Below are 71,114 nucleotides of genomic sequence, written 5' to 3' on the forward strand. Positions count from 1 at the left end.
GGGATGACCCAGGAGAAGCAGAAGAAGAGTGGGTCGACGAGATGGAGTGAGTATCTCATCAAAATTAGGTAAACCAAATTTACCTAATTTTCTGTTTTTGGGGAAAAAGGGTTGTGAACCCTAAACTGACAATTTGGGGGGTATAAATTTGTATTATGTGGTGTGTGTGAAACTCTCTGGTATCTCTGGACTAGCCAGTAGAGAATTAAAACAATTTTAATTTTGCAATTCCAATTTCTGATTTTTGCATCACTGTTGACAGTTAATTTTGCATGTTGTTTTTAGAATTTTATCTTGAATGTTTGTGATTATCTCGTGAGCACTGGGGATGATCTCTGGACTAGCCAGTAGAGAATTAAAACCAAATTGTTATGCAATTCCAATTTCAGTCTTCTTATGCAGTTACAGTTGATTGTTGTGTGTATGTTATGTTTGAATTATTTTGCATGATGAATGCTTGTGTTTGTAACATGTTGAGCATGAGCTAATTAGCAACAATCTAAGGCTGTGATGAAGCCTTGGTGCACTGTCAAGTGGTAAATTGCTAGGATAGGATGCCATATGCTTGTTTATCTTGTGCATTGGGAAGAAAGCAGTGCTATGATTGCTTGTGATTGATTGTGCTGTCAAAAGACAGTCAATACTAGGACTATTTCTGTTAGCAAGCTGTTTTTTTTCTTTCCTTTCTATTGTATGCATTGGACTCAACTCAACCTAGGAATATGCTATCTGATTAGGACACCAGGTGGAATCTAAGCCTTAGCTTAGCCACAATTCCTTTTTTTTTTCTCAGTCACTCAAGTTCAGTTCTGTGTGCTTTCAAATTCAGTTTATTTTCTTGCCTTTGTTTCTTGCATTTTGAAGCCTTTTGTGCACTGAAGTCAGTGCACAAACTCACCTCTGCCCTTGGCTTCCAAGCCTTGGTTCTTAGCTGCTTTACCTTGCTGTTTTCTTAGCTGTTTTCTTTGCTTTACCTTGCAGCCTTGGTTCATGCCATCTGCCTTCTTTGTTTCACTGCCACTATAACATTGTGAAATTGTATCTTGTTTTACATCATTTGCTAGCTTAGGAAAACTTCTTGTATGCTCCCACTCCCTGTGGACTTTCCCCTGCTTTCCTTCCATTCTATAAACTTGACCTTGTATACTTGCAAGTTCTGTGTGTCTTTGCCTGTCACACCAAGTTTTTGTGCACAGCAGCAGGGGAAAGAAAGCAACAGCAGCAGAACAAGGCAAGGTTTGAACCAAAAGTTGAAGCCCATTTCATCATTGGGTGAAGTTAAGCCCAGTCTACTGTGTACATAACTGAGGCCTAGCTCCCAAAAGCCTCTGAGGCCCAGTTCAGCCCAAGCCTAAGTTTAAGGCCAAAGCCTAGTTCACAGTTCATTCCCAAAGAACTCAAAGGCCCAAATTCAAAACCAAAGCCATTTTATTGTTAAAAACAAACCCATTAAGCCCAATTTACTCAAAGGGTATTCAAAGCCCAATAGCAACTAGAACCCAAAATAGCTAGAACACTACAAAACACACCCAGTCTCTGTGGATCGACCCGTACTTGCACGAGCTATAACTGACGACCGTGCACTTGCGGTATTACTGTAGGCCCGCGTTTCATTTCGCTTAATTTTTATACGCTTCCCCGGGTCCACCAGTCCCAAACCCTAGTTTTGGCCACGCCAAACCGCGCCAAGGCATGCCATGCCATATGTGCTAATAGTATGCCAACCACCTTGCTGCACCATACCATGCCGACCTTCCCTATGCGGCTACAAAAACGAAGGCATGCGATGATCAACGGCCACCCTTCCATCTTACATGCAAATCTTAGCCATCCAAGGTCGCCAAACAACGCATGGTAACCTTTTTCCCAAACTCTAGTTTTGGACACGCCAAACCGCGCCAAGGCATGCCAACCACCTTACTGCGCCATACCATGCCGGCCTTCCCTATGCGGCTACCAAAACGAAGGCGTGTGATGATCAACGGCCACACTCCCATCTTAGATGCAAATCTTAGCCGTCCAAGGTCGCCAAACAACGCATGGTAACCTTTGTCCCAACGCCAAAACCCTAGTTTGGCCGCGCCTAAACCACGCTAAGGAATGCCGACCATGCCACATGTGCCAATGGCATGCCACGCCATCCACCTTGCCGCGCCTAAGCCATGCCATGCCGTCCTTCCCTACACGGCTGCCAAAACGAAGGCGTGCGATAATCAACGACCACTCTTCCATCTTAGATGCAAATATCAGTCGTCCAAGGTCACCAACCAACGCATGGTAACCTTTGGCACAATGCCAAAACCCTAGTTTGACTGCGCCTAAACCACGCCAAGGCATGCTGACCATGCCACATGTGCCTATGGCATGCCGCGCCATCCACCTTGCCGCGCCTAAGCCATGCCATGCATGCCTTCCCTTCACGGTTGCCAAAACGAAGGCGTGCGATAATCAACGACTACCCTTCCGTCTTAGATGCAAATCTCAGCCGTCCAAGGTCACCAACCAACACATGGTAACCTTTGGCCGAACGCCAAAACCGCGCCAAGGTATGCCGGCCATGCCACATGTGCCAATGGCATGCCAGCCACCTTGCCGCGACATACCATGCCGGCCTTCCCTATGCGGTTACCAAAACAAAGGCTTGTGACGATCAATGACCATCCTTCCATCTAAGATGCAAACCTTAGCCGTCCAAGGTCGCCAACCAACGCATGGTAACCTTTGGCCAAAAATCCTAGTTTTGGTCACGCTCAAACCGCGCCAAGGCATGCCGGCCATGCCACATGTGCCAATGGCATGTCAGCCACCTTGCCGCGGCATACCATGTCGGCCTTCCCTATGCGGTTACCAAAACAAAGGCTGGCGACGATCAACGACCATCCTTCCATTTAAGATGCAAATCTTAGCCGTCCAAGGTCGCCAACCATCGCATGGTAACCTTTGGCCCAACGCCAAAACCTTTGTTTTGTACACACCCAAACCGCGCCAAGGCATGCCAGCCATGCCACATGTGCCAATGGTATGCCAACCACCTTGCCGCGCCATACCATGCCAGCCTTCCCTATGCGACTACCAAAACAAAGGCTTGCGAAGATCGACGACCACTTTTCCATCTAAGATGCAGATCTTAGTCGTCCAAGGTTACCAGCTAACGCATGGCAACCTTTGGCTCGATGCCAAGCCCAAGTTTGGTCGCGCCCAAACAAAGCCAAAACCCTAACTTTTGGCCGCGCCTAAACTAGGCCATATTAAAGCCGTACGACCATGCTTTCATGCCACTGGCTACCAAACGAAGGGTTGCAATAATCAAGGGCTACCCTTCATCTCAAGACGCAAAATCTCGACCGTCGAAGGTTACCACCGAGCCGGCAAGTATCCCAAGCTCAACTTGCCGAACAACAACATGCTACATGTTTTCCACGAAAACACTCGAGACATAACACATGTCACAAACTGGGGGATGCTCATTGGGTATTGGTTTGGTGGTTTACAACGTGCGGCGTACACTACACCCGTTATAAGACAGTGTCATAATGATGAGGTGGTTAGTAAATACAAGGAGTACTGGTGAAACGCTTTATTTTATGGAACATCAATTCCAGGCGTTACCGGTTACCACCTCCTCCCATTTACTCATCCGTTTTCCATTTCTTACGAGACCAGAGTACGTTTCACTTCGACTTGTATAAATAGGTCTTACCTATTTCCACCGAACAACAAGTTCAAGTCAGGAGGATACAACACTCAGAAAATATTTGCTAGCTTTCCATCTGTTAGCTTCCCACTTTCTGATACAAGTCGTGAAACAACTACTCTTCTAGAATCAACTATTCTGGTCTAAACACTCTCTTCGCTTCCCTCCCCAAAACCAACCCTTCTCCTTCACTTTGTGACCGAAGCAAGTCCCGAACGACCGTTTCTTGGTTTAGGCCGGATTTGTACAGATTGATCTCTCGAATCTAAAGTACTCCCTTGCAGTACATTGTTTAGGGTTTAAACTCGTTTCTCACCCACACACCCGAAATTACCAAATCAGCAGAAATCGTTTTCACCCTCAAACAGGTTCGTAATTGAGTTAAAATCAACTGTAACTCACATAAACCCAGAAATTTCAATTTCAATTTTCATCTAAAACCCTAATTTTCGATAGAAATTAAACTTAAATCGAACAAAATAAATCAAATCGTAAATGGATTTTCAAAACATACCTCATATAAGTCATTACACTACACTTGATTAATTTTCGAATCGTCGATTAGTCGAAGACGACGAAATTTTGAGTTTTAATGGAGATTACTGTTGATGGGAGGAGGAGAAGAGAAGAAGAAAGAAAACAAATTTTCAATTTAGTTTTGATTTAGGTTAAAAAATGGGGGGTAATCTAGTTAATTTACACCCCTTAAAAGGACATCTCCTAACCAAATAAAGAGACATTACTATCACACTGACGCCCTCTAATAAGCCATGCCGCCCCTATAACAGGACTTGTTATTACTAACTTAGCTTGGATAGGGGGGGCGGGGGGAAAGTCATCGTTATATTCGCATAAATGTAGAAGTCCCTCTCCCATGGATAGGACTGGCAAGGAGGACCCCTTGAGGTTGGAGGGCACTTTGGTCTATGAAAACAGGTACAATGAGGTAGGTCGCCTCAAGGGACAAGGCAAATCATAGTACATACCTATCCAATTTCAAGAAGATATTAATAAAATTATGACATCACATCAATATCTAATCCAATATACTAATCCCACCAAGTTTATCTCTGCGTACAATTAAACAAACACACATTAATCTCCAAAGTAATCCTCAAAGTAAACTCCATATGAACCAATTAATTTTGCTTCCAAAATACAATTCCCAATTCCAGTAGTATCTTCTATGTTATCTCCGTCATTGTCCTTACAACTTCCCAAGTGTCCCTCTATCCTACGTGGCTCCGCTTCAGCTACTCTCGCCTCATTATCCAAAAATAAATATAACTAAATAAAAAGATAAAAACATTTTTATTTTTTTTTACAAGATTTCATTTTGAGAAAATCCTCTTTTGGTCCTTCATCTCCTTCTTCTTCTTCTTCTGCTTCTCAACCCCCATTTTATCCAAACTCACTTCCTCACACAATCCCTAACAATTTTATCATATCATAACCTTACCTGATTGATTGAGAAATGGAGGAGTGGATGAAGAGGAAATCCAATTCATTTTGAGGTTAGTTCTGTCACTTACCACTCTCCAAGTACTAACTCAATTTGTTTATTTTTTTAATCAAAATGATTGATTAGGGTTCATGAATGGATACATTGGAGATCAGTTGTCGATGTTGATTACAGATTTTATTTATTTGTTTTGTTAATCTGGTTGATTGTGTTATAGTAATGGTGTCTAGGAATGAACAAGTTGAATCCTTCTTTAATTCGCTTAACGCGGTTAAAGATGTATTCTCACCAGTTGAATCTGGTTTCAAGAAGGTTGCTAAAGATCTTGAATTATGCTGGTTAAGTCAGAAGAATGGAGTTAAGTATTTAGAAAACTTTCCACAATTTAATTTTGTTGTTGTTGAGACTAATGGAAAGGTTGTTGAGAGTAGTGAGAAGAAGAAGAAGAAACAGTTTGGAGATGTGGTTATGGTAGATGGGAGAAAGAAAGGATCATCAACTAGGGTTACGAATAAAACATTTTTAGCGAATTTATTTCAGAATAATGGGAGTAGTAAGAGTAAGACAACAAGTGAGTTATTGAACAAAGGGTCGTCCAAAGAAAAGGAAAAGGAGGATGGATCTTGTGTGAATTGTTTGCAGTTTGCAATGACATGGTCTGTGTTGGTTAACTGTTTTGTTCAAGCGATTCCGACTCCTTTTAAACCTGGGAAAAAGCGGTTTCAGAAACAATCTGGTAAAGAAAATGCTTCTCAAGATTCATGCAAACAACCATCTTTGGTCTTCCCTTTTAAAAGGAAGCTAAAGAAATCTGATGCTCAATTTGATTCTGTGTTCCAAGAGGAGGAGGGTGATAATACTAGAATGTACAAGGGAGGACAAATTTTGTCATTAGAGCTACTTGTAGGTTTCTTATGTGATCAAATTATTCAAAATATTTCGAAGTTTGATGAGGGAATTCAGAAAAGCTGTAATAAGAGTAATGATAAGAGTAATATGATAGATGATTCTTCAAATTCCACGGAAATTGATCATCTCGGGCTACTCAAGAGTATGTTCAAAGGAAGAAAAGCAGATGTTAATAGCTTTCTAGGGAATTTGAGTTTTGCAAGAGTAGGAGGAGTACCATCCAGTATGGTGGGAGTACCTTCTGTTAAGGAGGAGGATGAGGACATTGAATCCAATGCAAACAAGGAAGAACCCGAGAGTAATACACCTCAAAAGATTGCAACTGGATTGCTGAATATCCCGTTGTCCAATGTTGAGCGCTTAAGGTCCACATTATCCACTGTTTCATTGTCAGAGTTGATTGAGCTCGTACCTCAAATAGGACGTCCCTCTAAAGACGAACATCCTGACAAGAAAAAGTTATTCTCGGTGCAAGATTTCTTCAGGTACACAGAGTCCGAAGGTATGTTACTGTCTTCTTCTCAAGTTCTCTCAAACATCACTTCAATTAAATCTTTTCTGTGGTTGGGCGTAGATTTGTGACTTATAAGGGGGGCTATTGGTTAAACATCAGTTTCAAAAAATTTGATTGTTTGAGTCTCATGTGTTGCATTTCTTTATACCAACTAGGTGCTATATTTGTAATTTATAGTTTAAAGATTAAAAGTGTTCCAATAAATCTTCTTGCATTACTAAAGAAGGATTAAAGTGTTTTCCCGTCTAAGTACAATTTTGTAAAGCAAAATTGATTCCAGTAGTGAAGATGCAAGGGGTGATCTTTAAATCCTGGCGCATATTCTTTCTTGCATGAATTCTCAGGGGGGGGGGCACTACTTATATTAAACCAATTGCATCTGCTTGCAGGAAAGCGTTTTTTTGAGGAACTGGATAGAGATGGTGATGGGCAGGTCACTCTAGAAGATCTTGAAATAGAAATGAAAAAGAGAAGGTTACCTAGGAAATATGCTCGAGACTTCATGAGACGGACCCGAAATCATATTTTTTCAAAATCAGTTGGGTGGAAACAATTCTTGTCATTCATGGAGCAAAAGGAACCGACCATTCTTAGAGCCTATACCACTCTCTGTTTGAGCAAGTCTGGTACGCTGCAGAAAGGGCAAATCTTAACATCCCTTAAAAATGCTGGGCTTCCGGCCAATGAAGATAACGCTGTTGCCATGATGCGCTTTCTGAATGCGGATACTGGAGGATCTATATCCTATGGCCATTTCCGGAACTTTATGCTTCTTCTTCCTTCTGATCGACTCACAGATGATCCACGGTAAGTGTTTTCAGGGTTCGGTTTTCACTATAAATATGTTGGACTCTACTTGGATGTTGATGACAACTTCTCAGCGACCACTATGTTAGTGATTAGTTCTTTCGAATAAATATTTACCATCTGTGGCGTATACTTTTTTTTTTCTTTATGTCTTGGTATTTGGTCGGTTCACTTTTGAGGTTTCGGGTAAAACATTGAATATATTCCCTTTGTGTTAATGTTAAATCTTGTAGGTATGTGCTACTTAGGGAACTGAGTGGTATCGTTGCAAAAATATAATTAGTTTAAGAGCACAGTCAGTAATATAGTAGGAGGAGCATAGACATTCAGGGTCAAACTGTCAGATGCACAGGTACATGGTGTTTTAGTCTATCTTTGTTGCTGATAACTTGAATTTGTAAAGTTAGCATCGAGTAATTGGTCATATTATACTTAATAGTTGAACTTGAGCACTAATGATTTGAAAAAAAGATGTGTTACTGGCCTGCATACTTTGTGCTTCTGCCATCACTTTTCTGGTGTCATATCTCCCTCCAGTTTCATTTTAACTTCTGATTACTGCTTTGGGTGCATTGAGTACCTCTTTTCTTCAAATCTAAGATTGAGTCTATATTTACCTTGTATTTCTTTCACATCTATCTGACAACTGTATCTTCTTATTCTGCAAATGGCAGATGGACATACTTTATGCATATGGCCATGTACCAGCTATGCAATCTGTTATACGGCCCTACTAAATCAGATTAACATCCTAGAATGTTGTGTGCAGGAGTATTTGGTTTGAAGCTGCCACCGTTGTTGCTGTCCCACCTCCCGTAGAAATCCCTGCTGGAAGTGTTCTGAAAGCAGCTTTGGCTGGGGGCCTTGCTTGTGCACTTTCTACTTCTCTCCTTCATCCTGTTGATACCATAAAAGTTAGTTCCCTTGCTATTACTCTATATGCAGTTGCATTATTACAGCAATTGATGTCAACTTTAATGGTAAAGCGGATGTAAAAAGTTCGAAAATTGAAAATTATCGTGCCACAGGATGTCATTCTAGGATCTAGGTTACTGTTAGAAATGTCGATGAGATCATTTAGAAATGCCTGAGAGGATAGAGGACGAACGTATGAGCTGAAAAGTCAATAAATATCTTGTTGACGATATATGATCTGAAAGCTAATGGCATGCTCTAGGAACATACAATGCAAATTTAAAGTCAGGACACGCTAGTTATGACAAACTTGCTCCTAGTAAAAATAAGTTAAGTACCATTTTAACTAGGTCGAGACTAAGATTAAAGCTAGGGAGCCATTAGTTTGTTGCAACTCCTACAGAGCTTTCTAATTTGGATAATGCCTCTGATAAAGCTTCCGTCGTAGAGAGTCAAAATTCACTCTTTATTATGCTGAACCATAACTCAATTATTATTTCTATGTTGTGTTTGTACAATAACTCAATTATTCAGTTCATTGGGAATGTGCTAAATAATTAATGTTGTCACAGACTCGAGTGCAAGCGTCAACATTATCCTTCCCCCAAATTATTGCAAAGCTTCCACAAATTGGAGTTCAGGGATTATACAGGGGTTCTATACCAGCTATACTCGGTCAATTTTCAAGGTTGGATCCTCATCTTTGTGTTACTTCTCATGGGACAGCTTAAGTTTTTTGCTCAGTCTTTTTTTTTTCCCTTCAACAGCCATGGACTAAGGACAGGAATCTTTGAGGCAAGCAAGCTTGTATTGATAAATTTTGCCCCCACACTTGCAGAGCTTCAGGTAATAAGCGCAATTGTAATGCTACATCCAGTTAAATAGAAGCATTACTCTTTTCTTCTGTTTCCATGCCTATCATGCTATTGGTACTTACGTAGAAGCGTCTTTCTTATTCTTGATTTCATGAATATTTTTAGCAAGACTCATGAAGAAATGTTATAGGTTTCACAATGATGTACTGAAACTTGTCAGGTTCCACTCTTCTACTTGTATAAATTTTTATTGAACTATAAAACTTAAAACACACTTGGCAATATAGGTGCAATCTATAGCATCATTCTGCAGTACAATCCTGGGTACAGCAGTGCGGATACCATGTGAGGTGTTGAAGCAGAGGTGTCAGGCTGGTATCTTTGACAATGTGGGAGAAGCACTTGTGGGTACTCTGCGACAAGATGGTATCAAGGGTTTCTTTCGTGGGACTGGTGCCACACTGTGCAGGGAGGTTCCTTTCTATGTTGCTGGCATGGGACTCTATGCCGAGTCCAAAAAGGTTTGTGCCCAACTCTGTGCTTAATTCTCGCATTTAAATGGCATGTCATATGACTTTTTTCCCCCTGTAATTGTTATTGAAGGGTGTTCAGCAGTTCCTGAGACGAGAACTGGAGCCATGGGAAACAATACTTGTAGGCGCATTGTCAGGTGGACTTGCTGCCGTCGTCACAACTCCTTTTGATGTGTTGAAGACAAGAACGATGACTGCCCCTCAGGGTCTTCCCGTTTCAATGTCAATGATAGCCTTCTCCATCCTCCGCCAGGAAGGACCCCTCGGTCTATTTAAGGGAGCACTTCCAAGGTTCTTCTGGATCGCGCCATTGGGTGCCATGAACTTTGCAGGCTACGAGCTCGCACGGAAGGCAATGGACAAAAAGAATGAAGAGCAAATAGCAAATGATCAGCTACCCGAAAAGAAGCTCGCAAATGCTGGGTAATGCTCCTCGAGAACACCCTGCATCTTTATCTGTCGACCAAACAAAACAACTGTAACATTTCTTGGAACTTTATTTTGTTTTGTTCTTTTTGCATATATATTCCAGGAGATTTTGTTTTTTACATTTGAGGTGGGCCGAAGTTTTGATAAGTTTGGTACATAAACAGATTAGCAAGAGAATTTGTTAGTTAACGAGCCGCCCTTACTTTTCTATCCTCTAATGTACATTTGATTCTGTTTACACGCTTCTCCATTTTTTGTGGCCATGAAACCAGGATTGAACTTCAACATCACATATTTTGTTAATCATATAAATATTGAATTTTACCATTCGAAGAAAGCCTTTAAAAAATATGGAGATAATACTATATTGAAAGTCAAATATAATTACTGACAGTTAAAATAATTTTATATTGAAATTCAAATATAATTACTGACAGTCAAAATAATCACCGAGTACTATACTGAGTTTGCTAACTCAAAAAAAAAAAAAAAAATGTCTATGAAATAAAACTAAAAAAGAAAAAAACTACTCTTCACTGCATCCCGTGTCTTTGTTTTTGATCAAGTATTCAAAGTTTTGCGCTTGTTCTCCAACTCGATATCTTGAGTGATAAATCTTCCCCAATACCAGTGATTTTTCAATACTTGGGACACCTCTTCGATTGGGATTCCTTTGGTCTCAGGTACAAAGAAGTAGATGAAAACAGTCATGATGGCCACCATACCACCAAAAAAGAAGAATAATCCGAACTTCATATGGCATAACATGATCAAAAAGATCTGAGCAATTAAGAACGTGCAGAACATGTTCACCATGACGACAACACTTTGAGCTGCTGATCTGATCTCAAGTGGGAATATCTCACTAGGTACTAACCATGCTAGAGGAGCCCAGGACCATGCGAATCCTGCCACAAATGCACAAATGCAGAGAACAACGAGAATTCCATACCCGGAAGATATAGTTGCAATACCCGTAGTTCCGAATTTAATCCATATCAAAACACCTATAAGAACCTGAAAGAATAACGTCAGTTAATACATAAAAAATAGTAAAAAACTAGGCATGTTCATAAAAATAACGGAGCAGATAGAGTTATACCTGAAAGATGAACATTTGGCAACCACCCTCAAGAAACAAAACCCTTCTTCCCCATTTGTCCACAAAATAGATTGCAAAAAATGTAGCAAATAGATTAACCCCACCGGTAATCATAGCAGACAAGAGCGAGGCACTGCTACCAAAACCCAGAGTTGTAAAGAGAACTGGTGCGTAAAACATAACCACATTGATACCAGTAAATTGTTGGAAGAATGGGATAAGTATGGCCAAACATAGATGAGGTCTGTATCTTCTCTGTATCAGATTGTTCCACTGGCCTTCATACTTCTGAGATTCGTGACCCGCAAACTAAATCGTTGAATTCTTCATCAATATTAACGGAACCACGAATGCGCTGAAGCTGTTTCTTTGCTTCCTCTGGTTGGTTTCGACTGATGAAGGAATTAGGTGTATCGGGTAAGAAAAATCCACCAACTGTCATTATAAGTGCAGGCACAACTGCTAATCCCAAACTAACTCTCCACCCCTGGACCGGACCATCTGTCATCTTGTTTGTAAAGAAATTTACTAAATTGGCCAGGAAAATTCCAACCGTAATCATCAGTTGAAAGCAACTGTTAAGTGCTCCTCTGTACTTATATGGCGCCATCTCCGAAAGGTATAGCGGTACAGACTGTAAACAAAAAATATGAAAAAACTCATGTTAAGACTATGTGATGCTGCAAATACCTCAGTTACGTGTATAACTTCAAAGCGACGGAGGGAAAAAATATTACCTGAGCACAACCAACACCGATACCGAGCAAAATACGTCCGATAATAAGCATTGCAAGATCCTGGGCAAAACCATTGAGGACAGCACCAAGAAGAAAAACTGAACCTCCAGTAAACATAACTATTTTGCGTCCAAACTTCTTTGTTGCCCACGAGGCACCAAGTGATGCTAGCAAAGCTGCTAAATATAAAGACGATGTAAAGAAAGTTAACGGTATGCTGTTAAATTTGCAGTATTGATTAGCTGAATCAACACCAATTTCCTGTCGATAAACTTTTGGGAAGAACTTCTGCAGGAACGGTGTCATAGCAGTAACTCCACCTACATATACACGTAAAAACAAAGTTAAATAAAAATAAATAAATAATCAAAACCAAAAAACCAAAAAAAATAAAAATCAAAGATAAAAACGGCCATATCATGATAGATCATTCAGTGCATGCAGTCGTAAAACACATACTAAAAAGAAAATAAAATCAAAACCAACAAAAAAAAAAAAGAAAAAAAAGAAGAGAGAAAAACGGCCATATCATAGATCATTCAGTGCATGCAGACATGCAGTTATGAAACGTATATAAAAAAAAAAAATCAAAATCAAAAGCAGGAAAAAAAAAGAAAAAAAAAAAAAGAGAATCAAAGAACAGACAGATGGAAAAACTTACCAGAGATACCGATATCGTATCCGAATATGAGTCCACCACAAGCAGCAATAAGACAAGTAAAAAGAAGAAAACCCGTAAGCTCTCCAGGGTATTCCTTCTTCCCTTTTGCTCCTCCTACAGATGAGTCAAAAGCTCCACCCGCCATTGTTGATAATGAAGAAAGAAAGTTACTCTAGTTAACAACTTTGTGGTTTATCCTTAGCTAGAAGTATTTTTGTAGGTTGAGAAGGTGAATATGAGTAGGTATTTATACATAATTGATTTTCCAAGAGCAGTCTTCTAACAGTTTCAGGATTTCTTTGACACTAGTCCTAGTATTACACAACTTCTATCAGTTTGGTGGAATATAAGCTCGTTATTATGTCTCTGGATATACATCACTATGGTTGCTCAAAGAATTTGGTCTTAATCTAAACTGGATAATATAAAACGGATAATATAAACTCATTGGGTCGACAATCCTACTAGTATTAGTACAAAACTTGTAAGAGTTTTACGTTAGTGGGATTTCCTTACAGTCCTAGTATTAAACAACTTGTAAGAGTTTTACGTCGGTGGGATATAAGCAGTAAACTCGTGAAATCCTGACAGTTTTAGGATTGCTTATCAGAACATATCATTATCCCTTTTTTGCAGGATGATATTTCTTACTAGGAAGATTCTGGAAGAATGTAGGATAATGCGAAGCTAAAGATAAACACACGTAAACTCTCGAAACCCTAAAGATTAGGGATTACTCATCGCACTAAACCCGACTGTAAAAAAAAAGATAAACACTAACTCCTGATATTTCTAAGATCATGTTCTTTTAAAGCATGTTATGAACCCTGAATTACACGAACAAGCTTCTCCAGAGTCAAACTGTGCAATCCACCAATCTTAGAAAATGGGCCTGAAGGTGGGCAGTGAAGATGATATTCTCTTGATTAGTATTCTTGCTCATAGGATACTGAGAAGGTTACATGATGGTAAGTTTAGCGAACAACAACTTGGGAAGAAATTGGAGCGGATGCTCTATGTTTTCCTGGATGTTGTGGATAATGAGACATCATTGGAGAAGATGCCGATTCACTACCTGAATTTTGAGTGGGATGCTTATCATCACCTCAAAGTGCCTTACGACATGTTGGGAAGTGTAGATGAAACTATGGCAATTAGGATGTGGTTTACAACCTTAAGGGTCACATTAGACGATATGAATGATGCTGTTGCAGGTTATGATCATTCAACACCATCCATGGAAGACAAAGAAGAAGGTATATCAGATTTTTTTTAAGAACAAAATTCGTTAGTAGGCAAATTGGATGATATTATTGTTCATAGGCCTGTACATCCTGACACCAAAACAATGAAAATATTTGAGGATCTTAAAGAAAATGATAGCTTTATTTTTCGGAGGTTTAACGATGAGAAATGTCTTGTAAAGTTATTGCTAACAGAAGAAGAATCGAAATCATGTTCGGGAACACTTTGTGTTATTCCAGTTTTGGGTGATGCTGGTCTTGGTAAGACCACACTGCTCAAACATGTCTACAGAAATGACAGGGTGCAAGACCATTTTGACATCAAAACTTGGGTTTCATTCTCTGATTGCTACCCTGACGGATTGAAGTTTACGCAAAAGTTGATCGAATGTGCAATTCAAAATTCGAACGAGAATGAGCAAAGGAAGTGGAAACAGAAACTAAGGTCAATGGAAAAAGATAATCTGGATTATCTCCAGTTGAAGCTTAGTTAATCGCTTCTGATGAAGAAATATTTGCTCATTCTAGATGGTGTGTCTAATGAGATTTGCTGCGACTGGAGTTTATTAAAAAACCCTCTAACTGTGGGTGCATATGGTAGTAAGGTTTTTCTTTAGAACCTTTAAATTACAAAAATAGTTTGTCTTTCTTTGTTTATGCATATCGCATTTGGAAACAACCAAAGTGGTACTGTTACTGTTAACACTTCTTCAACAGCAACAATGTCTGATTGTTGTTTGGAAATGGTGAAGAAGTTATTTCAATGGCTTTCCAGTGTTACAAGGACAATTGCGTTTCACTTCTGTTATAGTGGCATGCGGGGTTTTAAGACGCTCTTCTTCGATGTATAAAATGAAGTCAAAGTTCTTGAAACTATTTGTGTCTTATGATCAAAAGTTTCCAATTTCGTCATCTCTGTTGTGGACGTATCATGGTTTTTCATCCACACAATTGAAGCAATGCTTTGTTTATTGTGCATTATTCCCCAAAGGCTTCAGGTTTGAGAAACACAAGCTAGTGTTACTGTGGATGGCTGAAGATTTCCTTCAACCTGAACGTGGGATGGGTATGGAAGACTTGGGTTTTGCTTACTTCGACGAGCTTTAAGAGAGATCCTTCTTGGATGTCGCGTATGGGAGCTTTTACGATCATGTTCTTTTAGGCTAATTTTCTTTTGCTTTGAAAAGCATGTTATGAACCCTGAATTACACGAACAAGCTTCTCCAGAGTCAAACTGTGCAATCCACCTATCTTAGACAATGGGCCTGAAGGTGGGCAGTGAAGATGATATTCTCTTGATTAGTATTCTTGCTCATAGGATACTGAGAAGGTTACATGATGGTAAGTTTAGCGAACAACAACTTGGGAAGAAATTGGAGCGGATGCTCTATGTTGTCCTGGATGTTGTGGATAATGAGACATCACTGGGGAAGAGGCCGATTCACTACCTGAATTTTGAGTGGGATGCTTATCATCACCTCAAAGTGCCTTACGACATGTTGGGAAGTGTAGATGAAACTATGGCAATTAGGATGTGGATTACAACCCTAAGGGCCACATTAGACGATATGAATGATGCTGTTGCAGGTTATGATCATTCAACACCATCCATGGAAGACAAAGAAGAAGATATAAACAGTCATTTGTCAGATCCCCCTCTCTATTGGTGGAGAGGGGGTATTTATAGGGTTAGAGTGTGGGATCCGTTTCTGAGAGCCGTTGGAACCTTATCTTCTTGTGCTTTGTGTCCATCACGCAGGGGTCTTCGTTCATTGCTTGAACACGCAGAGTCATCCTCGTTCGTTCCACGGGTTGATCGACACGTACACTGCTCAAAGTGTTTAATGCGGGTAGTTGAGACGCATGCTCGTGTCAGAAAAGTGTCTTCTGCCCCTGTCACGTCCATGTCAGTCAACCTTCTCTTCACCGTTGATCTTGGCTTCTTTTGGGGATGAGATAAAGTAACTCTTCGGGAGTTATTTGGTGCCCCGCAGTACACCGTGCTTTTGGTACATCTTTTAACTTCTTCCCTTGGATTTGTTCGGGAAAAGATCCGACGTCGACGGGATGGGCTTTTTGGCTGTGGGCGTGTGTCATCATGTTTTGATGACTTGGTCCGCATGCTCTCCACGTGTCTTCTCACATACACGTGTTTCATGATGAAATATGTACACACAATTTGCCCATTTTCTTCGGGCTTGAGTGTTTAGTGGGAGCATTGAAGAAAACAGGCGTTACATATTCCTCCTCTCTCCTAATAACTTCTCCTAGATACTTGGGTACGTTTTTTACTCGTGCATTAACTGCTCATTTAATGGGCACGTTTCCCATTCCTCCATTAACTTCCTTCTCTTTCTTTCGAGTATATAAAGGAGAGGAGAAAAAATTAATTTCATTCTCCTTGAAAATTAATTTCATTCTCCCTGTCAGACTTCATCCTTTGTTCTTCAACCATTAAATTCTCTCTGCCCTAGCATTAATCACGCTCGTTTCTTCTTTGTTTCTGGTTTGTTCTCCATTTGTCTTCTTTTGGGATGTTGTTTGTGGTGGTAAGGTTTCTTTTCTTCGTTTCTGTTGTTTTAAATTTTGTGCTGATTGTGTTGATTGTAAATTTCCTGCTGCTGTTGTACCTTGTTTGTGATGAAGAACATCTTTCGATGCATGTATGCTAGTTTTCCCCTGTTCTTCTTCTCAAGTCGAGGAGGCCAGTGTTTCAATTGTATTGATTGAACTGTTAATTTTAGGGTTTTAGGGTATACATGCATGTATGCTAGTTTTAGGGTTTCTGGGCTATGTTGAGATGAACTGTTAATTTTGTGTTTTTTTGATCTTTGGTAATGCCCTCGTGTTTGCTTCTAACTTGTTTTTTGTACCTCCTCGCAGCCATGTATGACCGTCCGCGGCTTCCTTATCAAACTCCGCCTTCCAGTCTGCCGAGATCCCCTCCGCGTAGAGAGTCTGATACATCTCCACATGGGGGAGATCTCTCTAAATTGTCGCAGATGGATCCCCGCGGTAATAGAGTTTCGTCTTCTTCTGGGACGAAGGCTTCACCTCCTAGGAAAGGGGATCCATCGAGGGCTCTTCCGGGTCTCGATACGCTGCCAGCCGTGCTCTTTCTCGTCCTCGTGATGACTCCAGGTGTACGCAGCCACCTCCTCGCGGTGACACCTTCGATATTCCCCATCTTCGTTCTATAGTGCCCGTGCAGAACCCTCTGCCGCCGCCTCCAGTACTTTCTTTCAAACGGAAGAACTCCAAAGGTGCTGTGCCGAGAGCTGAATCATCTAAAAATCCTCCTTTCAAAAGAAAAGCTTCCGAAGCTTTTGTTGGTTCGTCCGATCCTGCGGAAGAAGAGGAGGCTGTCCCGGTGATACGCATCGTTTCGGTTAGCAAGAAGAAAGTCACGTTTAAGCACATTGACATTGAAGTTTTCAAGGAAAAGCATGAGATCCAAGCCTTCGAGGTTCGTTTCTATTCCCCTGAGGATGATATTACTTACGAGCTCATCTCGAAGTATCAGTTTGATGAGTTTCATCTGTTGACTACGGTTGGAGCCTTCGAGGCAAGTCTTATGCCGCGGTTGTATAAGTCTGGTGATTCCTTTTATTATGACGTGCTGGATGGTCGCGAGGGCTCTTCCACCAATACTCATAGTCGTTCCGAGTCGCAATTATCGGGGAACTATCTCCGTGTACTGAGGGAATGTTATCTGCGGAGTAAGGGGGAGACGACGATGACATGTTACGTTCCAAATCCCGCTGAGAGGGAGTGGTATACTCCTGAAAACTTCAACAGCTCCTTTGGGGATTATATAAATAGTAGGAACCGTAAACAGTGGAGTGTTAGTCTCCGTAACCTCGCTGCTCCTCGGGGCGAAATTCGTCTCTTAAGTGAGGTGAGCGATGCCAAACTGAAATACGTTCCAGGCACCGAGGGGTCGGCTTAGCGGAAACTTTTTCCTGCTCGTGAAAGGATCAAGCGTGACCATGATTATGAGTGGCATGCCACTGTCATTGAAATTGTTGGTCATTGGGCGTATGGTTGGATTCCCGGTCCGCGCGGTTGGCGTCCTTCTGAGAGTAGCAGGCCTCGTGAATCTCCTCCTGCTCGTTATGGAGATTTCTGTCCCTGGCGTTTAAATTTCGAGGGCATGAACTTTCCTTATGCTCTCGACGTTGTTGATGGAGACGAGAAAGAGGGTTCTGGTGCTATACTTCCACCGAAGAGTGCCGCTACTACCAAGGTATGGTTATTGCAGGTTCTGGCCGGGCCCCTCCTTTTTTGAAAATCAAACTTTGTGTATGAGGAAATAACTCTTTTTGTGGAACGTGTATTGGTTTGCAGTTGTCGAAAAAGAAAAAGATTGTGCCCAAGCAGTCTTCTACCATTGTGACGGGTGAGGCTGAGGTTCATGAAGAAGTTACCAGTCCAGTGAACGAAGAGTTTGCCGAGGATGAGGAAATGTATGATGGGGAAGAACGCACTGATACTTCCCCTCCTGATGTCGAGGAAGAGGTTGGTGCGGGTTGTGATGGTGTTGATGGGGGAAATAATGTCGCGGTGGCCGAGGGAAGTGTTATCGCGGAAATGTCTGCTCCTGCTGGTGATAACCCTGGTGGTCCGGAATTTATCGGAGGCGGTGAGGCTGCGGAAACTCTCCCCACCATTTCTCAAGAGTTCTCCTTTGACAGGATATATTCCGCAAGAGAAATCTTTGATGATGCCCTCGGTTTTCCCGAAGATTTTTCTTTGCTTTCCTCCACTGATAATTGGGATGTGCTCTGGGATTTTGGTAAGGAAAATGCTGCTGTTCAGAATGAGGGCGCGGATGATCACATTGCGCGTGGTGATGTCGAGACTTGTGCTGATGGGGAAATGACAGAAAAGGGGAAGTCTGTGGTTGACTCACCTTCCGAGGATTTCCCTCACTCGCTGATGTTTGAGGGTGAGGATGCCATAATGGATTGGCTCAAGAAAAAGAGTCCGTTGTTTGTTCCCCATCCTGTCCCGGTGGTTGCTGGAGAGAAAGATTCTGATGCTTATACTCGTCGGATGATGGAACTATCTTCCGAGGCGCGTGTTGCCGAGATGTGGGGGAAAAGCTTGAGTGTTCTAGAGGCTACCCTCGTAGCGGACCCTCCATCTTCTGTTGCTGAAATGATGGCCATAGTCGATGGGTACCAATATGGTTTTCCCCAGCAGCGTGTCTTGGAGGTAAGTCCTTGTACATATCTCTTCGTGACACTCGAATCCTTCGGTGTAATAATGTTTGCCGTTTGATGTGTAGATGATGAGGAATGAGCATTGTAACCATGTGATGTATCAATTCTTTAAAGCGAAATCTTTGAAGTTGGAGGCTAATCTTCGTCATAGGGAAAAGGCATTATCTGCGGATGAGGTGGAGATAGAAGAACTGAAGAATAGCCTTAAAGAGAAAGAAAGGCTGGGTGAAGCGGAAGCTGGTCTTTGTTCAGAGCTTGTCACTGTTCGCGCTGAGTTAGAGCAAACTCGCGGCAAAGTTTCAGCTTTCACAGGTTTAGTTCTTCTCCATCTTTTATCCCTCGTAATTCCTTTCTACTATTCTGTTGTTCTGTCTGAGTCTCCCCACCCTATCTTCAGTGGGTGGAGTCCCCGAGCTGATATGGCTTCGGAATGAAAGGGCACGACAAAAATCTCGTATCAAAGAGTTGGTCGAAAAAATTAAGAGCGAAGCCAAAAAGTGGGACGCTCGGGCTGAGGGATGGCGTGCAAGGCATGTTCAGATGGTTGATATGCAGAATCTGTACAACCATGACCGTATTTTGTTCAATGGTACGCTGCTGTGGACACGTGAGAATCTGCGGGAATCCCGTGAGCGTACTTCGTTGTTAGAGGCTAGAATACATCTTCTGGAAGAGGAATTACGAAAGGCTCGCTCCCTTCCGTTTCCGGGAATTAGGGAGAGTATGTTGTGTCTTACCAGAGAAAGGGACGATGCCAGAGCCGAGGTTGGGGCTCTCATCAAAGCCCTTGCTGCGTCTCGCGCTGAAATAGGCCGCCAGGCTGAGTCTGAGAGAAATCTCGAAGTATGCATGTACAGACTTAACAAAGGGGTAACAGAGATAAACAACGAAGTCAACCATCTTCGTCACATGGATTCGATGAAGCAGGTAGAATTAGATGCAAGTCAATTTACTCTCACCAACCTTCAACTAGATTATAAGAAACTATCCGAGGAATATGACTATCTTGACGAAGCGCGAGACGTGGTTGTTAATGAGTATGAAGAAGCTCCGGCTTGTGTCGAAGGTATGACCTCATTCCATCGAGTGTGATTATATCTTTTCTATGCTAAATCCCTTGTGTTGTCTTTTTCAGAGCTCGAGGGACAACTCCGCGCTGCAAATGAAAAATTTGAAAAGGTTCAATCTTCATTAGTGCAGCAGGAAGGACAGACTAATTATTTTAAGAGTCTGGTGGCATCCCGCGAGGAGGCCGTTGGTGCTGCTTCTAAAGAAGTAAATAATCTGTCCTTGTTGTTATCTCAAGCCCACCAGCGAATGATAGTTATTATGCATAAGGCTCGGTGTCAATTGGCGGAGGAGACAAATGATAGACACATTTTTGTGTCTAATTTGTCCTCAATGTCCGTATTGTTAGAACTCTATTTTTGTACTAATATTGTGTTTTTATGTATTTTTAGGAAATAAACATTTTTGGAAAATTCGGCTCGAAAAGTTGATTTTGGCACCCGGAGGACAAGTGTTATCCGGACTCTCGCTTTTGGATAAAGGGTAACCTAATTACTAAGGGGCAGCCCCAGGTCACCCCAAGGCATCTGCTATTCGCACCCCAGTTCAGGATGGGGGGCATATCATCTTCAACCTTTTTGAATTTAAAATTTTGGCGGGAAAATTGTTCTTGAACTGCCGTGACTAGGGTTGAGGATTTGAAGGTGTTCCAGTGAGATTCAATGGCCCAAATTAAATGGGTTTGTTCCTAGGGCCTAGATAGAGTTGGTATGGGTGTTGGATTCGGTCAAAATTGGTTAGATAACCGGTGGGAATCAAATCAGGGAAGATATTCTAAAATAGGAAAAATATTATATTCTTGGAATTCTTGGATGGAAGAGACATGCATGGGTTGATGCTATTGGCTGGAAACAATCCCTAAAGCTCAAGGATGATGCGTGAGAAGAGATAAAATAGGGAACAATCCGTAACAAATCAGAGAATTAAAGAAAAAATATCGGGAATATTTTCATGCACTGCCGAGTAATGGGAAGATTTTTTGGATTAATGAGAAGTTATTCTTGGTCCAAAGGTGTATAAATATAACTATTGGGTTAGCATAGAGGGGTGTCAAGAGTTTGGGGTCGAGAGGAGGTCCAGAGAAGCAGAAATCAAGAGTTGATGAAACTCTGTTGTTGTTGCTGCTGCTGATGAAGAACACCAAGAACACGAAGAACGGACCTGCAACAGCAGTCGTTTCTCTACAGTAATAACGACTCACACCTGTGGGTCATACATCAGACAGTCTTATTTTCCACAGCGTTTGCGACACAGCGGCGGCAGTCTTATTTTGTCACCGAGGGTCGAAGGTCTCTGGTTTTATTGTATTTCTCATATTCTCATCATTTGTAAACAATTTTTGATCCATAATAAATTATTTTGAGAGCATTTTTACTATGATGAGTTAAACCCCAACACTGGGACGACGGAGGAGGCCGAGCTTCATACATGGATAATTTTATTAATTCTTTTTAAGACTTTTGCATTAAAAATTAATTGAAATATGATTTGATTAAATTGGGTGTTATTTGATTAGCTGGGTCATGCTTAGCTTAGGTGATTTGATGTTCCATGCTTAACATTTACAATCAATGTTTTGAGAATCTACTTTGGCAAAATAAGAGTCCATATATGTTTTGAGCGATTATTGTTGAGAATAAATCATTGAGCCCTTATGAAGATTGGTCGAATCATTAGTCCCAGTACCTCTCACCATTGTTAATATTTTTGTATATATAATTTTTATAAATCTAAAAATCCTTCACCTTCACAAGTCTTAGAGTTCGAACCTTCATTACTACAACCATCAAAAAAAAAAATTTAATCATTTTGGCGCCGCCGACGCGGATTTGTGCTTAGGTAGAATTTTTAGGTTTATTATTTTATTTTTTTTTACTATTATTTGTTCCTTTTTACGTTTCTTTTTGTGTCTTTGATTTACAGGTTCGAAGTGGAATACTAAGGACTTGGGAACGCAAATCTTAAAGCTAAAAGCTAAAAGAGAAGAAAAAATGACAATTTTAGGATTTAATTTTTTTAGAGTGTGTGAGGAAAACTGTAATTTTTTATTTATTTATTTTGGACTTTAAACAATTGGACTTTATTCTTTTTTTTACCCTACGGAAGGGTATTATTAAAAAAAAAAATTTATTATATAAACTGTGCGCAGGGAAGGACGACGATTACTATATCGTCTCGGCCCCTCGGGTTCGTACATGGCATAGGAGTCGTGGCCCGAGTCTACTTCAACGGTTCATCCCCCGTCTGGTACGGGAGGTAATTCCATCGAAACACTCGCGAATCTCCTGTAAGCGAGTTACTGTATTCCTTAAGGTGATTCATTGATTGAGGACGAATTTGGACTGTTTTTAAATTCCTAGTAAAGGGCAAGGCCTGGCCAATACAAGATAAGGGTTCGGATTTCATCACCGCTCCCTTCTTGCCCGCCTTAGGAAAACGAAACCTAACGCGAACCCAAGCTTAAAATTTGGAATAGAACGAGACCGATAGGGTAACGAGCTTAATAGGAGACTCGTTCGAAAAATATTGGTTACTCTTTAAGCACACTCCAAAGTTCATGATGGTTTCTGTGAGTTGAATGCGTGACTGCGTCTCCTTGTGATAGCGGTGAGGCCTTGGGTATCAAAGCTCCACTGAGCTTCCCTCGCCTCAATTCAACTTACTTTAACTCGGATTGATTCCAGAGGGGTTTGCTTAAATTGTAACGAATTCCCTTTCGAAAGATAGAAGCTGGTCTAGAAACAATCTAAGTGGAGCCACCATGCTTTTTTTTTTGCTAGATTTTATAGGTTTGATTTGGTCGAGTCAGCCTTGTTTGTAATTGTGTAGAATTCCCTTGCAATTAAGAATGTCGAGCTGGTATGATAGAAGCCAATACAATGAATATCGACCTGAATTTGAATATGGACATCATCAGTTTTATTACTAAGGTGGGAATAGTGGTTGGGAACGCCAAACTTTTCAAGGTTATGGTTCATACCATGGTGAGCCCAATCACTATCCTCACAACCATCAGTCATACGAGAAAAATTCTGCTAATTCCTCTTTACTTGAGTCGACACGTAAGTTAGCTGAGACAACAGGTAAGTTCGCTGAAATGAATAACTTAGTTATGGATGGAAATAATGCAACGAGTGAACTTTCTTTACCTGATTTCCTAGATTATGTCAGGAATTCATGTGAGTCGGCCCAAAAGCTTTTGTTAGAGACCCAGAATAGAACTTCTCTAAAAGATCTAAATTTCCAAAATAGTGTTTCGAATTTTACCCTTGATGTAACTAGTGGATATTTGCCTAATCTAGAGGACTAGGTGAGAATAAAAGACACTACTTATTTAGATAAGGTTCAATCATCTTCGTACTATGATGATGAGGATAGCAGTAATGAAGAATCTGAAATATGTAGGCATAGTGATCAGGAGTCTAGTAATCCAATTGAGCTGTATAGTGATTATATTATTTCTAGTTCAAATCCAAATAATTTTTATGATTATTCACCTATTCAAAAGGACGAGGATTTGATTAGGGATACCACCGTTTTAGACGATGTAGTTTTTCCTTTTGATTACGAAGCCGATAGTGGTTTAGAGGAACGGGTTCATTTCGAAAATACTGTTTTAGAGTCTAGCGACTTAGAAACAATGGTCTTGGAAGAAGAAGATAGACCCGTAGAGATGAGTAAAGATGCACTACCTGATAATAACTTAGAAGAATCTCTTGAATATTTTAAGGACTCTGAAGATACGTAAATTCAAGAAATAATTAGAGGTCTATCTAGAGACACTGAAAACTCTAAGTTTGGGGGTGATTATCACTTTCCTAGTGCCTTACCTTTAACTCTCAGAAAGTCCCCACACTTAGGACTTGATATCTCTGCCTCGACCATTTTGCAAGATTACCTTCATACTCGTTTTCCTGAGACTAATGATGTCCATGAAGGAGTTCAGTTATTAGAAACCCATCCTCTGGTTGATGTGGTTTTCCCAGGCTATGATACCCAGATTGACTTTGTTTTCCCACCAAATAGTTTTCTTCCAACCGTGGGAACGTTTCAAATGAGTCGAATATTAAGTTCTGAGACTAAGCCTAAGTACTTTAGGTTAATAGAATCGACACATTTTCCTAAGAATGACCACTACTCTCACTGTGGTCAACTATGTAAGTCATATCTGATTGACTTAGAGGATCCGCAATTATTTAGGTTATTACTTCGTGATTCTAAGTTCGTATTTGATTTTTTACAGACTTTAAGACCTAGTGATTCGGATCCCATATATGAAGAAACGCAACCAATGAAAATATTCTATTTAGACCCTTTCATAGAACCTGAACCTGAACCGCAATTAGCGATAGTTTTCAGGAAACTAGGTAAGGGCATGCTATTCTTGTCCACTTTCTTAGTTCATTGCAGTTTCCTTTGGTCAGCTCTATTTAGTTTTGAAGACCCACAGTTATTTCGACTGTTACTTTATGGTTCAAGTTGACTAATCATTTCCTAAGTATGGCTGAAGACTTTAAACTTAGCACTTCTTGGGAGGTATCCCATGCTCATGCAACACGGTAATATCTTTCCTTAACTCTTTCGCTTCAAATGGTAACAATTTCTCGTTGTTCATGCTTTTAGTTTCATCTTTAGAACATTGAGGACAATGTTAGATTTAAGTTTGGGGGTATGGGAGAAACTTTTTAGTTGCAATAAATAAACTCCAGAGCCTAAAAATTTATGCGTATTTAGGATGGCACTAACCAATCTAAGTGGATGGAAGCATTTTGGTTGTAGGAGTTGAGGAACCAATCTGAATAGATGGAAACATCTAAAGAGTCTATTCAGAAAAGCACAGAGCTCAGGTGTTAGAAATAACATGATAGTTTCACCATATTTCGTTGAGTCCTTTTCACTTCTATTTTTATTTTATTTTTTCATTTTAAACTATGTTTCTCTAAGTGATTATGTGGGGCACACGATTCAAGTTGTTACCACTGCTAGGGTGAATTAGAGTGATTGAGTTACTATATAAAAAAAAAAAAATTAAGACCGGACCAGTTAGACCAATCGGAATAAGTATTAACACTTGGATAGCAATATGCGTGTGCTGGTTCCCTTGTATTTTCCAGTTTGTTGATCTAGATTTAAGTTATTGACCGTTGGTTACCTTGTATATGCCAGCAGTGTTGATATTAGTCAGACCGGTATCTCAGTCCATTAGGATAGGTTCATTTTAGCAGTGGCCTTCAGACAGATATGTGAAACATTGATCATTTGGTCAACATCAACACCATCTATGTTTTTCTATATCCATCTCTTAATCTTTCTATGTGATTAGTTTGACTCCGAATATAATGTCCATAGTGCAATTATCTGAGTAGAGCTCTGTCACTTATATATGAATTTTAGTATGCTTGAGTGCAAACTCGTGTACATCAATTGGAATTTCGCATCAGGGTACTTCCTCCTGTAGTCAATAAGTATTGCTTCGAGTCTTAGAGGGGTTAGAAAGTTTTAGAAACCCTTAGGAGAGAGTTGGGAGTTCACGAGAGACGAGAAGAACAAGTTACAGGAGGTATTGTTGTTGTTGTTGCTGCTGCTCGAGGAGGAAGAAGAAGACGAAGAACAGACTCGCAGAGTCCGTCGTTCTTCGACAGTCTTAAAAGCAGAACAAGTATCGTTCTTATACAGCAGTAAAGGCTTATCGTTTACAGCAGTCTCAAAAACACTTACCCCTTTGTAACAGTGACGCTGTAACACTTCTACAGCGTTGCTAATTCCTGTTTCATCTTATATACATCAATAAAAACACCTATTTTAGCCATGAATATATCTTATGATTATGTTTTTGGGATGAGGAGCTAAACCCATTAGCCGAGACGACGGAGGAAGCCATTGATCCATATTGATTGGTATAATTCTAATTTTATTATTTATTGCAATATTATTATTTGATTATTAGCATGGAATTGAATTTGAAATATTAGTTTTTATTGAATAGTTGTGAATTATGTTGATGAAGCATGCTGGGTTTTAAAAACTTTTGATGTTTTATACTTTGTGATTACAATTATTACTTCAAAAATATATTTGAGGCAAATATTAGAATTATTTTTAAAGATAGAATTGCATGAATATTATTTAGAGTTTACTATTTAATTGGTCAATGGTGGAATCCTAGTCTTGGTATTTTCTCTAAAGTTTTGAACTATTTTATTTATTTACCTGTTTAATTTAAATCTAGAAAAATTGTTTTCTTCACAAGTCTGAAAAGACCCCTTTTTACCACTACAACTACCATCACTTTTGAAATACCATCAAATTTTTGGCGCCGCGGACCTGTGTTTAGTTAGCATTTTTTTAGATTTATTTATTTTTATTTATTTGTTCTTCTTTACGTTTCTGGTTTTTTGTCTTTTTCTTTCAGATTCTTGAAGTTGGAGCGAAAGAAATTTTTGCCAAAGTTTTTGGTGGACATTTAAAGACTTGGAGTAAAAGGCAAAGCAAAAGGAGCAAAAGGAGCAAAAGAAGAAGAATTTTATTTATTTTTTTTGATAAAAAGAGAAAAAAAAAAGAGAGACATTTTTATTTTTGTAATTTTTTTTAGACTTTCTTTTCTTTTGTATTTTTTTTTATGGACTTTGGACATTAATTTTTGGACATTTTTATTTTTATTTTTATACCCTACGGAAGGGTACCCTTAAATACAAACTGTGTGCAGGGAAGGACGACGATTACGATATCGTCTCGGCCCCTCGGGTTCGTACATGACATAGGAGTCGTGGCCCGAGTCGACTTCAACGGTTCATCCCCCGTCTGGTACGGGAGGTAAGTCCAATCGAAACACTCGCGAATCTCCTGCAAGCGGGTTACTGTCTGCCTTAAGGTGATAATTGTTTGAGGACGAACCAGACTGTCTTTATTTTCCTTGTAAAGTGCAAGGCCTGGCCTAAACAAGATAAGGGTTCGGATTTCATCACCGTTCCCTTCTTTCCCGCCTTAGGAAAACGAAACCTAACGTGAACCCAAGCTTAAAATTTGGAATAGAACGAGACCGATAGGTTAACGAGCTTAAATAGGAAACTCGTTCGAAAAATATTGGTTGCTCTTTAAGCACACTCCAAAATTCATGATGGTTTCTGTGAGTTGAATGCGTGACTGCGCCGCCTTGTGATAGCGGTGAGGCCTTGGGTATCAAAGCTCCACTGAGCTTCCCTCGCCTCGATTCAACTTACATTAGCTCGGATTGATTCCAGAGGGGTGTGCTCAAATTGTAACGAATTCCTTTTCGAAGGAATAGAAGCTGGTCTAGAAACAATCTAAGTGGAGCCATCATGATTTTTGTTTGCTAGAAATATTTAGGTTTGTTTTGGTGGAGTCGAGTCGGCCTTGTTTGTGATTGCGTAGAATTCCCCTGCAATTAAGAATGTCGAACTGGTATGATAGAAGCCAATACAATGAATATCGACCTGAATTTGAATATGGACATCATCAGTATTATGACCATAGTGAGAATAGTGACTGGGGACACCAACCTTTTCAAGGTTATGGTTCATACCATGGTGAGCCCAATTACTATCCGCACGCGCATCAGTCATACGAGCAAGAAGATTATAATACTAGTTCTTCGTCTTTAGAGGATACAATCAAACTATTGAAAAGTAGTCCTTATTATGATCCTTCAGTTCCTATTCCTTCTCTAGAAGAGACTCTCAGGAATTTAGCTGAGTCATCATGTCAGTTAGCTGAACCGACGTATAAATTAGATGAGGTGAATAATGTAGTTATGGACGAAAGAACTGCAACAACAACTGAATCTGTAGAAGATATCCTCAATATATTAAATGAAAACTTAGATCCTACACTAAGGGAACTTTATTTGGAAGAGACCCTTGAGAGGATAGCTGAATCGACACGTAGATTTGAGTTAGAAACGAACGAAAGTATTGCTCGAAATAACTTGAATTGCCAATATAGTGTATCCAATAATACCCTTGAGAATGAAGATACTTTTTCACATAATCAAGATAACGAGGTTATAATTGGTAACACTACTTATTTAGATAAGGTTCAATCATCTTCGTACTATTATGATGATGAGGATAGTAGTGATGAAGAATCTGAAATATGTAGGCATAGTGATCAGGAATCTAGTAATCCAATTGAGCTTTATAGTGATTATATTATTTCTAGTTCAAATCCAAATAATTTTTATGATTATTCACCTATTCAAAAGGAAGAGGATTTGATTAGGGATACCACCGTTTTAGACGATGTAGATTTTCCTTTTGATTACGAAGCTGATAGTGGTTTAGAGGAATGGGTTCATTTCGAAAATACTGTTTTAGAGTCTAGCGACTTAGAAACAATAGTCTTGGAAGAAGAAGATAGACCCGTAGAGATGAGTAAAGATGCACTACCTGATAATAACTTAGAAGAATCTCTTGAATATTTTAAGGACTCTGAAGATACGGAAATTCAAGAAATAATTAGAGGTCTATCTAGAGACACTGAAAACTCTAAGTTTGGAGGTGATTATCACTTCCCTAGTGCCTTACCTTTAACTCTTAGAAATTCCCCACACTTAGGACTTGATATCTCTGCCTCGACCATTTTGCAAGATTACCTTCATACTCGTTTTCCCGAACCTAATGATGTCCAGGAAGAAGTTCAGTCGTTAGAAACCCATCCTCTGGTTGATGTGGTTTGCCCAGGCTATGATCCCCAGATTGAATTTGTTTTCCCACCAAATAGTTTTCTTCCAACTGTGGGAACGTTTATATTCCAAATGTGTCGAATATTAAGTTGTGAGACTAGACCTAATTGCTTTAGGAAATTAGAATCAACACATTTGCTTAAGAATGACCACTACTCTCACTGTGGTCAATTATGTAAGTCAAATCTGATTGACTTAGAGGATCCGCAATTATTTAGGTTATTACTTCATGATTCTAAGTTCGTATTTGAGTTTTTACAGACTCTAGGACCTAATAATTTGTATCCAACCTATGAGGAAATGCATCCGAGGAAAATATTTTATTTAGACCCTTTCATAGAACCTGAACCTGAACCACAATTAGATATAAATATCTTAATCAGAAAACTAGATAAGGGCATGCTATCCTTGTTCAATTTCTTGGGTTATTGTAGTTTCCTTTGGTCAGCTCTATTTCGTTTTGAAGACCCACAGTTATTTCGACTGTTACTTTATGATTCGAGTTGACTAATCCTTTCCGATGTCTGGCTGAAGACTTTAAACTTAGCACTTCTTGGGAGGTAACCCAACATTCATGCGACATGGTAATATCTTTCCTTATCTCTTTTGCTTCAAATGGTAACAGTTTCTCCTTGTTCATGCTTTTAATTTCATCTTTAGAACATTGAGGACAATGTTAGATTTAAGTTTTGGGGGTATGTCAGAAACATTTTAGTCGCACTTTTGAAACTTCTAGCGTCACATGGTATCCGGTTAGCTAAGTTTACATACTGTTTCTCACCGAAAAGATATAAATTGGAATGCTAGAGATAACAACTTATTGAGACATTAGAGAAAAAGACATTGAGATCCTTGAAATTCAGGAGAGAACTTGTTCCTTTTAGAGGGTAACCGTGATGGACCTAACCATACATGATGGAAAGGCAAGTAGGTCAGGAAACTCCAGAAAGACAAAGCAACCTCACAATGTAGTCTTAGTTACTGGATTGCGACTCTCTCTCAGTAGAAACTTATCATCATCAACAAGCGGAGCGACATCAAAATCTACGAAGAAAGTGAAGACGTTTTAGGTTTAGAAGCAACAATAGAAGAGAATAATTCAAAAATCAAAGTTGAAGTTATAAGAGCAAATGATATAAGAATCCATGATACCAAGACATCACAAGTTGCGAAGATCCAAGTTTTGAAAGTCCTTCTCTCATGGCCATGTAAATTTTTGTCTTGTAATATTATATCAAAAAGCAAAAAAAAAAAAAAAAAAAAAAAAAGATGAAAAAAAAAAAATGAAAAAAAAAAAGAAACTTCATTACGTTCTTTTTGTTCAATAAGGCCATAGGGAAGAATAAATTTATAAGTCAAGCAAGAAATCGAAGAGAAGAGTTAATTCTCAAGGTTCTATGAGGTTCAAGAGTTTATCATCAACAGTTGAAGACCGAAGAAGGCGTTGTTTCTACTGGGCTCTGTGAGAGAGTCGAAGAAAGATGCATTTTGGTTGCTTTGTTAGTCTGCTTTAAATCTGGCACAAGATCTTTCTAGCACTGGTTTAACTCATCACACGTAATTAGTCCAGCTGTATAGCAGATGTCCCTCTCATTTTTATCTTTCTCCTAATCTTATCCAGCTGTAAAGCAGCGGACGCATCTTACAATGTTTATCTAGCTGTATAGCGGATATCTCTTTATCTAGCAGTCGTGTGGATGTGTCTCCCCTTTTCTTCAGTTAGATTTAGAGCTGATACCTTTAATTTCTCTGGCATTCTAGTTACTTGGAGATAGGTTGAGAATATGTATGTCCTCATAGCTCTTTAGATACTTGTGACCAATTAGGAGTAAAGGTTTTGTGGGTATATCTCTAGTAAGACCTCCCGAGACTATAACTCGGCCACTAGGGCCACCTAGGGGTTTAAAGGCTTATTGCATACGCTAAATGCAATCGACGATGCCTGCGATAGTGAGTTACGATTTTATTTTGTAGTTTTGATTTGCTCGAGGACTAGCAAATAATAAGTTTGGGGGTATTTGATAGACGCATTTATGTGTCTAATATAGCTCATTTGTATATATTGTTAGTGCTCGATATCGTACTTATTTGGTTATTTTATTTATTTGTAGGTGTTTTTGGAAGAATAAGACTTTGTGGCGAAATTGGCTAAAAATATGGCATTTGAACCTCCGTAGATAGCATACCGGAAGCTCCCGAAGTGTACCGGAAGTACCCCAGAAATACCCCGGAGGAACCCCGAAAAAGTGCGGAAAACATCCCAGAAGAATTGCTAAAGGCAACCCTAATTTGGATAAGGGGCACCCCATTTCAGGGCATGTACTAAAGGGACACCGGAACTGGATATGGGGAGGTCATCTTCAAAGTTTCAAAACTGGACTTTGGCGGGAAAAGAACTCTGCAGAAGAACAGTTTTAGGGGTCGAATTTGAGCGAGTTTTAAGGAGATTCAACATCGGATTTTCACTGGGCTGGACTTTCTAGACTATAAAAAGATCAGTATAAGCAATTTAACCCAACCAATTGGGCTGGAATGACCGGGAGAATGGATCAAAGTCCAAACAGGACAGAACCGTGCTGTTCACTTTCAAATATTTGTGAGAGATTTGTGGAAGACTTTTACGCTAGATAACTATGCACCTAGTCTTGTTCAAGTCTTAAGAGAAGTTTGGAGCGTAATAACTGGCCAGAGGACGCGTACAAAGCAACAGAAAAGAGATTATTCTCTCAACTGCTCGAGAAGAAAAAAAAAAAAGAGAAATACTCTCGGATTTGCACGAGAATTTTGGTTCTGTTGGCTATATAAAGCATTGCTTCGAGTCTTAGAGGGGTTAGAAAGTTTTAGAAACCCTTAGGAGAGAGTTGGGAGTTCACGAGAGACGAGAAGAACAAGTTACAGGAGGTATTGTTGTTGTTGTTGCTGCTGCTCGAGGAGGAAGAAGAAGACGAAGAACAGACTCGCAGAGTCCGTCGTTCTTCGACAGTCTTAAAAGCAGAACAAGTATCGTTCTTATACAGCAGTAAAGGCTTATCGTTTACAGCAGTCTCAAAAACACTTACCCCTTTGTAACAGTGACGCTGTAACACTTCTACAACGTTGCTAATTCCTGTTTCATCTTATATACATCAATAAAAACACATATTTTAGCCATGAATATATCTTATGATTATGTTTTTGGGATGAGGAGCTAAACCCATTAGCCGAGACGACGGAGGAAACCATTGATCCATATTGATTGGTATAATTCTAATTTTATTATTTGTTGCAATATTATTATTTGATTATTTGCATGGAATTGAATTTGAAATATTAGTTTTTATTGAATAGTTGTGAATTATGTTGATGAAGCATGCTGGGTTTTAAAAACTTTTGATGTTTTATACTTTGTGATTACAATTATTACTTCAAAAATATATTTGAGGCAAATATTAGAATTATTTTTAAAGATAGAATTGCATGAATATTATTTAGAGTTTACTATTTAATTGGTCAATTGTGGAATCCTAGTCTTGGTATTTTCTCTAAGGTCGTGTTTGGTACCATGGATATCCCATCCTAGGTTGGGTTATCCACTAAAAAATCGTTAAAATGTGTTTGTCTTATTGCAATTCCAATCTTGGATAAGGATTACTAAACCATCCTTGATTTTAGGAAGTTAAAAAAGTGAGGTTATGATATTCTTCCAAATATCTGGGATACATGCATCCTCACCTAGGTTAGACAGTTATTTCCCTTTAAAATAAATATTTGTCTAAGAAATAATTATTTATTTTAACCTATTTCTGGAGTCAAACAAACACAAGTTATCCTAGCCTAAGATATGATAGAATTTTAGACAAACACCATTAAAACTAACCATTAACAAGGTTATCATAAATTAAATTAAGATAAACTATTATAAGATATGTTATACCGTTTCCAAACTCCCAAACAGACCCTAAAGGTTTGAACTATTTTATTTATTTGCCTGTTTAATTTAAATCTAGAAAAATTGTTTTCTTCACAAGTCTGTAAAGACCCCTTTTTACCACTACAACTACAATCACTTTTGAAATACCATCACTAGGTTACTGTTAGAAATGTCGATGAGATCATTTAGAAATGCTTGAGAGGATAGAGGACGAACGTATGAGCTGAAAAGTCAATAAATATCTTGTTGACGAACTGAGGTATATGATCTGAAAGCTAATGGCATACTCTAGGAACATACAATGCAAATTTAAAGTCAGGACACACTAGTTATGACAAACTTGCTCCTAGTAAAAATAAGTTAAGTACCATTTTAACTAGGTCGAGACTAAGATTAAAGCTAGGGAGCCATTAGTTTATTGCAACTCCTACAGAGCTTTCTAATTTGGATAATGCCTCTGATAAAGCTTCCGTCGTAGAGAGTCAAAATTCACTCTTTATTATGCTGAACCATAACTCAATTATTATTCCTATGTTGTGTTTGTACAATAACTCAATTATTCAGTTCATTGGGAATGTGCTAAATAATTAATGTTGTCACAGACTCGAGTGCAAGCGTCAACATTATCCTTCCCCCAAATTATTGCAAAGCTTCCACAAATTGGAGTTCAGGGATTATACAGGGGTTCTATACCAGCTATACTCGGTCAATTTTCAAGGTTGGATCCTCATCTTTGTGTTACCTCTCATGGGACAGCTTAAGTTTTTTGCTCAGTCTTTTCTTTTTTCCCTTCAACAGCCATGGACTAAGGACAGGAATCTTTGAGGCAAGCAAGCTTGTATTGATAAATTTTGCCCCCACACTTGCAGAGCTTCAGGTAATAAGCGCAATTGTAATGCTACATCCAGTTAAATAGAAGCATTACTCTTTTCTTCTGTTTCCATGCCTATCATGCTATTGGTACTTACGTAGAAGCGTCTTTCTTATTCTTGATTTCATGAATATTTTTAGCAAGACTCATGAAGAAATGTTATAGGTTTCACAATGATGTACCGAAACTTGTCAGGTTCCACTCTTCTACTTGTATAAATTTTTATTGAACTATAAAACTTAAAACACACTTGGCAATATAGGTGCAATCTATAGCATCATTCTGCAGTACAATCCTGGGTACAGCAGTGCGGATACCATGTGAGGTGTTGAAGCAGAGGTGTCAGGCTGGTATCTTTGACAATGTGGGAGAAGCACTTGTGGGTACTCTGCGACAAGATGCTATCAAGGGTTTCTTTCGTGGGACTGGTGCCACACTGTGCAGGGAGGTTCCTTTCTATGTTGCTGGCATGGGACTCTATGCCGAGTCCAAAAAGGTTTGTGCCCAACTCTGTGCTTAATTCTCGCATTTAAATGGCATGTCATATGACTTTTTTCCCCCTGTAATTGTTATTGAAGGGTGTTCAGCAGTTCCTGAGACGAGAACTGGAGCCATGGGAAACAATACTTGTAGGCGCATTGTCAGGTGGACTTGCTGCCGTCGTCACAACTCCTTTTGATGTGTTGAAGACAAGAACGATGACTGCCCCTCAGGGTCTTCCCGTTTCAATGTCAATGATAGCCTTCTCCATCCTCCGCCAGGAAGGACCCCTCGGTCTATTTAAGGGAGCACTTCCAAGGTTCTTCTGGATCGCGCCATTGGGTGCCATGAACTTTGCAGGCTACGAGCTCGCACGGAAGGCAATGGACAAAAAGAATGAAGAGCAAATAGCAAATGATCAGCTACCCGAAAAGAAGCTCGCAAATGCTGGGTAATGCTCCTCGAGAACACCCTGCATCTTTATCTGTCGACCAAACAAAACAACTGTAACATTTCTTGGAACTTTATTTTGTTTTGTTCTTTTTGCATATATATTCCAGGAGATTTTGTTTTTTACATTTGAGGTGGGCCGAAGTTTTGATAAGTTTGGTACATAAACAGATTAGCAAGAGAATTTGTTAGTTAACGAGCCGCCCTTACTTTTCTATCCTCTAATGTACATTTGATTCTGTTTACACGCTTCTCCATTTTTTGTGGCCATGAAACCAGGATTGAACTTCAACATCACATATTTTGTTAATCATATAAATATTGAATTTTACCATTCGAAGAAAGCCTTTAAAAAATATGGAGATAATACTATATTGAAAGTCAAATATAATTACTGACAGTTAAAATAATTTTATATTGAAATTCAAATATAATTACTGACAGTCAAAATAATCACCGAGTACTATACTGAGTTTGCTAACTCAAAAAAAAAAAAAAAAAATGTCTATGAAATAAAACTAAAAAAGAAAAAAACTACTCTTCACTGCATCCCGTGTCTTTGTTTTTGATCAAGTATTCAAAGTTTTGCGCTTGTTCTCCAACTCGATATCTTGAGTGATAAATCTTCCCCAATACCAGTGATTTTTCAATACTTGGGACACCTCTTCGATTGGGATTCCTTTGGTCTCAGGTACAAAGAAGTAGATGAAAACAGTCATGATGGCCACCATACCACCAAAAAAGAAGAATAATCCGAACTTCATATGGCATAACATGATCAAAAAGATCTGAGCAATTAAGAACGTGCAGAACATGTTCACCATGACGACAACACTTTGAGCTGCTGATCTGATCTCAAGTGGGAATATCTCACTAGGTACTAACCATGCTAGAGGAGCCCAGGACCATGCGAATCCTGCCACAAATGCACAAATGCAGAGAACAACGAGAATTCCATACCCGGAAGATATAGTTGCAATACCCGTAGTTCCGAATTTAATCCATATCAAAACACCTATAAGAACCTGAAAGAATAACGTCAGTTAATACATAAAAAATAGTAAAAAACTAGGCATGTTCATAAAAATAACGGAGCAGATAGAGTTATACCTGAAAGATGAACATTTGGCAACCACCCTCAAGAAACAAAACCCTTCTTCCCCATTTGTCCACAAAATAGATTGCAAAAAATGTAGCAAATAGATTAACCCCACCGGTAATCATAGCAGACAAGAGCGAGGCACTGCTACCAAAACCCAGAGTTGTAAAGAGAACTGGTGCGTAAAACATAACCACATTGATACCAGTAAATTGTTGGAAGAATGGGATAAGTATGGCCAAACATAGATGAGGTCTGTATCTTCTCTGTATCAGATTGTTCCACTGGCCTTCATACTTCTGAGATTCGTGACCCGCAGCAACTAAATCGTTGAATTCTTCATCAATATTAACGGAACCACGAATGCGCTGAAGCTGTTTCTTTGCTTCCTCTGGTTGGTTTCGACTGATGAAGGAATTAGGTGTATCGGGTAAGAAAAATCCACCAACTGTCATTATAAGTGCAGGCACAACTGCTAATCCCAAACTAACTCTCCACCCCTGGACCGGACCATCTGTCATCTTGTTTGTAAAGAAATTTACTAAATTGGCCAGGAAAATTCCAACCGTAATCATCAGTTGAAAGCAACTGTTAAGTGCTCCTCTGTACTTATATGGCGCCATCTCCGAAAGGTATAGCGGTACAGACTGTAAACAAAAATATATGAAAAAACTCATGTTAAGACTATGTGATGCTGCAAATACCTCAGTTACGTGTATAACTTCAAAGCGACGGAGGGAAAAAATATTACCTGAGTAGCACAACCAACACCGATACCGAGCAAAATACGTCCGATAATAAGCATTGCAAGATCCTGGGCAAAACCATTGAGGACAGCACCAAGAAGAAAAACTGAACCTCCAGTAAACATAACTATTTTGCGTCCAAACTTCTTTGTTGCCCACGAGGCACCAAGTGATGCTAGCAAAGCTGCTAAATATAAAGACGATGTAAAGAAAGTTAACGGTATGCTGTTAAATTTGCAGTATTGATTAGCTGAATCAACACCAATTTCCTGTCGATAAACTTTTGGGAAGAACTTCTGCAGGAACGGTGTCATAGCAGTAACTCCACCTACATATACACGTAAAAACAAAGTTAAATAAAAATAAATAAATAATCAAAACCAAAAAACCAAAAAAAATAAAAATCAAAGATAAAAACGGCCATATCATGATAGATCATTCAGTGCATGCAGTCGTAAAACACATACTAAAAAGAAAATAAAATCAAAACCAACAAAAAAAAAAAGAAAAAAAGAAGAAGAGAGAAAAACGGCCATATCATAGATCATTCAGTGCATGCAGACATGCAGTTATGAAACGTATATAGAAAAAAAAAATCAAAATCAAAAGCAAAAAAAAAAGAAAAAAAAAAAAAAAGAGAATCAAAGAACAGACAGATGGAAAAACTTACCAGAGATACCGATATCGTATCCGAATATGAGTCCACCACAAGCAGCAATAAGACAAGTAAAAAGAAGAAAACCCGTAAGCTCTCCAGGGTATTCCTTCTTCCCTTTTGCTCCTCCTACAGATGAGTCAAAAGCTCCACCCGCCATTGTTGATAATGAAGAAAGAAAGTTACTCTAGTTAACAACTTTGTGGTTCATCCTTAGCTAGAAGTATTTTTGTAGGTTGAGAAGGTGAATATGAGTAGGTATTTATACATAATTGATTTTCCAAGAGCAGTCTTCTAACAGTTTCAGGATTTCTTTGACACTAGTCCTAGTATTACACAACTTCTATCAGTTTGGTGGAATATAAGCTCGTTATTATGTCTCTGGATATACATCACTATGGTTGCTCAAAGAATTTGGTCTTAATCTAAACTGGATAATATAAAACGGATAATATAAACTCATTGGGTCGACAATCCTACTAGTATTAGTACAAAACTTGTAAGAGTTTTACGTTAGTGGGATTTCCTTACAGTCCTATTATTAAACAACTTGTAAGAGTTTTACGTCGGTGGGATATAAGCAGTAAACTCGTGAAATCCTGACAGTTTTAGGATTGCTTATCAGAACATATCATTATCCCTTTTTTGCAGGATGATATTTCTTACTAGGAAGATTCTGGAAGAATGTAGGATAATGCGAAGCTAAAGATAAACACACGTAAACTCTCGAAACCCTAAAGATTAGGGATTACTCATCGCACTAAACCCGACTGTAAAAAAAAAGATAAACACTAACTCCTGATATTTCTAAGATCATGTTCTTTACTGATTGTTCTTTAAAGCATGTTATGAACCCTGAATTACACGAACAAGCTTCTCCAGAGTCAAACTGTGCAATCCACCTATCTTAGAAAATGGGCCTGAAGGTGGGCAGTGAAGATGATATTCTCTTGATTAGTATTCTTGCTCATAGGATACTGAGAAGGTTACATGATGGTAAGTTTAGCGAACAACAACTTGGGAAGAAATTGGAGCGGATGCTCTATGTTGTCCTGGATGTTGTGGATAATGAGACATCATTGGAGAAGAGGCCGATTCACTACCTGAATTTTGAGTGGGATGCTTATCATCACCTCAAAGTGCCTTACGACATGTTGGGAAGTGTAGATGAAACTATGGCAATTAGGATGTGGTTTACAACCCTAAGGGTCACATTAGACGATATGAATGATGCTGTTGCAGGTTATGATCATTCAACACCATCCATGGAAGACAAAGAAGAAGGTATATCAGATTTTTTTTAAGGACAAAATTCGTTAGTAGGCAAATTGGATGATATTATTGTTCATAGGCCTGTACATCCTGACACCAAAACAATGAAAATATTTGAGGATCTTAAAGAAAATGATAGCTTTATTTTTCGGAGGTTTAACGATGAGAAATGTCTTGTAAAGTTATTGCTAACAGAAGAAGAATCGAAATCATGTTCGGGAACACTTTGTGTTATTCCAGTTTTGGGTGATGCTGGTCTTGGTAAGACCACACTGCTCAAACATGTCTACAGAAATGACAGGGTGCAAGACCTTTTGACATCAAAACTTGGGTTTCATTCTCTGATTGCTACCCTGACGGATTGAAGTTTACGCAAAAGTTGATCGAATGTGCAATTCAAAATTCGAACGAGAATGAGCAAAGGAAGTGGAAACAGAAACTAAGGTCAATGGAAAAAGATAATCTGGATTATCTCCAGTTGAAGCTTAGTTAATCGCTTCTGATGAAGAAATATTTGCTCATTCTAGATGGTGTGTCTAATGAGATTTGCTGCGACTGGAGTTTATTAAAAAACCCTCTAACTGTGGGTGCATATGGTATTATCTCTCTCTATCATTAGCAGAACATCTTCCTCCTCCCGCACCACCACCAGAAACACGATCATCTCTTGATCCTCCACCAACGTCGCCTCCTTTTCTTCTTCTTCTCCTATCACCAACAACAACACCTAGTACTCCGGTACCAACATAAATATATACAAATCGAGAATACAAATTAAGGAAAATAAAAAGGTAAAAATCCAGTTAAATCTAGAGATCTGTTTTTGTGTAACATTAATGTGGTTTTTCTTCTCAATCTATCTATTCAGAAGTTGGATGTCAAACAAATCGGTCTCAAATGTCGATTGGTTTGTCGTTTTGATGAACTACGTCTAGGGTATTGAAGAATTGGTCTCAAATGATGAATAAATCAAACCGTCTTTTGATATTCTAATAAAGTGTGGATCTTGCATGTGTTCAGTACAGAGATTTGTTTTCACTTATATGTTAAGTTCGATGAGTATTCTAATCGATTAGTACAATGATTCAAACAGAGTAATTGCATTTTCGGTTCCATCTAATTTTGGTGGAGGATCTAATTTCATCTAATTTTCTGTTTCATCTAATTTTGGTGGAGCAATTACATTTTCAGAGAGTAAAAAATAATCTAAAATCAAACAAACCAATTTGGTAATCATCTAATTTTGGTGAAACCGATTTTGGTTTCATCCAATTTTGTTTGATAATTTTTGAACTTTTATAGTGAGACCAATGTTATTGGTGATAAATAATTTTCTATTGAAACAAGTTTAAGATTACTCTGAATTTACTGTTGTGAGTGAGAATGTTATTGGCCTGGGATGGTAATTAAACATGTTTGTTGCTTTTGATTCAAAGTATGATTTCGTTTCAGCTATTTGATCCATGTGTGGGAATTGATTGGGTTTTGAAGACGCGTCACATGTTTTCGTTTAATTACCCATGTTGATTAGGATTTCGAACATTTTTTATTGTTATATTAATGCTTTTGAGAAGTCTTAACATGATTAGAGAAAGAAACTAATACTTCCATTTATCATAAAATAGTTGATTAAGTTTTTCGTAGAATTATTAGTAAGGCTTCCCTTGATAACTCTCAAAACCGTTCACTGAGATCTTAGACAATAACAGTCGTTGATAATTGTGTTCTCATTATTAGTTGTTGTTATTTCATAGGTTTTCTTTGCTCTCACAATGACTGCAATTATATATGCAAACAATTTGGCAAAGCTCTATACTTGAACTGGTTAGTGTACTTGTTATTTCTCTCTACGTAGTATGAAGTGGGATTTCATTTTGGAATGATTTAATTTGTGTGATTAGTATTAATGCGTAACTAACTTGCAGGCTAATTGTTTACTTGCGAGTTGCTGGTGGCTTCTCAAAATCACCACCCCCATATTCGTGTAGCAAGTTCCCCACCGGTCAGATTAAGCATGTTCAGTTTGCAAAAATCCTGTAAACTAAATTACTATATATCCATACCCCTTTTGTCTGTTTTCATTTGTTCAATGGACTTGTATAACACCTCTTATAATTTCTCTTGCAGGTACACAATAAGTCCGCATATGTTCAACGTACTTGTATAATACACTCTTCTAATTTCTCATGCAGTTGAATAGACAGTTCATGAAATTTGCTAATTTTTCTTTGCTAATTTGTGATGAAACCTATTTGTTGGTGAAGTAGTTACTTGTATTTTGCCTTCGGAAGGTTTATCTATCTGGAGTCTTGTTAATCTATTTTATCATCATATAATGGTAGTATATTACATCAAAAAACCAACAAACAATGATAGTATACTTACAAGATTTTGTGTTGAATCATTTTGTGACAAGTTTACTAGTCGAGAGGACTTCTCTTTGGCTCGTTTTGGTAGTTTCTTGGCATTTTCGGTTTTTTTTTTTACTTAGATGGTCGTTGTTAGCTGGTACCCTTGCTAGTAACATTAACATTGTTATTATTTGGTTATTTGATGCGTACTTTTATGTGTTTGCAGGTTCTGGTCAGTCTACAAAGTGGGTAACTACTTGGCAGAGAAGAAGGTGAAACTCTACGAGTTCACATTCGACGTCCAGTATGGACTTGAAAATTTGAAGGGATGCTTGGATACATAATGGGTAAGCATATTGTATGTGATTAGTTTTGGGCATAACAAAACTAGTTATCTCATTTTTCTTTGTGGTGAAGTTAATGTAGACCCATATTTTCTCTATATTATTATTTGTGTTGAAAATATAGAGATAGATAATGTAGTATCTACTTGGAAAGATTTTGCACAGTATTAGCAACTCGTATAGTCTTGCCTGCAACTTAAACAACTGGGGAGAAAATAAGTTCATCTTAGTAACTTTGTGGTGGTGATAACTTTGTTTACCTACGTTACATCCGTTAGTGTTTTCAAAGCTTTGCGAAATAGCATTTAGGCATGCCATGTCAATCATGACATTTCAATGACGTCTTTCTATCAATGGATGTGTATAATACCTTTTGTAATTTTTCTTACAGTTGAATAGACATTTTCACGAAACCAATTATGTTTTCATCTTATTTATGATGGAACCAAAAATGGTTTCATCTATTTATGATGAAACCAAAATGGGTTTCCATCTAATTTTTGCTAATTAAGAAATTTTTGCTGTCAACATCGATTTTGCCGAGGCCATTCTGAAAAAGGCACTATTGATCATGAGCCATTTTTTTTTGGGAAGGAGGTTTGTGTTTATTTTTAGTAATGGAAAAAACACCATAATCCTTGTGATCACTGATAGGATATAGGTACAGTGTGCATGTTTTATCGGAAAATTGCGACTAACTTATGTTTCTCCCATTAGTGTGAAGAAGTATGTCGCCTGACTCTGTTGAGGCGCTACCATTGCCGCTCCAACCTTTATACACTTTTGTATTTGTCCCATACAAAGGGTATATCTGTTGCCGCTCCAACTTTTTTTGCTGGTAGCTTTCTTTCTTAATAGTGTTCATTGACATCTTACTTCTAAATTTTTATTGAAATGGGGTCATGTTATTTCCTTACTGGCTCTCGCAGATCCTAAAGAACCCATATTAAGGAGCATTGAGAATTCGTTTCTGCTTGGGTCACTTCTTGTTCATGCAAGGTAAAGCTCCCTTGATACTCATAAGCATTTGCATGAAACCAATTATATTTTCATCTTATTCTCAAGGTAAAGTTCTCTTGAAAATTCGTCTGGTTTCATCATAAGTACGATGAAATCAAAATTGGCTTCATCGTAAATAAGATGAAACCAAAATTGGTTTCATCGTATTTTTGCTAATTTTTGTCGACGAAACCAATTTGTTGGTGATATAATAACTTGATGTTGAGACGAGCTTTGGTTTCACTTTTTTTTTTTTTACGACGAAAGGAATATTGTTGGTGATACGATAGTTTATGTTGAAACGAGTTTCGGTTTCATCTAATTTTATCGCACTTTTTCTTTTTTTATAGTTTTTGTGGACAAAACCAATCATGTTGGTGATACGAGAATTTTATGTTGAAACAAATTTTTCTTTCATGTTTTATATTTGTTGCCGAAACCAAATTGTAGTTTATTGTTGGAACCAATTTTGGTTTTTCATTTTGTCGATGAAACCAAAACCGGTTTCATCATATATTTTTTTCATTTTTTTGATGAAACCAGTTTTGGTTTCATCAAAACAAAATTCAACATATTCTTGGCGGCGACGGTGGTGCTGGTGGTTGGCGATGGTAGGCGGCAGCTATGCTGGTGCTCGGTGGTGGTGGGCGGTCAGCGGTGGTGCTGGTTTTGGTCGGCGGTGGTCGGCAGCGATGGTGTAATGACGGTGGTGGTGGTGGTGGTGGCGCGGTGCCGGATAGAGGTGGCGTGGTGGCGGTGGAGGTGGTAGACGGTGGTGGTCGCGGTGGTGGTGGCGGCCTGCGGTGGTGTCGGTAGTGATCGGAGGTGGTGGTGCAGTGGCGATGGTGGAGGTGGGGCGATGGTCGTGGTGCGGTGGTGGTGGTCGACGACGGTAATTGTCGGTGGTGGAGGCGGTGGTGGTGGTTGGTCGACGACGGTAGTTGTCGGTGGTGGAGGCGGTGGTGGTGGTTGGCGGCGATGGTGGTTAGTGGTGGTGGCACGATGGTGGTGTTGCTCGTGGTGTGTTGTTGTTGGTGGTAATAATATAATAAAAATTAAAGGCGGGGTTGATTTTTGTTTTTTTGTTGGGGTGATTTAAATTAGAAGGATAATATAGACAGTTGGGATTTTTGTTAACAATTTGTTTTGTTGGAGTTTTTGTGCATGGATAGTGACACCTTTAGTGTTGTAACTCGCGGACTAACATCATAACTGGATAATATAAACTCATTGGGTCGACAATCCTAATAGTATTACGTACAAAACTTGTAAGAGTTTTACGTTTGTGGGATTTCCTTGACAGTCCTAGTATTAAACAACTTGTAAGTTTTACGTCGGTGGGATATAAGCAGTAAACTCGTGAAGTCCTGACAGTTTTAGGATTGCTTATCAGAACATATCATTATCCCTTTTTTGCAGGATGATATTTCTTACTAGGAAGATTCTGGAAGAATGTAGGATAATGCGAAGCTAAAGATAAACACACGTAAACTCTCGAAACCCTAAAGATTAGGGATTACTCATCGCACTAAACCCGACTGTAAAAAAAAAAAAAAGATAAACACTAACTCCTGATATTTCTAAGATCATGTTCTTTTAGGCTGATTTTTTTTTTTTGCTTTGAAAAGCATGTTATGAACCCTGAATTACACGAGCAAGCTTCTCCAGAGTCAAACTGTGCAATCCACCTATCTTAGAAAATGGGCCTGAAGGTGGGCAGTGAAGATGATATTCTCTTGATTAGTATTCTTGCTCATAGGATACTGAGAAGGTTACATGATGGTAAGTTTAGCGAACAACAACTTGGGAAGAAATTGGAGCGGATGCTCTATGTTGTCCTGGATGTTGTGGATAATGAGACATCATTGGAGAAGAGGCCGATTCACTACCTGAATTTTGAGTGGGATGTTTATCATCACCTCAAAGTGCCTTACGACATGTTGGGAAGTGTAGATGAAACTATGGCAATTAGGATGTGGTTTACAACCCTAAGGGTCACATTAGACGATATGAATGATGCTGTTGCAGGTTATGATCATTCAACACCATCCATGGAAGACAAAGAAGAAGGTATATCAGATTTTTTTTAAGAACAAAATTCGTTAGTAGGCAAATTGGATGATATTATTGTTCATAGGCCTGTACATCCTGACACCAAAACAATGAAAATATTTGAGGATCTTAATGAAAATGATAGCTTTATTTTTCGGAGGTTTAACGATGAGAAATGTCTTGTAAACCTATTGTTAGCAGAAGAAGATGTGTTACTGGCCTGCATACTTTGTGCTTCTGCCATCACTTTTCTGGTGTCATATCTCCCTCCAGTTTCATTTTAACTTCTGATTACTGCTTTGGGTGCATTGAGTACCTCTTTTCTTCAAATCTAAGATTGAGTCTATATTTACCTTGTTCACATCTATCTGACAACTGTATCTTCTTATTCTGCAAATGGCAGATGGACATACTTTATGCATATGGCCATGTACCAGCTATGCAATCCGTTATAGGGCCCTACTAAATGAGATTAACATCCTAGAATGTTGTGTGCAGGAGTATTTGGTTTGAAGCTGCCACCGTTGTTGCTGTCCCACCTCCCGTAGAAATCCCTGCTGGAAGTGTTCTGAAAGCAGCTTTGGCTGGGGGCCTTGCTTGTGCACTTTCTACTTCTCTCCTTCATCCTGTTGATACCATAAAAGTTAGTTCCCTTGCTATTACTCTATATGCAGTTGCATTATTACAGCAATTGATGTCAACTTTAATGGTAAAGCGGATGTAAGAAGTTCGAAAATTGAAAATTATCGGGCCACAGGATGTCATTCTAGGATCTAGATTACTGTTAGAAATGTCGATGAGATCATTTAGAAATGTCTGAGAGGATAGAGGACGAACGTATGAGCTGAAAAGTCAATAAATATCTTGTTGACGATATATGATCTGAATGCTAATGGCATGCTCTAGGAACATACAATGCAAATTTAAAGTCAGGACACGCTAGTTATGACAAAAAAAAAAAAAAAAAAAAGTCTATGAAATAAAACTAAAAAAGAAAAAAACTACTCTTCACTGCATCCCGTGTCTTTGTTTTTGATCAAGTATTCAAAGTTTTGCGCTTGTTCTCCAACTCGATATCTTGAGTGATAAATCTTCCCCAATACCAGTGATTTTTCAATACTTGGGACACCTCTTCGATTGGGATTCCTTTGGTCTCAGGTACAAAGAAGTAGATGAAAACAGTCATGATGGCCACCATACCACCAAAAAAGAAGAATAATCCGAACTTCATATGGCATAACATGATCAAAAAGATCTGAGCAATTAAGAACGTGCAGAACATGTTCACCATGACGACAACACTTTGAGCTGCTGATCTGATCTCAAGTGGGAATATCTCACTAGGTACTAACCATGCTAGAGGAGCCCAGGACCATGCGAATCCTGCCACAAATGCACAAATGCAGAGAACAACGAGAATTCCATACCCGGAAGATATAGTTGCAATACCCGTAGTTCCGAATTTAATCCATATCAAAACACCTATAAGAACCTGAAAGAATAACGTCAGTTAATACATAAAAAATAGTAAAAAACTAGGCATGTTCATAAAAATAACGGAGCAGATAGAGTTATACCTGAAAGATGAACATTTGGCAACCACCCTCAAGAAACAAAACCCTTCTTCCCCATTTGTCCACAAAATAGATTGCAAAAAATGTAGCAAATAGATTAACCCCACCGGTAATCATAGCAGACAAGAGCGAGGCACTGCTACCAAAACCCAGAGTTGTAAAGAGAACTGGTGCGTAAAACATAACCACATTGATACCAGTAAATTGTTGGAAGAATGGGATAAGTATGGCCAAACATAGATGAGGTCTGTATCTTCTCTGTATCAGATTGTTCCACTGGCCTTCATACTTCTGAGATTCGTGACCCAGCAACTAAATCGTTGAATTCTTCATCAATATTAACGGAACCACGAATGCGCTGAAGCTGTTTCTTTGCTTCCTCTGGTTGGTTTCGACTGATGAAGGAATTAGGTGTATCGGGTAAGAAAAATCCACCAACTGTCATTATAAGTGCAGGCACAACTGCTAATCCCAAACTAACTCTCCACCCCTGGACCGGACCATCTGTCATCTTGTTTGTAAAGAAATTTACTAAATTGGCCAGGAAAATTCCAACCGTAATCATCAGTTGAAAGCAACTGTTAAGTGCTCCTCTGTACTTATATGGCGCCATCTCCGAAAGGTATAGCGGTACAGACTGTAAACAAAAATATATGAAAAAACTCATGTTAAGACTATGTGATGCTGCAAATACCTCAGTTACGTGTATAACTTCAAAGCGAAGGAGGGAAAAATATTACCTGAGTAGCACAACCAACACCGATACCGAGCAAAATACGTCCGATAATAAGCATTGCAAGATCCTGGGCAAAACCATTGAGGACAGCACCAAGAAGAAAAACTGAACCTCCAGTAAACATAACTATTTTGCGTCCAAACTTCTTTGTTGCCCACGAGGCACCAAGTGATGCTAGCAAAGCTGCTAAATATAAAGACGATGTAAAGAAAGTTAACGGTATGCTGTTAAATTTGCAGTATTGATTAGCTGAATCAACACCAATTTCCTGTCGATAAACTTTTGGGAAGAACTTCTGCAGGAACGGTGTCATAGCAGTAACTCCACCTACATATACACGTAAAAACAAAGTTAAATAAAAATAAATAAATAATCAAAACCAAAAAACCAAAAAAAAAAAAATCAAAGATAAAAACGGCCATATCATGATAGATCATTCAGTGCATGCAGTCGTAAAACACATACTAAAAAGAAAAAAAACAAAACCAACAAAAAAAAAAAAGAAAAAGAAGAAGAGAGAAAAACGGCCATATCATAGATCATTCAGTGCATGCAGACATGCAGTTATGAAACGTATATAGAAAAAAAAAATCAAAATCAAAAGCAGGAAAAAAAAAAAAAAAAAAAAAAGAGAATCAAAGAACAGACAGATGGAAAAACTTACCAGAGATACCGATATCGTATCCGAATATGAGTCCACCACAAGCAGCAATAAGACAAGTAAAAAGAAGAAAACCCGTAAGCTCTCCAGGGTATTCCTTCTTCCCTTTTGCTCCTCCTACAGATGAGTCAAAAGCTCCACCCGCCATTGTTGATAATGAAGAAAGAAGTTACTCTAGTTAACAACTTTGTGGTTCATCCTTAGCTAGAAGTATTTTTGTAGGTTGAGAAGGTGAATATGAGTAGGTATTTATACATAATTGATTTTCCAAGAGCAGTCTTCTAACAGTTTCAGGATTTCTTTGACACTAGTCCTAGTATTACACAACTTCTATCAGTTTGGTGGAATATAAGCTCGTTATTATGTCTCTGGATATACATCACTATGGTTGCTCAAAGAATTTGGTCTTAATCTAAACTGGATAATATAAAACGGATAATATAAACTCATTGGGTCGACAATCCTACTAGTATTAGTACAAAACTTGTAAGAGTTTTACGTTAGTGGGATTTCCTTACAGTCCTATTATTAAACAACTTGTAAGAGTTTTACGTCGGTGGGATATAAGCAGTAAACTCGTGAAATCCTGACAGTTTTAGGATTGCTTATCAGAACATATCATTATCCCTTTTTTGCAGGATGATATTTCTTACTAGGAAGATTCTGGAAGAATGTAGGATAATGCGAAGCTAAAGATAAACACACGTAAACTCTCGAAACCCTAAAGATTAGGGATTACTCATCGCACTAAACCCGACTGTAAAAAAAAAGATAAACACTAACTCCTGATATTTCTAAGATCATGTTCTTTTAAAGCATGTTATGAACCCTGAATTACACGAACAAGCTTCTCCAGAGTCAAACTGTGCAATCCACCTATCTTAGAAAATGGGCCTGAAGGTGGGCAGTGAAGATGATATTCTCTTGATTAGTATTCTTGCTCATAGGATACTGAGAAGGTTACATGATGGTAAGTTTAGCGAACAACAACTTGGGAAGAAATTGGAGCGGATGCTCTATGTTGTCCTGGATGTTGTGGATAATGAGACATCATTGGAGAAGAGGCCGATTCACTACCTGAATTTTGAGTGGGATGCTTATCATCACCTCAAAGTGCCTTACGACATGTTGGGAAGTGTAGATGAAACTATGGCAATTAGGATGTGGTTTACAACCCTAAGGGTCACATTAGACGATATGAATGATGCTGTTGCAGGTTATGATCATTCAACACCATCCATGGAAGACAAAGAAGAAGGTATATCAGATTTTTTTTAAGGACAAAATTCGTTAGTAGGCAAATTGGATGATATTATTGTTCATAGGCCTGTACATCCTGACACCAAAACAATGAAAATATTTGAGGATCTTAAAGAAAATGATAGCTTTATTTTTCGGAGGTTTAACGATGAGAAATGTCTTGTAAAGTTATTGCTAACAGAAGAAGAATCGAAATCATGTTCGGGAACACTTTGTGTTATTCCAGTTTTGGGTGATGCTGGTCTTGGTAAGACCACACTGCTCAAACATGTCTACAGAAATGACAGGGTGCAAGACCTTTTTGACATCAAAACTTGGGTTTCATTCTCTGATTGCTACCCTGACGGATTGAAGTTTACGCAAAAGTTGATCGAATGTGCAATTCAAAATTCGAACGAGAATGAGCAAAGGAAGTGGAAACAGAAACTAAGGTCAATGGAAAAAGATAATCTGGATTATCTCCAGTTGAAGCTTAGTTAATCGCTTCTGATGAAGAAATATTTGCTCATTCTAGATGGTGTGTCTAATGAGATTTGCTGCGACTGGAGTTTATTAAAAAACCCTCTAACTGTGGGTGCATATGGTATTATCTCTCTCTATCATTAGCAGAACCTCATCTTCCTCCTCCCGCACCACCACCAGAAACACGATCATCTCTTGATCCTCCACCAACGTCGCCTCCTTTTCTTCTTCTTCTCCTATCACCAACAACAACACCTAGTACTCCGGTACCAACATAAATATATACAAATCGAGAATACAAATTAAGGAAAATAAAAAGGTAAAAATCCAGTTAAATCTAGAGATCTGATTTTTTGTGTAACATTAATGTGGTTTTTCTTCTCAATCTATCTATTCAGAAGTTGGATGTCAAACAAATCGGTCTCAAATGTCGATTGGTTTGTCGTTTTGATGAACTACGTCTAGGGTATTCAAGAATTGGTCTCAAATGATGAATAAATCAAACCGTCTTTTGATATTCTAATAAAGTGTGGATCTTGCATGTGTTCAGTACAGAGATTTGTTTTCACTTATATGTTAAGTTCGATGAGTATTCTAATCGATTAGTACAATGATTCAAACAGAGTAATTGCATTTTCGGTTCCATCTAATTTTGGTGGAGGATCTAATTTCATCTAATTTTCTGTTTCATCTAATTTTGGTGGAGCAATTACATTTTCAGAGAGTAAAAAATAATCTAAAATCAAACAAACCAATTTGGTAATCATCTAATTTTGGTGAAACCGATTTTGGTTTCATCCAATTTTGTTTGATAATTTTTGAACTTTTATCGGTGAGACCAATGTTATTGGTGATAAATAATTTTCTATTGAAACAAGTTTAAGATTACTCTGAATTTACTGTTGAGTGAGAATGTTATTGGCCTGGGATGGTAATTAAACATGTTTGTTGCTTTTGATTCAAAGTATGATTTCGTTTCAGCTATTTGATCCATGTGTGGGAATTGATTGGGTTTTGAAGACGCGTCACATGTTTTCGTTTAATTACCCATGTTGATTAGGATTTCGAACATTTTTTATTGTTATATTAATGCTTTTGAGAAGTCTTAACATGATTAGAGAAAGAAACTAATACTTCCATTTATCATAAAATAGTTGATTAAGTTTTTCGTAGAATTATTAGTAAGGCTTCCCTTGATAACTCTCAAAACCGTTCACTGAGATCTTAGACAATAACAGTCGTTGATAATTGTGTTCTCATTATTAGTTGTTGTTATTTCATAGGTTTTCTTTGCTCTCACAATGACTGCAATTATATATGCAAACAATTTGGCAAAGCTCTATACTTGAACTGGTTAGTGTACTTGTTATTTCTCTCTACGTAGTATGAAGTGGGATTTCATTTTGGAATGATTTAATTTGTGTGATTAGTATTAATGCGTAACTAACTTGCAGGCTAATTGTTTACTTGCGAGTTGCTGGTGGCTTCTCAAAATCACCACCCCCATATTCGTGTAGCAAGTTCCCCACCGGTCAGATTAAGCATGTTCAGTTTGCAAAAATCCTGTAAACTAAATTACTATATATCCATACCCCTTTTGTCTGTTTTCATTTGTTCAATGGACTTGTATAACACCTCTTATAATTTCTCTTGCAGGTACACAATAAGTCCGCATATGTTCAACGTACTTGTATAATACACTCTTCTAATTTCTCATGCAGTTGAATAGACAGTTCATGAAACCAAAATTGGTTTCATCGTATTTTTGCTAATTTTTGTCGATGAAACCTATTTGTTGGTGAAGTAGTTACTTGTATTTTGCCTTCGGAAGGTTTATCTATCTGGAGTCTTGTTAATCTATTTTTATCATCATATAATGGTAGTATATTACATCAAAAAACCAACAAACAATGATAGTATAACTTACAAGATTTTGTGTTGAATCATTTTGTGACAAGTTTACTAGTCGAGAGGACTTCTCTTTGGCTCGTTTTGGTAGTTTCTTGGCATTTTCGGTTTTTTTTTTTACTTAGATGGTCGTTGTTAGCTGGTACCCTTGCTAGTAACATTAACATTGTTATTATTTGGTTATTTGATGCGTACTTTTATGTGTTTGCAGGTTCTGGTCAGTCTACAAAGTGGGTAACTACTTGGCAGAGAAGAAGGTGAAACTCTACGAGTTCACATTCGACGTCCAGTATGGACTTGAAAATTTGAAGGGATGCTTGGATACATAATGGGTAAGCATATTGTATGTGATTAGTTTTGGGCATAACAAAACTAGTTATCTCATTTTTCTTTGTGGTGAAGTTAATGTAGACCCATATTTTCTCTATATTATTATTTGTGTTGAAAATATAGAGATAGATAATGTAGTATCTACTTGGAAAGATTTTGCACAGTATTAGCAACTCGTATAGTCTTGCCTGCAACTTAAACAACTGGGGAGAAAATAAGTTCATCTTAGTAACTTTGTGGTGGTGATAACTTTGTTTACCTACGTTACATCCGTTAGTGTTTTCAAAGCTTTGCGAAATAGCATTTAGGCATGCCATGTCAATCATGACGTTTCAATGACGTCTTTCTATCAATGGATGTGTATAATACCTTTTGTAATTTTTCTTACAGTTGAATAGACATTTTCACGAAACCAATTATGTTTTCATCTTATTTATGATGGAACCAAAAATGGTTTCATCTATTTATGATGAAACCAAAATGGGTTTCCATCTAATTTTTGCTAATTAAGAAATTTTTGTTGTCAACATCGATTTTGCCGAGGCCATTCTGAAAAAGGCACTATTGATCATGAGCCATGGTCTTTTGGGAAGGAGGTTTGTGTTTATTTTTAGTAATGGAAAAAACACCATAATCCTTGTGATCACTGATAGGATATAGGTACAGTGTGCATGTTTTATCGGAAAATTGCGACTAACTTATGTTTCTCCCATTAGTGTAAAGAAGTATGTCGCCTGTAAACATAACTATTTTGCGTCCAAACTTCTTTGTTGCCCACGAGGCACCAAGTGATGCTAGCAAAGCTGCTAAATATAAAGACGATGTAAAGAAAGTTAACGGTATGCTGTTAAATTTGCAGTATTGATTAGCTGAATCAACACCAATTTCCTGTCGATAAACTTTTGGGAAGAACTTCTGCAGGAACGGTGTCATAGCAGTAACTCCACCTACATATACACGTAAAAACAAAGTTAAATAAAAATAAATAAATAATCAAAACCAAAAAACCAAAAAAAATAAAAATCAAAGATAAAAACGGCCATATCATGATAGATCATTCAGTGCATGCAGTCGTAAAACACATACTAAAAAGAAAATAAAATCAAAACCAACAAAAAAAAAAGAAAAAAGAAGAAGAGAGAAAAACGGCCATATCATAGATCATTCAGTGCATGCAGACATGCAGTTATGAAACGTATATAGAAAAAAAAAAATCAAAATCAAAAGCAGGAAAAAAAAAGAAAAAAAAAAGAGAATCAAAGAACAGACAGATGGAAAAACTTACCAGAGATACCGATATCGTATCCGAATATGAGTCCACCACAAGCAGCAATAAGACAAGTAAAAAGAAGAAAACCCGTAAGCTCTCCAGGGTATTCCTTCTTCCCTTTTGCTCCTCCTACAGATGAGTCAAAAGCTCCACCCACCATTGTTGATAATGAAGAAAGAAAGTTACTCTAGTTAACAACTTTGTGGTTCATCCTTAGCTAGAAGTATTTTTGTAGGTTGAGAAGGTGAATATGAGTAGGTATTTATACATAATTGATTTTCCAAGAGCAGTCTTCTAACAGTTTCAGGATTTCTTTGACACTAGTCCTAGTATTACACAACTTCTATCAGTTTGGTGGAATATAAGCTCGTTATTATGTCTCTGGATATACATCACTATGGTTGCTCAAAGAATTTGGTGTTAATCTAAACTGGATAATATAAAACGGATAATATAAACTCATTGGGTCGACAATCCTAATAGTATTACGTACAAAACTTGTAAGAGTTTTACGTTAGTGGGATTTCCTTGACAGTCCTAGTATTAAACAACTTGTAAGAGTTTTACGTCGGTGGGATATAAGCAGTAAACTCGTGAAGTCCTGACAGTTTTAGGATTGCTTATCAGAACATATCATTATCCCTTTTTTGCAGGATGATATTTCTTACTAGGAAGATTCTGGAAGAATGTAGGATAATGCGAAGCTAAAGATAAACACACGTAAACTCTCGAAACCCTAAAGATTAGGGATTACTCATCGCACTAAACCCGACTGTAAAAAAAAAAGATAAACACTAACTCCTGATATTTCTAAGATCATGTTCTTTTAGGCTGATTTTTTTTTTTGCTTTGAAAAGCATGTTATGAACCCTGAATTACACGAGCAAGCTTCTCCAGAGTCAAACTGTGCAATCCACCTATCTTAGAAAATGGGCCTGAAGGTGGGCAGTGAAGATGATATTCTCTTGATTAGTATTCTTGCTCATAGGATACTGAGAAGGTTACATGATGGTAAGTTTAGCGAACAACAACTTGGGAAGAAATTGGAGCGGATGCTATATGTTTTCCTGGATGTTGTGGATAATGAGACATCATTGGAGAAGATGCCGATTCACTACCTGAATTTTGAGTGGGATGCTTATCATCACCTCAAAGTGCCTTACGACATGTTGGGAAGTGTAGATGAAACTATGGCAATTAGGATGTGGTTTACAACCCTAAGGGTCACATTAGACGATATGAATGATGCTGTTGCAGGTTATGATCATTCAACACCATCCATGGAAGACAAAGAAGAAGGTATATCAGATTTTTTTTAAGGACAAAATTCGTTAGTAGGCAAATTGGATGATATTATTGTTCATAGGCCTGTACATCCTGACACCAAAACAATGAAAATATTTGAGGATCTTAAAGAAAATGATAGCTTTATTTTTCGGAGGTTTAACGATGAGAAATGTCTTGTAAAGTTATTACTAACAGAAGAAGAATCGAAATCATGTTCGGGAACACTTTGTGTTATTCCAGTTTTGGGTGATGCTGGTCTTGGTAAGACCACACTGCTCAAACATGTCTACAGAAATGACAGGGTGCAAGACCATTTTGACATCAAAACTTGGGTTTCATTCTCTGATTGCTACCCTGACGGATTGAAGTTTACGCAAAAGTTGATCGAATGTGCAATTCAAAATTCGAACGAGAATGAGCAAAGGAAGTGGAAACAGAAACTAAGGTCAATGGAAAAAGGTAATCTGGATTATCTCCAGTTGAAGCTTAGTGAATCGCTTCTGATGAAGAAATATTTGCTCATTCTAGATGGTGTGTCTAATGAGATTTGCTGCGACTGGAGTTTATTAAAAAACCCTCTAACTGTGGGTGCATATGGTAGTAAGGTTTTGTTTACGACTCGCAGTGCTATTGTATCTTCTGTGTTGGGGACAGTTCTTCCTTATTCTTTAGAACCTTTAAGTTACAAAAATAGTTTGTCTTTCTTTGTTTATGCATATCGCATTTGGAAACAACCAAAGTGGTACTGTTAATGTTAACACTTCTTCAACAGCAACAATGTCTGATTGTTGTTTGGACCCACATGATTGGTCAAATTTTTTTGACTTTGTCAAGATTACTTACACGTGTCTTATATGAACGGCTCAAGATGTCGTGCACGAGATTATTACACGTAGCACAGGCTAAATGACTACTTTATCCTTCGTGGGACTGAAAACAGTTTGTATCGTTTCATTTTTCTTCTAGGGTTTGAGTCAGTTTTCAGCGGGATTTCGCTTAGGTTTAGTGTCTGAGTAAAGGGTTTTAGTAAAGATCGAGATTCAGAAAAAGAAGGGGAAGGACAAGCAGCAGATATGGTATGATTGCAAACCCTAATTTCGTTTTTCTGGGTTGAATTAGGGGTCGAGAAGAAGGGATCCATTTCTTCCCCGATTCTTTCTCCTCTTACGCATGTCTCTCTACTGCTGTTATAGATCGATGAAGGAGGCAGATGGGGTTGTTACAGGATTGAGTTTGAGAACAACACAACATGTTAGACATGGGTCTTGGATTAAAACACGGTTTTGAGTTCAAAAAGATAATTGAATCTGATTCTGCTATTGAAGAAATGGAACTGAGATCCCAAGTTTACAAGGAATTGGAGAGATGGGTTATGTTGGCAGCAACAGATCATGTGTGAGAACACGGCAAAGCTTGAGTTGGCATCTGAATTTGATGAGAATATAGAGAAGATGAGTCTGCTGTTGATGAATTGGCAGAATTAGGTTATGTGAAGCTCAAGGGTTCGAACTGAGTGAAAATTGGATGGATGGAGGATGAGAAATAATGGGTTTTGGCTTGGGATTGAACTGAAACAAGAGAGAATGATGAAATCAGATGAATATTTTGCTATACATGGAAGAGGGATGGAGTATGTGCTGGTGAAGGGTGGTTGTCTTATTGAGCAGCAGGAACCGTTAGATGCATGTGTTAGGAATTATAGGGATTTGAATGAGCTAATGGGGTTATGAATTGTTGGCTGGGTGAACTGATGTTGTTGGTATGAACTGGTGAATGGTTTCGAGCTGAGTTTGTGTGGTGATGTTGGTAGAATGGATGCAACAGTACTGCAATGGAGTGTTGGTCTTGGCTTGTGTTGTCTGCTATTCAAATGGGTTTGTCTCGGACTGGGATTTTGTTTGTGTTGCTGAGGAGATGAACCTGGAATTCAAGAAGAGCATGTTGCAGATGATGGCAGTTAATGGAAGGCTTGAGACTGAAATAGTGCAGGTGGTACAAGTTGATACTGCATTTGGGAGACAATGTTGCTGCTGCTTATGCCATTCTGATGCTGTGAGCTGTAAGCTGAAGGGTTTGGCGACTACTGGCGAAGCAAGGGAAGAAAGCTGGTGAAATGTTGTTTTTCCTTGAGTTCAAGATTGCAGGAGGTGACAGCTGATGTTGGTTGTTGATGCAAAGAAAGCTAATGCAAGAGCAGAATAAGTGATGCTGGTGAAGAGTGACTGGTGGTGGATTGAAGACAGAGTCTAGTGAGCTGTTTGTAGGCTTGTAGTAGTGATGCAGCTGAAACTGAGGTGCTGCTATGGAGTGAGCTTGAAGCAATGATGCAATGGCTAGTGATGCAGAGAAGGGTACCAAGTGGTTGGTTCTGACAAATGCAATCCTATTCAGAACATGTGTAATATAGTATATCCTAATTGATAGTTCATTTTGATAGTACCCGGAGGTTGTTGCTTCATTTTTATTGTTTAATTCATAAATTGTGTCATGTTGTTGAGTGGAACTGATTTGTGTTATCTATGATACAGGAAAGTGGAACTGAGAAGCCAATAGTAGCATTCATTGCCGGTCTTACAGCTCCAGCCGGTCGTCGTATGGGTCATGCTGGAGGTATGCCTGTTAGCTATAGATGAATTTCACTAAAAACGATAAGCTTTAACATAATCATGCATTTTTCGAGTTTGCATTATACGACTCTGATTCTGAGCATATCATGTATCGTGTTTCATTTGTTTCTGCATCTTACTTAAGCTGTGAGGTTTCTCTGTTATTTGCCTTGTCATCCTAATTTTGTTGTTGTTGCAAATGCAGCTATTGTGTCAGGAGGAAAGGGTACTGCCCAGGACAAAATCAAGACCCTGAGGGCAGCTGGGGTTACCGTGGTCGAGTCTCCAGCTAAGATTGGTGTTTCCATGCTAGAATGTTTCAAGCAACGAGGCCTCTTGAAGGATTAGGTTCTGCACCCAATCTCTTTTTTCTTGTTACTACGGGGTGTACGGATTTCACAGAATTCTGGAAGCAGTTTTTGTTTTCTGAGCTTTGTCAATAATTGGAGTTGGTTTTGTAAACACACCTAGCGACAGTCCTTCAATTGCAATCCTGTTCTGGAGGAAATTATACCATTTTTCATTTTTAGTATAGATTGTTTCTCTTAGATTGATCCCACGTGTATTCCGACCGTTAGCAAATCTTGCACGTTTTTCTCACGTGCACCGAGTCGCGAGTTAACTCACTACTCTATAGCCGGTTAACTCAATCCCAGTTAACTGATTCAGGGGCTTCTATGTAATTTTGTACAGGTTATTTAATGCCACGTATGTACTAACAGAGACTAACAGCCGTTAACCGTTATCTAAAAAAAACGGGATGAAAAAAGTCAAGAGTATGGCATTTAATAAACTCTGAAAAAAACGGTGGCATTTTCAGAAACTGCATATTGGAAGTGTGGCACTTTATTAAAATCCCCAAGAAGTTATTTCAATGGCTTTCCAGTGTTACAAGGACAATCGCGTTTCACTTCTGTTATAGTGGCATGCGGGGTTTTAAGACGCTCTTCTTCGATGTATAAAATGAAGTCAAAGTTATTAGGAAATAATATATGAGAGTCTATATTTAGGAGATATGCACATTAAGTTGTGAGAGTTATATTAGGAAAGTGTCTATGTTTAGAGTTTGATCTTAGTTAGGAAAGTACCTTGAGTGGTCGTCAAGTTTGTGAACAATATAAATAAGTCGTTGAGCCATGAAAGTTGATATACCAAGTTATTATCAATGTAGTATATTGCTTCCGTGCGTTTATGCTCTCCTCTCTCTTACTCGATCCTTAACAAAAGTTATTGAAACTATTTGTGTCTTATGATCAAAAGTTTCCAATTTCGTCATCTCTGTTGTGGACGTATCATGGTTTTTCATCCACACAATTGAAGCAATGCTTTGTTTATTGTGCATTATTCCCCAAAGGCTACAGGTTTGAGAAACACAAGCTAGTGTTACTGTGGATGGCTGAAGATTTCCTTCAACCTGAACGTGGGATGGGTATGGAAGACTTGGGTTTTGCTTACTTCGACGAGCTTTTAGAGAGATCCTTCTTGGATGTCGCGTATGGGAGCTTTTACGAAATGCCGGATCATGTTCATGATTTGGCAGAATTTATATCTTCCTCTGGTGATGTATATTTTAGAAGGGAGGGGGAAAAAGAAAGGAGGATATCATCATCTCGCAAGACCTCTGAACATGCACGCCATTCTTTGCTATATTATGCTACTGTCGATGAGCGGAGTTTTGAAGACCTTCACAAGTCCAAGGGCTTGCGCACACTTCTAGTCTGTATCAGAGATGCTACTCAGCGCATTAGCATTCCACCAGATTTACTTTTAAAGTTATCGCAGATACGTGTTTTGGACCTATCTCGAGCTGGATTACTGGAATTTCCAGATTCAATCTGCCACTTGTCGCAGTTGAGGTTCCTTGATCTCTCTTTCAATTTTATGCGATATTTACCTGAGGGGATAACTATGCTTCAGAGCCTCCAGACATTGAGAATTAAGAGTAAGGTTACAGAGTTGGAATTTCCAAGAGGCATGGGGAAACTAGTTAACCTGCGGCATCTTGATCTGGGGATAGATTATACACCATTTGTCATGCCCCAAGGGTGAGATGAATAAGAGATTTCCTTCACTTAGGACCCTATATCTTCAGTCATTGCATTACTTAAAGATATGGACTAGTCTAGAGAGAGGTGACATGCCTCTTCTTCAGAAACTGCACATTCGTAGCTGTGGAGAACTGATCGCACTCCCAACTCTCAGATTCCTTGGCTCTCTTCAGGAATTGTATATTCAAAGCTGCCCAAAGCTCCAAAAGTTGCCAGACAGAAGGTTACCCGGTTCAGTTAGTTCTCTGATTATTGTGGATTGCCCCGTCCTTTTAGAATCGTGCAAGAAGAAGTGGGGCTGGTCAAAGATTATTAAGACGGAGCCTCCGCCTTAAGACAGACTCGATTGAGCTCTGCAAAAAGTAGTTGCAGAAAGTCCAGGAGCTAAAGATAGAGAGGGAGATATATATCTATTAGGATTTCAATAATCGGAATTAAGAAACTACATTGTTGTAATCAGATTCCAAGTCAGGCATCACCATTTTTGGTGGATGCAAAAACAACACATTATTAAGCTTTTCACTCCTAGCATACTTTGCCATAGTGTCAGCAGGAGAGTTTGGTTCCTCGCCAACAAAAGCAACGGTATCTTTTCTGGTGTCTAGACTCGGCCTCACTAGCAAAATTTACTTTTATAAAACTACTCACAATTATCCTTGGAAACATTACGTTCCATAAAATGAGAGAACTAGGTATTTTACTGAAGATGCAAACAATATCCAAAACGTATTAGAAACCGCTTAAAAGAGTGTACAAGTTGGAGGGCTTCTACATTTAGATCCTTGAATTGAAAATTTTGAGATCAAAATACGAGGTCCAAACATATTCTGATTTATACTGTTAAAAAGACCTCTATTTTATTGGTAAAAAGGAATAACACCCAAACAATGATTCTTGACAATTCTTGATTTTCGTCATGATCAATCAGTAACCCCAATAATCGTTTCTGATTTCCTCGTCAAACTTCTTCTTCAACTCAGGATGCTTCTCAAAGTACTCATTGGCAGTCATGGTGCTGATCTTTCTCTGTCGAGGTGGAAGAACAATTCAGGGAAGATTGACACTGGCAAGAAAAAAGAAAAAGAAAGAAAAAAAAGAGATGAGATGAGATGAGATGAGATGAGATCTTTTTTCTAACCTTCAATTCTTGAACTTCAGCGATTTCCTTGTCCAATCTCTCAGTCTCCTTCAGTGAATTTTGTTCTGCCTCTTTTAGTTCTACCAGCTGTTTCACATGACATTTGCCGCAGTTAGATGTTGAGGATACAAGTCAAATCCAGGTTTGGACCCGAAAATCTCATGTAAAGAAAGTGGTTTCTGATATAACCCAAACTTCCACAAACATCACTTTATGAAAATGTATTAAGAAAGGGCTTCATATGGGTTCTCACCAGCGCATCAAACTTTGGTTTGAACTGAGGAGTCACAGTATCTACATACTTGGGAACCTGAATACCTGCCAAGACAGAAAAAGTTAGCATATGAATCACGAGAATAAGAAGAAAAGCTGTACATATGGAATCAAATACAGATGCGTAATTAATAAACAGTTGGTAGTTTTTGTGGCGTATCGTGACAAGGAGATGAAATGGAAAAGTTTGGTAAGGACATCACCCCATTTACACCATATGTACCCTTAGTGTGTTCTATTATGCAGAGAAATTCATATAATTATAAATAGAATACAGAGAACACTAGCTTAGATTTTCTGAAACAAGCTAGAAATTCATGTATTTATGAAATGATTGGAATTGATATGAAACATACATGAAAACTGCAGTTGCGCGTATGTACAGGTGAAATTAACAGGATGAACAGCAAAATGAATTCAATGAATGGTGAGGGAATTGAACATAATCTATAGACGGATCACTCAGAATCTGTGAACCAGTAGATCTAAATAAAAAACTTATGTCAATGAGTCTCAAATTCTCGATCTTTTACATGTTACTGAATAAACATTGCACAGAATATATCTACAGGGGAAGAGGTTTGATACAGAAGCAGTGTAACTCTTTCATTACATGTAACTAGAATGCCTACACATATAAAGTCGTAAAATAGCATAGTGTAACACAGATTTCAGCATAGATAATCACCTACGTGTTATCCTTGAGAAGTAAGTGTGTGCCGTAGTCATATAAAAAGAAGAAGATGAGAAAAAAGAAGCAATGTTTACACAATACAAAAACAGGTAAAACATACTGTCATAAGCTTCCTTGTACATATCCACCACGCGTGGCCCAATTCCTTTCCTGTAGTATTCCCAATCAATGGGTTCAGGTTCCTACGAGAAAGGTGAAACAAGTTGTAAGCATTGGATAGATATTAAGCTGAAACAACATATAGTGGACTATATCTCACGCCAAATTTAAACTCCACAATAAGTAAAGGAAATAAGATCTCCAGGTGGGTCAATTCTATTATCTAGTACAACATATGAGATATGACATGCATAAAGTAAGCAAACCTATCTCCACTTTGTATGTGTATCCCATCCTATGACATGAAGCAAATGACATACTAGGTGAATCAGCAGGTCATCTCAGCATTCCAACCTACTACATAACTCTGAACCGCCTACGGAATGGGGGAATATACATTTGAGACTGGAAGGAAAGATGCATAACTGCCCAACAGCAGCCAAACCAAACACTGAAAGCTTGGTCTGCCAAGCTTAAATTATGGAACTAATCAGGTTAGTCATGATAGATGCAAGGGTCAAGAAGAATCTACAGGGAAAGCAAGGGACGTCCAGTAATTCATAAAAGAATCAAATATGTCTCATACACTTAATCAGACCATACTGAAAGAACACAGTGACAAAGAATCATTTTGATTCACCCTGCTGACGCAAGTTAAATCATGGAAAATGGGGATGCTTCAACAAGAGCAAACGGGGTTCGAAAGAGGTCTGCAGATAAGTGTTCCTACTTTCACACCATCAATTTTCCTTCCTGAAATCCTAACGTAAATCATACATCTACATTCAAAGGCTAATTAGCATAAGTAATTACTTGGATTGTACAACATAAAACATGGTTAGTGAACCATATACCATCTAATAAACAAGCCATATTACAAAATCCCTCAAACACCGTCCTTCACTGTTGTTCACCTAGACACTGTCGAATACACAATCAATCATTTACTCAACAAATCGAAATATTCAAACAACTCTAAAATCTAGATCAGTTATATTAAACCAATCATACAAAAGCCCTAAATCCAAGATTACAAAGGATCCAAATATAAGAAAACCCACAATAGAAAATCCCCCCAGAAAGAAAACACATTTCATTACCAAATGAAAACCCTAAATTCAAAATCTCAAACTGGGGGCAGATTTAAAAACATAAATCTACATAAAAAGGACCCAATACGGATCTAAAGAAAGGAGTGATGGAGAAATGAATACCATGCTGAACTTGGTCTGAAGAGTGGAGTTGACCTCATCAAAAGCTCTACGAAGAGTAGAAAACTCTTTACGAGCTTCTTCAGAGACTAGAAGTTTAGCCATACCATCCCAATCGATACCTTTTGATGCTTTTTTTGCAACATCAACAATCTTCTTACCAGCCCCACTCATTTTCTCTTCTCTTCGTTTTTCTCACTGATTATCTTGTTGAATCAACCCTTGTTTCTTAGATTGTGATTATTTTCGGTTCGCTTCAGGTCATATACTATGGAAAATGGTTCGGATTTATTTTGGGGTGTTACCTGTTTAGCTGGGAGAAATCTGGGTCGGACATAAGTTTTGAGCCTGGGCTTCCGGTGGCGAACCAACCTTTAAAACTGATGCATAAAATATGAAAAGGCTGTTTTAAGGCGTACCTAAAACTTTGAGGGGATATTGAATAAAAACAAAAAAAGGTTGTAAATAGCAAAATCAGAAGCCCATTAACCAAATATTTTTGTTAATGGCAAATCTGTCCTTTGGGATTAGTGTTAATACTAATGATTAATTAAAATAATTTTGATTAGTGATTAATAATTAGTGATTAGTTTTAAGATTATTTAGTTATAAATTTGTGTAGATGAAAATTTTAGAGTAAGGAAAAAAAGTTATATTTTTTTGGAGAAGGAGAAGGGATGAGAAAAAAGCTTGTATTTGATTGAATGGATGAGGAGGGTACACTTCTATCTTATGTTTAATCTCACTTTTGTAGCTTAAAATCGTAAAAGAATTATGTTTTTTCACTAAGGTTCGGCGAGTCTAGAATATGTTCGGCTTAATATATCAGCCGAACCCACCTGGATATTGACAACTAATGAACAATTCGCAAGCTGAAAGTGTTATTATTGTGAGTCGAACCCACTTTGTAGCCCTAGTTCGGCTTGTTTAAAAATGTCATAATGAGCCGAACTTAATCATGTATGATCTGGAAGAAAAATTATGTGAGGTTCGGCTTATATTGAGAAAATCGTAAGCGCCGAACCTTTTGGTAGTACATGGTTCGGCTATTTACATAAGTATTATATAAGCCGAACCTGATCATTTATATTCCTGATAATTGTTGGGGTAAGAATTTTGTATTGGTTCGGCAGATAATGTGAATATCGTAATAGCCGAACCTCTTAAATGTGCTAGGTTCGGCACATATTATGATTATCGAATACGTCGAACCCCTATGCATCTCTATCTGTGACTAGGTTCGGTTTGAAATTTCATGCCGACTGTTCATATACACTTACATGAAGCTTTTGTGAAGAACAGTTCGGCTAAAAACGCAACTCAATTTTGAGCCGAACCCAATATCGTAACCGTCATTTAATCGATGAAAAACAACAAATAGGAAATTGGGTTTGTAAAACTTACTTTCTTATCCTCATTTCCGTAGTTGGAGATGCAGTTGGTTCAATTTCTGGTTCAAGTGGTTGATTTTCAGTTTCCACACCTTCATTTTCAATTGGTGGATTAGAAGACGATTTGGTTTGCCTAGTCCCTACTTTTCTTTGTACGAGTCATTATGTAGTTGAGTTTTAATCGACGATCAAATTTTTACGAATCGACAATTAATCACGGTGATGAATTTTTTTTCGGTGGAAGGGAAGAGTTCGGCTAGAGGAGGAAGAATAAGAGATGTTAAGGGAAACTGATTTTGATTTTTTAGAAAACTGATTTTAGATTTTTTTTATTAAGAGTATATAGGTAATTGAACTACCCATAGGGTACCCCTTACAAGGTCACCCAAGATGGGACTATTTTTTTGTATGCCTAGAAAGATTTAGGTATGCCTAAAAACGGCCTTCAAATATGAGGCATACCGAATAACAATACCATCTAGGATATGCTTATGAAGGGTGTCTTAGCCGTAATGAATTACTAGGTTACCTTTTAATTAGCTTAAATATCCTTCGACATAAACTAAAATAAAAAATAATGAATTAGCTTTAAATTAATATCTCTCTTCTTCTTCAGCTTTAAAATTAAAAAGAAAAATCAACATCTTTTTCAGTGCCATAATTAATCATTGATTCATGAAAATTTGATATAGCTATAAATGATTCGTACAAATACACAAGCACTAGGTAGGCGTTTATATTTTTCTTTTTATCCGTCAATTGAAATAAACAAGAAGAAATTGAGGTGCTGAAACTAAAATTCAATCAACCGAGTGAAGAACCGACTCCTGAAATGAGGATTCAAAGATATTTTTTACAAACCCATTTCTTATTTAGTTGTTTTTGATTGATTGAATATGATTAAAAAAAACCTAGTTTTTTGCGATTAGTGTGTGAAGTTCGGCTTATAATTGAGACGAATTACCAACCGAACTTCACTCTGTTCATCACCCTGAGGTGCTTAAGAAAAGTTTGGTTGATATGTTTATCTCAATTATCAAGCGAAACTAGTTTGATTTTTTTAGCGAACTGCAAGTTTGGCAGATTAGATAATACGAAGATGGAGCCGAATGCTGTAGTTTTTCAAGTGATAAGTAAAAATTCGTTCAAAGACTTGTGAAGATTAATTTCAGATTAAAATTATAAATTAAACTAGAAAATATAGAAAATTTTGTAACAATATGGAGAGATTACTGATACTCGGGATTCCACCATAAAACTCATTCATGCGGTTCAAATAATAATTCTAGACAATTATAGCTCAAATATTATAAATATGGACTCTGATTCTTTGCCAAAAGTAGTTTTTTAAAAGATTGACTATAGTAACAAACATGATGCATCAAAAGTACTTAGACCAAGCATACATCATCAAACGAAATCACAGTCAATTAAGAAAAATCATAAAGCGATTAAAAATTAATGCAAAATGTCATAAAAGAATTAATAGAATTACCATACGCACGAAGTATGGCTTCCTCCGCCATCCCAGTGTTGGGGTTTAGCTCATCATGTTGGAAACACGCTTAAAAGATTTTTCCATTGCTCAAAACGTGTTTCCAAAGGTGAAAAGAATGGAAAAAAAAAATGTAGTTGCAGAAAGCCTTGAGAAAAAAATGACAAATAGTTGTTAAACATATAAAAAAAAATGGGAGAAAAGCGAATGAACAAAAGAACACACTGTCTTTAACATAATGTTGCTTCCTCATACTTCATAAGAGTTCACGACCCTAAAACTTGTTTCACGGATAAAATTATCTAATACAATCTATCAATAGCACAACACAACTTACGCACTCAAAAACTTACCAGCAAGATGAAGAAATAAAAACAATCAAGTGCGTATTACAAGAGGTGAAGCAAGAAAATCAAGATGAGTGTAGAGGATAATAAGTCGAACTGAGGTGAGAAAAACATTTGATGAAGGATTGTTTATATAGGCTAGCTAAATACAGGCGGTGCAATTAATTGTGAATCAAAGGTATTGAAGATAGTAAAAAATGCAAGCCAAACAAGCAGAAAACGGTCACAATTACCAACGCAGGTTAAGCTTGATGAGAAAATCTTTGATGCCTGTCAGATGTTCTCCCATATAAAAATTAATAAGACAATAAATTTAGTTCTTTATTTATTTGTTTTTAAAAAATTCCAAATAAAGTTCGGTAGAAAAAATGTTGATTGTGATTGGCCAGTAAAATATATTATCGGGAAAAAATATCCTCTCCAAACTCAATTGGCCGAAACTGAAATTGGTGTGTCGAAATTAACCGCAAGTTCTGGTTGACTATATTAATTGCTTGAGAAAAACTCTATTTTGATATATAAAGTATATATAAAGGTAGAAAAGTAAAAATAATTACTTTGGATATTTTTATCATAATTCAAATTTGTTCACATTTTTCTAAAAAATGCCAATTTAATAATCAAGATTGATTGATTAAGTAGTTAACGGATAGTCTCATTACCATGTGTGTTTATAATCTCATCCCTCGCTACATAATTTCCAAAATTAGATTAAATGATCAAAATCAAATGAAACACGGACACTCGGAAAAGAGTATGTAAAATATCATACTCCTTTCATCAAGTAAAATCTATTTATATTTAATCAGAAAAAAGATCTCCATTTTTTATTATCCGTACAAAACTCCAAGAGATCATTTAATGTTATACAGATAGTAGAGTAGTAATAATGATTTTCCTAAAATAGGCCCTATTGATTGTAACCTAACAGACATCCCTTTGAAAAAATAATATTCTGATGCATGGATATTAATCCGCTCCGGTATTGCTAATTACTTCACAATGCCATATATTATATAAGTTGGTAATTAGCAATCTTTTATATTCCAAATTAAAGATGGTTTATTTTAGGTCAAGTTTAGTAGATATTCTAATGATACTTGTTCTATGTTTGAGTGTGTTTTCCAAATATGGAGCAGGAGAAAACTATACTAATGTGTCAGAAGAAGAAATTATAGAGATTGAAAAACAACTCAAGATTCTCAATAAACCACCAATCAAGACGATAATCGTAAGATATATTGCTCTCCTTCTCCATCGAATAATTTTATTTACATAATACGAGTCTAAATATTATCAGAGCAAATTGTGTTTCATGTTACAACGGTGTATACGTATTGTTCTCTTTCGATTTTTCATTTCTAACTATTTTCTTTTTCTATATATATTTCAGACTAAAATGGGTGATACTATAGATTGCATCAACATCTATGAACAACCTTCTTTCGATCATCCATCACTTAAAAATCATAAGATCCAGGTACGACACATATATCTCACTGCATGTTTTTGCAATTGTGCAATTCCTTTTATTAACCATGTAGGTACATGGAAGAATATCACCACCATTCACATACTTTCTAATGGCATCAGATTTGCAATCTCAAAATCTTTCGCATAGAAGTGATTTACAGAAATAAAATAATTGGAATATATATCTTGAGCCTCACTTTGGGCATTAATATTAATATTACAACTAATTATAATATTAATACTATAACTAATTATAATCATTGGTAAACACATATGAAACCAAGTTATTCTATTAAAAAAAAACATCAGTAATATGGATTCATCAGCCACAAAACTTTCATCGGAACAGATTAATTAGCTTGTCAAAGAAATTATGTGTCCAGTGGGAACAGTCCCTATTCGAAGGACCACAAAGCAGGAACTAATCTTTTCAAATCTTTTAAGAAAGAGTAAACAAAATCATACAAATGATGAGACCCTCCGGCGCATGTATCATCGCGTAAGTAATAATTCCTTGGATCTTTTAAGATAAATTTTTTGCAAAACAAGAACTAATCAGTAGTCTTCTAGAAAAAACGTAAAATAATAGCTTCTCTTCTTTATCTTGATCTAGTATGTATCTGTAGAAACACCACTGAACACACGGACGATATATCATGGAGCTATAGATAGCTTTGGAATTCATACTCCATCTGTAACTCCGGATCAATATAGTACATCTCAAATGTGGATTCAGAATGGGGAGGCAGAACAAACAAATATCATTGAAGGCGGATGGGCTGTAAGTCATTGGCTATCAATATTTATATATTGCCATTTATAATCCTAATAGTATCACTATAACAGATCACCTGATTTGTAAATATAGATACACAATCCCCCTAGATTTGTCGGATGTACAAGCTGTTTGAGGTGAATGTCCAGGCATTAATAGTTGATGGCCTGTGTGCACAACGTACGAGCATGAAAAATCGTGTTCTACAACTCAATGTGCATGTATTAATTGATATGTTGTAACTTTTAGATACTAAGTTTGGTCTTTAATATTGATTTTTTTTTGTAGGTATACCCGGAACTTTTCGGTGATCATGCTACCAGATTTTTTACCCATTGGACAGTAAGACTATGCCAGATCACATTTAGTTGTAAGCATTATCCCGACTAGTGAAAATACATTGTTTGATTCTTATTATTCATGTGTATGCTGTAGGATGATGGATATAGAAGCACGGGTTGATTCAATACTCTTTGCCCAGGTTTCGTGCAGATAGGTTCTCAAATTCTATTTGGTGCAGTTTTTAATCCCCAAACAGCCTATGGAACCGAAGTATTGTCAACTGTGAATATGGTAATTAATTATCAGGGCTAGATTTTTTTTGCGAAAGATGAAAAATAACTTTAAAAAAAATAAGATTTTTAGCAATGTTTTTCTAACATAATTTCCCTTATTTTGTTACATCTTGTGTCCACGGTATAAATATTTTTTTTATTTGATAAGATTATAACAGTATACTAATTGAATCCATTATCATAATAATGGTCGCTAAAATGGAGGGGATTCATAACATTCTTTATATATGGTGACAGGATGAAGATACTCGTAATTGGTGGATTTATATTGGTGATGACCAAAGAGCGCCCATCAGGTACTGGCCAAGTGAAATATTCACTTATCTTCCAGCCGCCTCATTAATCAGATTTGGTGGAATAGCGGGTGCAAGGAAAAATACACCAAGTCCACCTATGGGTACAAAAACCTAACAGGTGATTTCTGAGTGTTGTATGTTCCTGACCAAAAAGTTGTCCTTTGGTGGAAATAGGTGAGACCCATTTATACAAGTCGCAAAGAAACGTATCCTGGTCTCGTAAGAAGTGGAAATGGTTAAGTAAATGGAAGAAAACGGTAATGGGTAACGCCTGGAATTGATATTTTCATAATGAAGGAAACGTTTCACCATTACTTCTTGTATATACTAACCGCCTCACTCTTATGACACTTTCTTGTAACGGGCGTAGTGTACGCCGCACGCTGTAAACCGCCGGACCAATACCCTGATTAGCATCCCCGAGTTTGTGACATGTTTTGATGTCTCGAGTGTTTTGTGTAGCATGTTTCTATTGTTTGGCAAGTTGATATTGGGAGGCTTGCCGGCTCGGTGGTAACCTTCGACGGTCGATATTTTGCATCTTGAGAGGAAGGTTAGTCGTTGATTGTGGTTACCTTCCGTTGGTAGCCAGTGGCGTGGCCATAGTGCTGGCATGGCTTGCGCATGCTCTTGGCGTGGCTAATTAGGGTTTGGTGTCGTGACCAAAGAATTGGCATAGAAAAGTTTGTGTCGTGGCCAAATAGTTGGCAGTGTATCCAAGATATTGCCACAAGTCGTTTGGTAGCAAGCTTGTACGGCTGAGATTTACATCTCAGAAGGAGGGGTGGCCGTTGATTGTTGCAACCCTCCATTTGGCGGCCAACGGCAAGGAGGCATGGCCAGCACGGCTCGTGCATGCTCTTGGTGAGGCCCAAATTAGGGTTCGGCACAAACTGTGGAACTTTGGCATCGCAGCCAAGAGGTTGCCACAAATCGTTTGGTTTGGTGGCAAGATTGTACGGCTGAAATTTGCGTATCAGGAGGAAGGATAGCCGTTGATTGTTGCAACCTTCCGTTTGGCATCCAGCGGCATGGAGGCATGGCTGGCATGGCTCTGGAGTGGCCAAATTAGGGTTTTGGCACCGTAGCCAAGAGATTTCCACAAGTCGTTTGGTGGCAAGTTTATATGGCTGAGATCTGCACCTCAAGGGGAAGGATAGTCGTTGATTGTTGCAACCTTCCGTTTGGCAGCTGAGAAGTGCCAAAAAATTGTATATATTTATCCCTTTTTGTTGGCATTTAACTCATCTTTTGTGTAGTAATTCTACATTTTATCCCATATTCTGTATTTTCATTGTTTTCAAGAATAACTATTTTTATTAATTAATTTTGCATTTTTAGGTAATAAATAAAGTCTGGATGACTTGCGGAGCAAAAAGAGCAGAAAAGTAGTGAAAAGCCGGGAGAAATCACGCAAGGAAGCCGCGCAGAATGGTGCGCACAACCTCATTTTCTACACACAAAAACGCCTCCGTTCTCAGCCATCAGATCAGTTCTCAGAAGCATCCGACGGTCGCTCCCTTGCTGTGTATCGAAGTTTGATATCTCCGCCTTACACTACATCACCTAACTCCATCTTGAGCCGTCAGTTTCGTTGTATTTTTGCATCCAACGGTCGCTCATGATCTGTCTCAATTTCTCCGTTAGATCCGTTTCAGAAGTTATCATCCCACGGTTTTGCTTTGCGATACATCAAACCTTGCTGATCCCGACACACACTATAACACCTAACCCTATATCCCATCAAACCAAACGCACCCTTCCCCTTTCTCCATCGAACCCATCTTCTCCTCCACCCCGTCACAGAGAACCACCATCACCACCAACTCCGCCAACTCCACTGCCTCAATCACCACAACGAACACCATCATCACCAAACCAACCCTAAACCTAAACCCATCACTACCATCATCACCCCCTCTTTCTAGCCCCCTATTTGATTGATATTTCTTCTCACCTTTCTCTGAAACCCTAGAAGAAAAATCAATCGATTAGGCGAGTCTAGAGAAGCAATTGGCGCGTGGGAATGGAGCAGGAAGAGATTACAAGGTATGGGTCGACATCAATTGGAAGAAATTGCATCAATTTAGGTGAGGTTCAACAACCCTAATTTTACTGATTTGGGGGATTTGGAATTTATTTTGTTGTAACTATAAAAGGGTGTTAGGGGTTGTAACTGTGGACATCTCTGGGCTAGCCAGTGAACACATGTTTAAGTTTCAATTCTACTTCACATATCAGTTACATATCCAGTGAGTTTGAAAGTGAAATTGTGTACTGTTTTAATGTGGAGCATGTTTATATCTGTTAATATCATGATTATGACCATGTCCAATTTCTAATTCATTTGCTAGGGCTTAGAGGAAGCTCTTGATCATATGCTAGGATAGTAAGTGTACATGTATTGTCTTGGAATGATTTAACTGCCTTAGGATTGATGAATTGCCACTTGGGTTATCTCACTTGTGATCAGCTGTGCTGTTAGAAGACAGCTGATGCTAGGAGTGCAGTTAGGTCAGTTTGTAAGAATTTAATCCATTAGAGAGACTGCCTTAAGCTTAGTTAACTAGTTGAGCTAAATACTTGTGATCAGTTGTGATGTTGAAATACAGCTGATGCTAGGGGTAATTTAGCTAGGTTAGTTACTCTATTCTTCATTGTAGTCTTTCATGAAAGAACAAGACATACATTGCATCATAATTTCCTTAGTCTAGGGTCAAGTAGTGGAATCAAAAGCCTTAGTATCTTCCTTTGAACTCAGATAACCTTAGAAATTCCCCAAAGAAAACTTTAGCAAATCCTCCAAGTCCCTGTGGACAAACCCTTATTTACTCTTTCTTGCTTCAACTTCCCTGTGCACTTGCAGGCTAGTTTAGGTAGTTCTTTTCCTGACACACCAAGTTTTTGGCGCCGCTGCCGGGGACTCGGTAGCGGTTTGCTTGTTTTCTGTTTCTTTCTTGTTAATCTTACTTGTCCTGACCTGCAACTTGTTCCTGTTTTCTGTTTGTTCCTGCAACTTATTCATAACATACCTGCAACTTGTTCCTGTCTTGTTTTTGCTTCACTAAGTGCATTGCCTTGCACTACCTTGCACTGTTGCTGTGAAGCTGCTGTTGCTGCTGCAAGTGCTGCTGCTGTGCTGCTGCAAGTGCAGCTGCTG

At 38.1% G+C, this 71,114-nt stretch overlaps 5 protein-coding genes and 2 pseudogenes across 6 annotated transcripts; 3 read left to right on the forward strand and 4 right to left on the reverse strand.

The window, feature by feature from the left end:
• Positions 1-4,988: 4,988 nt before the first annotated feature.
• On the forward strand, positions 4,989-10,368 carry LOC113320651 (mitochondrial substrate carrier family protein C-like). 2 transcript variants are annotated; one of them, XM_026568548.1, is made up of 8 exons: positions 4,990-5,208; positions 5,374-6,567; positions 6,969-7,386; positions 8,156-8,300; positions 8,874-8,989; positions 9,069-9,147; positions 9,404-9,637; positions 9,720-10,368. In XM_026568548.1, the coding sequence occupies exons 2-8, from the start codon at positions 5,376-5,378 to the stop codon at positions 10,074-10,076; spliced, it is 2,541 nt and encodes an 846-aa protein (XP_026424333.1). In that variant the 5' UTR covers positions 4,990-5,208; positions 5,374-5,375; the 3' UTR covers positions 10,077-10,368. The 2 variants fall into 2 exon arrangements, with proteins under 2 accessions (XP_026424332.1, XP_026424333.1); XM_026568547.1 differs by having other exon boundaries at positions 4,989-6,567.
• Positions 10,369-10,486: 118 nt separating this feature from the next.
• LOC113320652 lies at positions 10,487-12,723 on the reverse strand (annotated as a pseudogene).
• A 2,358-nt stretch (positions 12,724-15,081) lies between these two features.
• LOC113324639 (S-adenosylmethionine mitochondrial carrier protein) lies at positions 15,082-34,824 on the forward strand. The gene is made up of 6 exons (XM_026572937.1): positions 15,082-15,499; positions 19,162-19,223; positions 33,329-33,444; positions 33,525-33,603; positions 33,860-34,093; positions 34,176-34,824. The coding sequence occupies exons 1-6, from the start codon at positions 15,082-15,084 to the stop codon at positions 34,530-34,532; spliced, it is 1,266 nt and encodes a 421-aa protein (XP_026428722.1). The 3' UTR covers positions 34,533-34,824.
• A 242-nt stretch (positions 34,825-35,066) lies between these two features.
• Positions 35,067-37,187, reverse strand: LOC113323619 (sugar transport protein MST7-like). Its single transcript, XM_026571939.1, has 4 exons — positions 37,043-37,187; positions 36,378-36,700; positions 35,638-36,273; positions 35,067-35,552 (listed from the first exon to the last, which is right to left on the reverse strand). Exons 1-4 carry the CDS (start codon positions 37,185-37,187, stop codon positions 35,097-35,099), a joined length of 1,560 nt encoding a protein of 519 aa, XP_026427724.1. The 3' UTR covers positions 35,067-35,096.
• A 7,881-nt stretch (positions 37,188-45,068) lies between these two features.
• On the reverse strand, positions 45,069-47,164 carry LOC113323238 (annotated as a pseudogene).
• Positions 47,165-58,862: 11,698 nt separating this feature from the next.
• LOC113323562 (ATP synthase subunit d, mitochondrial-like) lies at positions 58,863-61,852 on the reverse strand. The gene is made up of 5 exons (XM_026571883.1): positions 61,606-61,852; positions 60,393-60,474; positions 59,579-59,643; positions 59,326-59,412; positions 58,863-59,213 (listed from the first exon to the last, which is right to left on the reverse strand). Exons 1-5 carry the CDS (start codon positions 61,774-61,776, stop codon positions 59,112-59,114), a joined length of 507 nt encoding a protein of 168 aa, XP_026427668.1. The 5' UTR covers positions 61,777-61,852; the 3' UTR covers positions 58,863-59,111.
• A 4,040-nt stretch (positions 61,853-65,892) lies between these two features.
• Positions 65,893-68,069, forward strand: LOC113324640. Its single transcript, XM_026572938.1, has 6 exons — positions 65,893-66,066; positions 66,229-66,315; positions 66,922-67,089; positions 67,372-67,425; positions 67,576-67,656; positions 67,896-68,069. Exons 1-6 carry the CDS (start codon positions 65,893-65,895, stop codon positions 68,067-68,069), a joined length of 738 nt encoding a protein of 245 aa, XP_026428723.1.
• The last annotated feature ends 3,045 nt before the right edge of the window (positions 68,070-71,114 follow it).

Source organism: Papaver somniferum, chromosome 11 (assembly GCF_003573695.1).
Source record: "Papaver somniferum cultivar HN1 chromosome 11, ASM357369v1, whole genome shotgun sequence".
NCBI lineage: Eukaryota > Viridiplantae > Streptophyta > Magnoliopsida > Ranunculales > Papaveraceae > Papaver > Papaver somniferum.

Coding starts and splice junctions, on each gene's coding strand:
- LOC113320651 (XM_026568547.1), top strand. CDS start 5,376: ATGGTGTCTAGGAATGAACAAGTTGAATCCTTCTTTAATTCGCTTAAC. Junction 8,990..9,068: donor ATACTCGGTCAATTTTCAAG/GTTGGATCCTCA, acceptor TCCCTTCAACAG/CCATGGACTAAGGACAGGAA. Junction 9,638..9,719: donor TCTATGCCGAGTCCAAAAAG/GTTTGTGCCCAA, acceptor TTGTTATTGAAG/GGTGTTCAGCAGTTCCTGAG.
- LOC113324639 (XM_026572937.1), top strand. CDS start 15,082: ATGGGCCTGAAGGTGGGCAGTGAAGATGATATTCTCTTGATTAGTATT. Junction 15,500..19,161: donor TCTCTATTGGTGGAGAGGGG/GTATTTATAGGG, acceptor AATTCTTTAAAG/CGAAATCTTTGAAGTTGGAG. Junction 19,224..33,328: donor AGGCATTATCTGCGGATGAG/GTGGAGATAGAA, acceptor ATGTTGTCACAG/ACTCGAGTGCAAGCGTCAAC.
- LOC113323619 (XM_026571939.1), bottom strand. CDS start 37,187: ATGGCGGGTGGAGCTTTTGACTCATCTGTAGGAGGAGCAAAAGGGAAG. Junction 36,701..37,042: donor ATACGATATCGGTATCTCTG/GTAAGTTTTTCC, acceptor GTGTATATGTAG/GTGGAGTTACTGCTATGACA. Junction 36,274..36,377: donor GTGTTGGTTGTGCTACTCAG/GTAATATTTTTT, acceptor TTTTGTTTACAG/TCTGTACCGCTATACCTTTC.
- LOC113323562 (XM_026571883.1), bottom strand. CDS start 61,776: ATGAGTGGGGCTGGTAAGAAGATTGTTGATGTTGCAAAAAAAGCATCA. Junction 60,475..61,605: donor TTCAGACCAAGTTCAGCATG/GTATTCATTTCT, acceptor CCTTTCTCGTAG/GAACCTGAACCCATTGATTG. Junction 59,214..59,325: donor CTGAAGTTCAAGAATTGAAG/GTTAGAAAAAAG, acceptor CCACCTCGACAG/AGAAAGATCAGCACCATGAC.
- LOC113324640 (XM_026572938.1), top strand. CDS start 65,893: ATGGTTTATTTTAGGTCAAGTTTAGTAGATATTCTAATGATACTTGTT. Junction 66,067..66,228: donor CACCAATCAAGACGATAATC/GTAAGATATATT, acceptor TATATATTTCAG/ACTAAAATGGGTGATACTAT. Junction 67,426..67,575: donor GATTTTTTACCCATTGGACA/GTAAGACTATGC, acceptor GGTTTCGTGCAG/ATAGGTTCTCAAATTCTATT.